The sequence below is a fragment of the Leptodactylus fuscus genome, chromosome 1 (genome assembly GCF_031893055.1).
Source record: "Leptodactylus fuscus isolate aLepFus1 chromosome 1, aLepFus1.hap2, whole genome shotgun sequence".
Classification (NCBI taxonomy): Eukaryota; Metazoa; Chordata; class Amphibia; order Anura; family Leptodactylidae; genus Leptodactylus; species Leptodactylus fuscus.
Window position 1 is genome coordinate 191,621,036 of NC_134265.1, and position 58,718 is coordinate 191,679,753.

Sequence of the window (58,718 nt, forward strand, 5' to 3'; positions counted from 1 at the left end):
TTAGAGGCTGTAGCAATACTGGCACAATGTGTTTCTGATTGAAGCGCCCAGTGGTAGCTTCCCTATGGTCCCAACTACATGCTATTATTCAAGAGATTACCAGTCACAGATTACCAAAACTCCAACAATATATGTGTTGGGTGATAAGTCAACAAGACTACTAAACCATTTCTATAAATTAATGCAGCATGTCCTCTTAGCAGCGCAGAATTCATGTTGCTTCGAGATGGCTTAGGCCCACCTTATTTCTCTCCATAGTGATCTCTAGAGATCACTTCCTTCATAAATCTTAAACTTGTGAGCGTTCCCTGAGCTACTCTCATACAGTTTATACATCTCAATGCTGTACAGTGCCCTCTTACTGGGCAGGTATTTGTTGAATTTCAACCTCTCTTTAAAATGGGACAGACTCATCTATAGAAATGTTCTAATCAGGGATGTTTGACACTGCAAATTTGGCATCTCTCTCATGCAACTGATTAAAAAAGAACAAATCAGCACAGCTACAAAGTCTTGTTGAAATAAAATTTAACTTTTAAATGAACCATTAAAAGTAAAAAAAAAAAAAACAAAACCCACAAAAACATAATAGGAGCCTACACATTTCGAAACAGATATGTTGCTTAGTCATTGCCTGATTCTAACTACCATTAGATGATATATTAAATAAATAGTCTCTCGATTCTGACTAGCTATATATTTATATAAAATTCTATGAATTGATTGTAACTATATTGAAAAGAAATCCCAAAAAATTAGGCAGATTGTGCAGTAATAAAAAAAAGGTTTGATTCTAAAATTTTACAAGATCATATTAGATATATATATATTTTAAATATAGAGACATATGTATATATTAACTGATTCTAAACACTCCAATACTGTTAAATTAAAAAAAAAAAAACCTGCACCAAAAATTATCAAAGTACCGTATTTTCCGGCGTATAAGACGACCCCCGACTTTTCCAGTTAAAATGTAGAGTTTGGGATATACTTGCTGTATAAGAAAATAATCATTGGTCTCATTTGGTGCCATCAGCTGTACATGCTAATACCACTGTAAAACTGGACTTCTCATGCCCCGTTGTTTTAATTAAAATTGTTTCATGCACTTTGTGCACAGGTTCGGCATCCAGGGATGGAAATAGACACCCACAACATGCTGTATTTTTCATTCTGATGTTAGGAGGCATTCAGGGTCTAAACTAATGTGATGGATGTCAGAAGAATACTATAGAAAGAAATAGGATCAACTCTAATTTCATATCTCACTCCTGCAGTGAAACTATGCAAGAAGAGAAAAAGGGGCGGGCCAGATGGGTGAAGGAGGCGTGGTTTTCTCAGCAAACTTGAAACCACGCCTCCTTCACCCGTCTGGCCCTCCCCTCCTTCACTGTCTGTGTCGCTTCATTGCAGGAGCAAGATCTGAGAGGCAATGAAGGAGAGGCGGGCCAGATGGGTGAAGGAGGTGTGGTTTTCTCAGCAAACTTAACAACACGCCTCCTTCGCCCATCTAGCCTGCCCCTCCTTCACTGCCTCTCAGACTCCTGCAATGAAGTGATACAGGAGGGAAGGAGGGGCAGGTCAGACAGGTGACTGAGGCGTGTTTTTCTCGGCACAGCGCTGCTCTCTTTTTGCCATCCCCCAGGCTTTCAGGATGCCTCCAGCTTACCGGTACTTCACTTACGGCAGTGCTCAGCATGGTTTGAGCGGCAGAGAAGGAGGTAACGATACCGGTAATAGAATACAAGGGCCAAAGGGATGCGCTCTGATAGTCCTGGCGTATAAGATGACCCCCGACTTTGGAGAACATTTTCAGGGGTTAAAAAGTCGTCTTATACGCCGGAAAATACGGTATATATAGATAGAGGGGGGAAAAAAAACAAAAAACACCAGCATCAATGGATGGGGACCGACTGTAGCATGCAAAGAGTGGTGGATGTGGTGAAAGGTCCCCTTTAAGCCCACTGTGCAACAGCTAACACTTTTTTTTTTATTCATATTTTAGTAGAAACTAAAATTACTGCAGGCAAATTAAAGATACAACTTAATCTTTATTTTCTATACAAACATCTTTACACTATCTACAGAAGAAAATATAGTTTTTCATTCCATAACAGAACTAAATTAAAATGACAAATGCAAACTGTACAGAGAAATTTGAGGGACAGTTGAGATTTTATTAAATAAAAAAAAACTAATGGAAAAGTACAGGTCAATATAATTCCACATCATGGTTTTTTGACATTACCTAATCATTTCTATTGCATGTGTACGGTGGTAGGCTGTGCACAGATATATTAAGTACAGAAATTCTGAACTTTTTGAACCAAATAAAATCTTTCAGGAAACCTCAAACAAAAATTATTCTGCATACCTCAGTTCACAATGGAAACTTGAAATTTAGGTCAGATGTTACAGAATTTAGGACTGCGAGTACAATACAGTCTGCAGTGCTATACTTACTATCAAAAATACTGATACCCAATGAAAGCAGACAATTTCAGAACTTAAAATGGTCTATTAGGATCTGTTTGACAAGGCATCCTGTATATATGGCAGCATGCACCTCATATCTGACATCCTGATCTCAGCAGTCACTAGTCCTGTTTAATACACAGAACATGATACAAGCAGTGTGAGCCAGGACTCCTCCTCATATGCACAATATCAAAGTTTTAAGATAAGCCCACCCACCAGTGATGACTACTATTGTGCATAGTGAGATAGTGGTCAATCTGTGGTGAGGGGAAGGGGGGATTCTGCAGCTTATGAATACAAAGGACTCCTGACTCTAAGCACTCCACTTGCCTTTCAACAGAAAAACTGACTTTATAAAGACCACGCCACATTGACAAGTTAGAGACGTGCTGCTGCAATCCAGGCGTCACCATGTGATGCTGTCCTCAGAGCTGGCAGCATACATGTTAATAGATTTCCTTGACACATTCTATGTTGGTATGCTGAACATGATGTTATATGTTTGTTTGCCTCTGCACTAAAAACCCTTCAGCAGATTTCCAATCAATATTGTTGGGAATAATTTCATAAAACTATAGTCTTAAAAATATATATTTCATATCCCTGAGGGAAGGCTATGGGCAACCAATAGCTCTGCAGATATGGATCAGACACTCCAAAAAGTAAACTCAGTCTTTGCCACTTTCAGAAAACAGTAACATGGTCAAGTACAGAAGCTGAACAGTGTGTGCCATGAACAGGGACCCTAGATTTTAATCAGGTGAAAACCCCTTCCAAACAGAAACCTTTCCTGCTTTGCTTTAATGAGATCTGATTCTCTTTTTGGAACGTGTGGAGCTGGTAACAAATTTACTATCACTTCATATAGGAGTCAAATGGATTCTTCATGGTCAGGACCTACACAGAGGATAGATCAACAGTATATAACCTGTGGGGGTCAGACACCCAGACTGTGCACACATAAGCTCCATCCACTGAATAGTGTTGGTTTTGAAGAACTGCACCACAACTCTGATTACTTGAATAGGAGTAGGCTGCACATCTCACCCACTGAAGCAGCCAGAGCAGCCGCTTTTGTGGAGTCCAGGTGGAAGACTACCACTGATAACATACTGATGACCTATCCTGTAACAGGTCATTACTATGAAAAATCCATTTGGGGCCAGAAAACCCCTTAGGCTAAGGCCCCAACGGGCCGTAATCGCAGCGTTAAAGCGCTGCGGAAAGAACCGCGGCGTGAATGCATTGCGATTCTTTCCGCAGTGCTTTTAAGAGAAAGTTCACTGAGTTTTCCCCTGCGGACTTTCTCTTAACATTATATCTACGGGAAAGCCGCTGGCGTTTCCGTAGATATAATTGACATGCTGTGATTTGCAAAGCTGCAACAGCTTTGCAAATCACAGCGTGTCCGCATTGCGTTTTTTTCCGCATAGTGGGCATGGGATTCGCATGAATCCCATCCCCTTTACTTGCACTGTAAGACGCCACGATATTTCCTACAGCTTCTCCGCTGATGGCAAATCGCGGCGTTTGTGTCTCGTGGGGCCCCGGCCTTAAGCTAGAGCCCCATGTGGCGGAAATGCCACAGAAAAAACACCCCCCCCCCCCCCAAACATGGCATTTTACCACAACAGCAAAGTGTATGGGACTCTAACAAATCCCATCCCCAGTAAAATAAGCACAGTGGATACGCTGTTATTTCCAAAATGCTGCTGGTAAGAACCGCAACGCAGTGCCACAGTTTTTCCCTGCAGAACTTTTTTTTGCTGTGGAATGCCACATCGGACTTTAGCCTTAAAGTTTTTATTACCTTTATTTGTAAAAGAACCATTTATGATAAACTATGTGATGAGAGCATGGTGTCCCTAACTTGCTTATCTGACAAACTAGGTTGATATGCTGGGTTGTGATGGCAGACTCACCTTTTCTCTTTAAATCAGTTTATATCTCCTATACTGTAGACCAAATATCGGTTGCCATTAATGGATTTGTCACGAAGGAAACAGGAGATCAGAATAGCTGGAGGCCTCTCTATTCTATTATGGGACAGCACCCTCACATAAAGGGACCAGTGACAATTGCAAGAATAGTTTAAAAAAAAAAAATAATAATAATAATATACACTCCTCAACTCCATGTAGGATGCACCCAAGCTTTAACACTAAGCTTTTGTTTCATTTAATTTTAAAAATCAGAAATCTGAAGATTCAGAATATTTGGTACAGTATCATTCCGCTACACATATACACCTAAAAATGGCTTCTTTAACATGTAAAACAGCATTTATGCATACAGTGTATAAATAAGGGTATAAAGAATAAATGAGACAAGTATCCAACACAATAGGTTAAACTAGAAAAGATCTCATAATAAAGTTACATAGAAAACATTTATGGTTATGTTAACTTCATGCCTCCTTTAATTCTTGTCCTCTGGCGTAAACTGTATGTAACAAATTGGACAAGACAATTACTAGGCAGCAACATTGTGATATTCTTAAATCCACAACGAGAGGCTTCATATTCCACACCGGTTAGTACCCTGTGGTACAGCAACAGTGTAAGGCCTAGGTGAAGAAGTGAAGGAGCTTAAAAACTAAAAAAAATCAAATTATTTTACTGTTTAATCTTAGATCTGTTCAACTGGCAAACCACATGAGACTGATCTGAAGCAATATATTGACATTCTGATGTTTGTGGTGGGTGGACTTCACCAGACCTTGCTAATGTCGGCCCTTACATAACATTGGCCAAATGCCTGCATCAACGTACGTGTGTGTGTTTGTGTGTGTCAGATGGCCCTCCATACACATTAGTCAGTCAATCCTAGATTATCTACAAAGATTATAAAGTGTAAAGTCTGCTTAAAAGAAGCCACATTTTCCAATGATTTGCAGATCAATATCTACACTCAGCCAACAGCTACTGCTCCCGCACCCACTAAGGAACATGCACTCGGCGTAGTGTAGTGTACATATGTTCTTAATGGGTAACTGTAAATAAGTAACTATCACCTCTGATGGCAGATGAACTAATGCAAGTTCTAAAATTCAAAATGTCTTCATATGCCCCACCTTGATATCTGTCATCTGGGTTTGTGTGTGGACACCCACACACACATAGATAGCCTGTCAATCCCTACAAAGTCATTGGACTAGGCTGACTGAAATCTAATGTGTCTCATACACCTTATAACCGACTTTTGCTGGCCATTTACACACACATTTTGCTAGTAGAGAACTGATTCTTGCATTCATGATGTTTTATTCTTGTTAAAATAGTCAATTTTGTAAAAGTAGTCAATTTCCTGTGCATGTTCACTTTGTGTGCTTTTTACGCAATGTCCTGGTGACAATGCTGGTGGGCAAATATTGTAAAAACAGGGTGAAGTGCACTCTGTATCAGGAAGTGGAAATAGGATCCCAATCCGTATCATAGATAAATAAAGGATTGCACATCCAAAGGGGTCATTTCAAAGGTGTTGGTGTTTTTATTCATAACACAAAGTAACAATTTTCCAACGTTTCGGCCTATTATGTGGCCTTCATCTGACTCAGTGGACTTGTGGTGAATTTTGTATAAAGTATGCAATACGAAAAATGGATATAGTAGATAGAAAAAGAGTTGGTCTTAGGTAAACGGAGCGCTAGACTTGATCATGCATTCATGATGCTGGTATAATGTAGGATGGCGCCATCCTTCTACAAGATTCACCACAAGTCCACCGAGTCAGATAAAGGCCACATAATAGGCCAAGAGGATGGAAAATTGTTACTTTGTGTTATGAATAAGAACACCTTTGAAATAACCCCTTTGGTTGACAAATATGGGTGACTGGTAATTTCCAGTGACAGAAAGGGTACCCTTTTCTATTATCTTACCTTAGACAAGGTGAATGTATGAGCTTTACTAGGTCTGTCATATTTTATGAAGCTGTCTGTACTCTATGTCCTTTCTTATGCCAGTTATGCCTATTGTTTCCACTGGTGAGGTTAGGCACCAGGAAAAAACAAACAAAAAAACAAACAAAAAAACAAAACAAAACAGCAACTCTCCACTCTTCTCCGGAGCTAGATAAGAGAAAATTTGCACACATTTAGTAATAGTCCAAGTTCGTTTCCAACAATATTCATCACTACCACACAAATGGAGTTCAGGAAGTTGAGATCTTTTGCACAGATTGAACCTGAAGCATAATTAGCACTTAATAAAAAGTAAGGATTTATAAAAATACATTTCCTATGAAAAATGTTTATATACAATAGTCTACTTTATACAGAGGCATAAAATGTGACAGCTAAGGTTCCAACCTATACAGTATCCCTGTTGTGACCCACCCTAGCAGGATATATCCCAACTTATTTTGAGGTTTCTATATTAGATGTCAGAGCATATTTACAAATATCCTCACTTGTATCACATTCAATAACTTACATACCATGACTGGAAGACAGTCACTCAGCACTGACACACAATCCAGCAATATACACGCAAACATATGTCCAGAAAGGTGTCCTCTATTTCTGAGAACCTTCACAAACATTTACATACATTATTGACAGAGCCCCACAGAAGAACAAGAAACTTAACACGTCCAAAAAGAATGGTATCTTTTGCACTGAAGTGTATACCACTGGGGGAAGGACTGTAGTGCAGAATATGGCCACAACACTTAAAGGGAGTTTTCCACATGAACACAGCTCTGCACATTAAAGTAATCCTAACTTAGAAGAGTTTTACCCTGAGATATCACCATTTTTGTCAACATGCAATGAAGACATTGCGACTTACTGTTCTCCCAGTGTTTGTGTGGGTGTCCTCTGGGTATTCCGGTTTCCTCCCACACTCCAAAGACATATTGATAAGGAATGTAGATTGTGAACTGCCCTATATGGGACAGTGACTGTCAATGTGTGTAAGGGCGGGGTCACATCTGAGCCCAGGTCTTCGTTTTGCAGGTTTCCGTTTTCTGCCTGAAACTGGACAGGAGATGGAAACCTGCAGTCATTTTTCAAACCCATTCATTTGAATGGATTTGGAAAGTGTCCGGCCGTGAGCATTTTGTGCTCTAAGTGGCGAAAACGTGTTTTGGTTTTTTTTAACCGGACACAAAGTCGGGCATGCAGGACTTTGTGTCCGGTTAAAAAAAAATGGTTTCGCCGTGGAGAGCACAAAACGCTCACCGGCGCTTACGGCCGGACACTGTCTGCCAGGTTTCCATCTTCTGTAGGCAGAAGATGGAAACCTGATAACGGAGACCCGAACGCTGGTGTGAACCAAGTGTAAAGCGCTGCAGAATATGACGGCGCTATACAAGTTAAATAAATAAATAAAAATAGACCAAGGGTAACACCATCATTGCTCCAAAGAGCTAATTTGCATATTGACAAACGTGGTGATCTCTCAGTATCAATTCACAAGGGAAAAAACACAGTTTCAGGTGACTCTAACCTATCAGAGTTGATATGCTGGGTTCTGGTGACACACTCCCTTTAAACACTATCTACACTTGTACTTGAAGACAAGACTGATATTCCCTAGCAATAGAACACAGCCATTTCATTCTCAGGAATCATAGGTACAGACACTATACAGTAGCACTATTCTGAAAACTGGCACTGCTGCTAATGTGATAAATTAAGATAATGCAAGACAATTGAACATGTTAACATACTGCAGTCACATTTTATTCCAGAGGGTAAAAAGAAAATATAGTTGACAGTGGCTGTCCCCGGAAGGTTGTAGAAAACATGCTAATCCTGTGATGTCAAATTAGTAAATGAAAAAAGTGTTTATATGTACTAAACAAAAAAAAAAAAAACTTTAAAAAAAAAAAAAAAAAATAGATGTCTCAATGCTGACAATCAACCTATAATCCAGGAGAATGCCACACATCAAGGGAAGTTGTATCTGCACGGTGGAAAAAGAGAGTTAGGATTGACAGGTCTATGTTTGACAGTTGTAATAAATAATTTTAGCAGCCATATATAGCAGTGTTTCGTATGGGTACAAATACAAAGTAAAAGGTGCTAAAAGTAACTTTCTGAACAGCCTACGGCTTCTTTTGCTGTATGGGTTTTTCTTCATAGTTCACATCTAAAACTGCAATTAAAAATTACCCAATACCAGAGCAGAGCACGCTGGCATGACAGTAACCATTACACAGTTAAAACCAAAAAAAGTGTCAAGACACGAGAATGCCTTCACCTTCAAGGTACACATACTTAAGTCATCTAGCCTGTTGAAATATTATGGGAGCAGCTCTGGGCGTGAATAGGGGAAATGAACAAGAACCCCCCCCCAAAAAAAAAAACAAAAAAAAAAACAAATATAAGTAAATCAAATCAAAACAATATAAATAAATCAAAATGTTTAAATGAGTGAATCTTAATGTAGATTTAGACTGTGGAATGTTGTTTGAAGTGGACACATTATGTCTAACAAGCCAAAAGCATAGGAACATGCCAAGAACTGGTGGTGCCTGTCATGTGACAGATCCAGAACTGCTGCCATGTCACTTGTTCTACTTCTTGACAGAACAATGGAAATAACTAGCACTAGATGTTAGAGCCTAAACTCTACTTTAGCGACATGTCCTTCTTAAAAAAACATGGCACCCAGAAAGGCAGCAGTAGTCTCCTGGAAGCAAAGAGGATACTGTACAAAAACCAGAGGTATTACAGTTAAAGGATAATCTGAGTAAGAAAGATATGTTATAGCAAATAAAAATACATGCATGACTGATATTATATATTAGTCATTGCTTGATGTACCCATACGCTTCACTGTGCAGGCAACAGAATGACTGAATTTAAAAGCAGGAGTCAGTGTGCTGGAGGAGGCAAGCTTTAGAACCACTATAACCAGACACTTGTGAGGGACAGTGTGAATATAGGGGCTTGATATTAAAAATGGCTTGGGTATGAATACTTACAAGTTTAAGATAAATAAAAATGCTTTAAAATATCTAAAGATAATTAAAAGACGACAGGCCTAGCTCATGTTAAGTTACTTAAGTCACATGACAATGGATACTCCATTGGCCCCCTACTGCTGTAGCAAGGGCTGTGTAATGCTTGCCTACAAAACTATATCAAATATCAAAACCATTCCCGTGAAAATATAATTTATCCAAAAGGGGAATAAAAGAGAGGAAAAGAATATACCTCCCTTACCCCAACAAAACCGTATTTTTGTGCACAGAAAAGTTTTAAAACATTGATAAACTTAAGTATTATATATATAATATTTATGGATATAAAATTTAAAAAATGCCCTTCTCTGTTAAATCTATTCAGTAGAGGGAAACAAAGCTGAAGGCAGATATTAAATATAGCACAAAAATATTGTTCCAAGTTTTTAAACCCCTCATCGTGCTGTAGCGAAAGCTTGACCTTTTCCACGCACCGTACACATGGGGAGGGAGCAAATATTACTTGCAGAAGAGGGAGTGTCAACATTTTGCAGCATGTAGATAGGTCGGTCTCCAAATTCTGGAGTCACTGAACGGAGGACATAAAATTCCTTTCCATTCTGTTAGTATGTCCGAAACACAACGTCCCTTCATCGCTACAGCTGTCATCAACTGCGTTGGCCCTCCACAGTTTTGGATGCAGATTAGAATCCTCTACAGTGAGTGTTGGGTCTGTCCATGGTATACCTAAGAAGGACTCTTTCTTCACAAAAGGCTAGCCAGGCTGGTAGTAGGTCCGTTCTGAGCCTGAAACTGCACAGGTGGTGACCCATCTGTCCACTACAAAAGAAACAACAGCTATCAGTTCAGGTTCTTATTGGAGAAAAAACAAACTCACGGCTCATTGGATGTCCATTGGGATGAAATACCTATTCTGTGTTAAATTCAATCTTAAGAGAAGCATTCCAGGGAAACCCCACTTTTCTTCCCTGCACCCCTCACCTGACTGTCATTCTCCGGGATTTTCATGTATACTGCCCTAATATTCCTACTTTTATATTTCTCTGTAAGGTGTTATCAATCCAATGATGCCTCAGCACAGGATGGGCAGCTACAGGATTGCACAATTACAGCTGTTGGGGGACAGTTGAATTATTTTCTTTGCATACCCTCCCACATAATCAAAAATATATAGTCAGGGAGGCTGCACTGTGAGCTCTTCCATTATAGATGTGTGACACAAGCTGTCTGTCAGCAGTAGCTAGTGACAGCAGATTTTCTAGGACCTTAATACAGATGACCTATCTTTAGGTTATACATTTTACCAGACCAGCACCACTATTGGTCAAATGGAACATGCGTAGCTCAATTTATTGGGTTGCAAATGAGAATGCAGAAGCAGTCTCCTATGCAGCTGTGTCTGCTCAAATGTGCTGTGGCCATTTCAATCAGAATTCGACCCCCACAACAGTGACATCCTAAGTACACTGCAGCTAGATACTTTCAGGGACATGTAGTTTTTTAGTCTGGAGTTTTACGTGGGAAGCTGCGTCTGAATCCGGACCAAAATGTGCCTGCCACAGCTAGCCGCAACTGTCGCGGCTTCCCTCTCCGGGCAGGTTGCTTCTTTTTTCCCCATAAATCCACACATGGTAAGGCTTTGTACTATTTAGCTGTTTACATACATTATATCATACTTAGGGGTTGCTTTTCTATATAGATATTTATTATATACTAATGTGCCCATGTTCACTTTTTATATACTGAAATTTCCCCACTCTGGGACTATTAAAGGATTATCTTATATACTGATTATCTTATCTTATATCTCAGTCATTGTAACTTTTTGGCCCGGTGATCTTTATTAGTAAGCTTACTCCCCCCCAGTATGTTTATTGACATGCATTATATTCCTTCATCCATCCTTGCCATGTGTGTTATGTGATTGGAAGTATTGGCTCCCTCATTTTTGCATATCATTGTTATTTATGTATCATTTTTTATGAATTCTTTAAATAAACATAATATTTTATTGAATGGTAGTTCTGTCTTTGACATAGTTTAGCTAGAATAAGACATTTAAAAAAAAAAAAAAAAAAAATCAATTTGATTGATAAACACTCACCGTTGTAAGATTGTGTTCAGGAAGACTGCAGGCTTCTATGTGGTCCTGTAGCAGCTGCTGGGAGAAATTTTGATGCATCTGTGCAGCCTCATGGGCATCAATCGTATTTCCGCATGCTTTATTCAGGTCTGCATATCACAAGAGAAAGAATTCAAAAACTAATTTGTCCAAAATTACTAAATATCAAAATTTACATGGTAGTCTCCCACATCTCGTACCCGTACTCGCATACTGACAAAAACAGCGGTATCTCAGCACTAGAAGTACCAATTCACAAGGTAAAAAGTTTGATTTAAGTAATCTGAACCTATCTGCTAGGTTGATATTTAAGTGAAATTTGTCACCAGAAGCCAGCATAACATTCTGAACCTTATTCTAAAACAGAACTTGTGAGTTTATTCTTTAACCCCTTTACAGATGAACCCTAATTTGCCCTTTGGAGGTTTTGTGTTTTTTATCTCTCTCTCTTACTGCTTTAGGACAGGCCATAGATATCTAACTGGTGGGAGACACCTGTATACACTGACCAGCGATGGAAGCAGATGGTTCAAAAGTGCTTGTATAGCGATTGGGAATAGCTATATAGGAAAAAGGGACATGGCACGTACTGATGCGCCTCACATCCCGGCCTGGCTGGAAGCAGAATCTCACACATTTAGTTTCAGCATTCCCAGTTGTCCATAGTAGCCCCCACACAATATATTCCCCCTCAGACACTGCTGCACCTGTAGAAACAAGTAGCCAGGAACTACTACTAATGTGCACCAGACCTCTAGGCACTGGCAGAGGTTGGAAGATAAACTATCCTCATGACCGCTACCTCTTTATCACTGACATATTGCAGTGGTGGCCGCAAGGGTCTTTCTCCCAACCACTGTCAACATGCAAGAAAACGACATATCTATTAGGAATATAATCTGCATAAATTTGGGCTTTATGGCCCGAAAACAAAAAAAAGGTTTAGAATCTGGTGGAGAGCTCAATCACCACAACTGTGTACAAATCCCCACTCCACCCCCACCGTCTTCTGCTTACCTCTAAGCAGGGCCGATGACCACAGCTGTACAGACATATCTGGGATCTTGCTAGCCAGCTGCATGGCTGGGACAACCATATTGTTGCTCTCCTGTTTGTAAATTTAAAGAGTTACAGATTATAGCACCGGTTAACACAGGGGTAGGGAACGTACGGCTCTCCAGCTGTTGCAAAACTACAACTCCCAGAATGCATACTGGCTCTGCTGTTCTGGGAACTCCCATGGAAGTGAATGGAGCATGTTGGGAGTTGTAGTTTCACAGCAGCTGGAGAGCCGAAGGTTCCCTACTCCTGGGTTAGCATATAGGATATATTGACTCTAGCGAGCCAACTGCAAACACAAAACAGTATGTTATATATGGACACAAATGGACAGTTTTTAAACTTCCTCCAGGCGAATTGTGAAAAATAGCCAACCTCATAACTATGACCATAAATGGCAGTATGGGCAAATTATATAACGCAGTTATCAGACTGACAATCTGTTGACTATAAAGAATTTTTTTTTTTTTTTTTTTTTTTTTTAAAAAAAGGATCTGTCACAGTACAAAATACTAAAAATTCCATACATCAATAAGGCAGTTTTTTTTTTTTAAATCCGTCCACGTGTGTAAATTGACTTATTTCCCAAGTCAGCGGGAACCTTTCGTTTTTCTAGATAAATAGAGCCAAAATACAAATAATCTTACAGGACAAAATCTTCTGAAAAGAATGGATTATAAAACATAAAAAAAAAAACAACAGAAAATTGATCAGGAGCAGATGATGCATTAAATGGTGTAAGACATTTAGAGTATTTTGTATTAGGTGACTGATCCTCTAATGTAAATCATATTTAAGTAGATATTTATGGTTTAACTTTATGACACCTAGGGTATTTAGGATTTGCCAAGTAAGGGTCAGGGGAAAAGTCTAAGAAATCTACCAACGTGAAAACCAAGAAAACACTGATAAAGGGGTTGTCCCATCTCAAGGATCCTATTTATACTGGTAGCTTATGTAAATTGAAGACTTTTCCTAAATATAGTGTTTTAGAAATTCTGCTTTGTTTTCCTGCTATGTGACCTTATTCCTCCCATTGTTTACACAGCGTTACCATAACCACGGACGAACAGGACAAGTGAAGTCACTTACTCACTGCTCTTGCAGGCAGGACAATCGTTCAACTAATTGCAGTTTGCTGATAAAGCCCAGTTTGTTATCGCTCTATGCAAACACACAGATAACACTAAGTCCATTCTGTACAATCATCTTTATATTATCTGATGTGTATAAGTGTTGTGAGACTTCTCTGGCCCGTTTAGCAAGTGGGAACGTTGAAGTGAAAAAAAACCCAAAAAACACTGCAGCCTGACTGCAGAAACATTGAGATGGGAAAACCCCTTTAGGCCAAGGCCCTATGTTGCAGAAGTGCACCTTTTTTGTTGCAAATTTTGTTACAGGTTTTTCTTTGAGCCAAAGTCAGAAGTGGGTTAAGCAGAAGGTAGAAGTATATTCCTATATATTTTCCATAACTTTTGTAGCCAGTCCTAGGTTTGGCTCAAAACAACGCAGCAAAATCTGCAACAAAATAAGCTGCGTTTCCGCAACGTGGGGCCTCAGCCTTAAGCTCATACACCGCATCCTTACATTTGTAGGGAAAATCATGTCTCATCTTACCCTATGATTTCCTAGTACATAGAAGATGTGGCCAAGAAGCACCAATGAGCACGCTGTTAGGCGATTCAGATCTTCAGCATTTGACATCTTTAAAGTTTCTCGCAGAAATCTCCTGTAATGTTAAGAATCGAATTAACACAACTTACCAAAAGTATAAAGCCTTAAATAGAATTTTCCAGGGCAATTTGAAGCAGTAAACCACTTACTGGCCCTTACGGACCAGGGTTTAATGTCTCAAATCACTGTTATAAAAGTCATCCATGTCCGTAATAAAAATAAAATCTTTACGCATACCCTGCCGTTGTACTCCCGACGCCAGCGCAGTTCTTCACTGAAGCAAGAGGAATACATCGACTTCAGTGCACTGAACCTTTAGCACTTATACAATGAAGCTGGAATGTATGTCCTCGGCTTCACTGAACTGCGCCAGGAAGATTTAGTGTCCCAAATCTACCAGATAGGTTGCCTTTACAGAATTTTAAGTTCTGCCGCTGATGTGGCAACTTTCTTTATCAAGTAGTCCAAAACCCCACAGTGCAGACATAATGTTACATAGATTACCATGTACTGGCTGGTGAAGAATTAATGTGAAAAGTTGTGTGTGGGGTTGTGCTGTGTCCTCTATGTGAAGTAATAAAAAAGTGATAGGCATGTTAGAATCAACATGCCCATTCTTTTCGGCTACATTTATACGATAGTGAATAATGGCCTTTTGACATCAGTAAATCAGAACACAACTGAAGATCGATATGCTGGTGAAGCAACTATTTGGGTTGAGCATTTCTCAGCTTAGGTAGTCTGCTACACAATTGTCCATGCCTGGAATGTGGACTGCCAACAGGGCTGGGACATGACACTCCGCTCAAAGAAGAGAGCAGGAGTCTTCTTGCATGGTCGCTCTGCTCCTGGAGCCACACTGATCGTTCAAGTAGGCTGGACACTGACCAGACACCCTTGGAGGAGAAAGGTCCAATGAGACAGGGCGAGGAAGATGGCTCTCAGTTCCAGCACTTTGAACTGGAGGAAGGACTCTGAATTGGACCACAGTCCCTGAACGTTCAAGGCACCGAAGACCAATCCCCAACTGAAAAGACTGGCGTCAGTGGAAATCATGGGGGAAGAGGGTGGGAGAAAGGACCCTGAGGAAGAGAACCACCAAAGAAGGTTTCAGCAAACCTGGGCAGGCAGGCGGTCAAGATCATTTCAGAACTGCCAATTGCACAGGACAAGAGGGATTGAGAATGGTTGTGTCATATACTTATGGCTTCTCGCTTACTCATTGTGCGCAGATGGAAATCCGCCTCCTGCCCCTTATTGACAGAACTGATTTCTGTAGTGTCAGTGAACTATCAATTTGAACATATCTTTGCGTGTCATACTGAAGGGCTAGATAAGTTTAGGAAGAACTAGGAATTGTGGTTGACCTCATTTTCCCCGTCCACTGCCTCTTGATGGTTTGGATGTCCTGGTTCTTTCTAACGGCGATGGTAAATATATATCTTTATTTACTTATAGGGTGTCATTATTTAACAACAATAGCACCAGCTCAAAGATAAGAGTACAAGTCCAAATCTCTAATTACATCAGGGTAATAAGTCACAATGCACTGATACAAAATTAATAAAACATAACATTTATTAATATACCCCTAAAAATATCTACAGGATGAGTACATTCTAAGACACAATACCTAGAAACATTGCCAGATACACATACCAATATACATAGATAAATCACTGTTTGTGGCCCCTATAAGGTTCAAAAGCAGGGACAAGCTGTATATAACCACCACAACATCTGCATAGAGTATAAAGAAAACTGGTTAGAAGAATATCAACTGGGTGTAGGACAGTCCCTAGGCTGACCCTCAGATGCTGTACCTCTATCAAGGGCAGTCCCAAACTGAACCTCTCCAAAAATGGTTGTCCCTAATAGCCCCTACGCGGTGTTTCAAGGTGTATTCATACCAACCCTCGGGGACCTAACTAGTGCTTTTTGAAGAAAAAAAAATTCTCCAAAAAAAGATGCATCTCTAAACACAGTGTTGCAAAGAGATAATCACAAACAAAACGTCATGTCACAGCATAGCTAACACTGGCTAGACTATATTTGGCCATTGCCCTTTTTCGCCTTGTTGCTTCAGAGATGAGCCTCTCTAGACCTTTTCCAAAAAGCTGGCTCTGTTTGTCCAGAGTTAAAGGGGTTGTCCCATAACAAGGATCCTATCTATACTGCTAGTTTATGTGGATATAACACTTTTCCTAAATACACTGCTTTATCAAAACTGCTTTGTTTGGCCGCTATCTTAATTTATTCACTTCATTGTTGACACTGGCCCTTGGGCTTATCTGCTCATTTGTCAAGTTATGTAGCTGCCTGCTCTCAGGGGGGAGGGAGGGGCTGACAAGCAACGGATCTCCTCATATAGGGGAGTGGTTAGCACTGCAGTCTTGCAGCGCTGGGCCCTGGTGTTCAAATCCCGCCATGGGCAAAAAAACCATCTGCAAGGAGTTTGTATGTTCTCCCCGTGTTTGCATGGATTTCCATCCCATATTCCAAAAAAACATACTGATAGGGAAAAATGTACACTGTGAGCTCTATGTGGGGCTCACAATCTACATAAAAAAAAAAAAAAAAATGCAGCTCTGCTACATCAGTTTCCACATCAGTGTCATACTGTTGATCATAGCAGATAGCAGAGCAAGTGAAACCCTGCCCACCAATGTGCGAGAAATCCAGGAAGTGAAGAGAGTACAGAGCCTTCAGGCTGCAGAACAAGAGTTATGGGAATACCCCCTTTAAGGAAAGGGCTATGACCTTCTTAGAGGCGGACTCAGCATTCCACTAACAGATCCAAACAGTGAATTACCATATCATTGGCTGCCACCTTGGCACAATGTCGAGCTGCTTCCATTGAGGTATTACAGGTACATGGAAGCATTCAGGATTTGGGAGGTGAGCAGTTGATTGTCCTATAGGGAGGCTCCAGTGGAGAGGCCCTTCTGAAGTTGTTTGGAACAGGATATGCAGGCTTTGTTGACCCAAGATGCAGCAAAGGAAGGCCACAGGGAGGAGCCAGCCACTATGAAGGCCGCCTTGTAGCATCTAACCTCTTATCTAAGGGATCACTGGAGGAGGCAGCATCCGCCAAAGGCAGAATAATAAACTGGAAAAACCTAGCTATCGCGGGGTCCACCGTGGGGACTCTGGCCACTTTGAGACACACTAGTCTGGAAATGGAAAGAGGATGCCTGATTCCTAGTGGAAGGCAGGGAAAGGTCTGGGTGAAGCCATTCTTCTTTTAAGACATGGTCAAACACCCCATGGTTGGAGAAAACCAGTGGAGGGCAGTGACTGTGGTGGAGGATGTCCTTGTCAGAAGTAGGATCTGGGTCCTCTTAGATATGTAAGGCATCTCTGACTGCATGAATGAGCTCCTGCATAGCAGCAGATATGGATGTGCCTAGTTGAGGCTCAGAGTATGAGGTGTCCCCAGGAGAAACAGGCCGTGCAGGGGGAAACAAGGTTCCGAATGTCAGAGTGGAGCTATGAGCGGTGGCCCTCCTTCCCAGGAAATGCCGAGAGTAAGGAGAGGATGACAGTAACCTGTAGAATTAATTACTTCTCAGAGATGAGGGAGCTCAAACACACCAACTGAGCAGCAATCTAGGAGGGCAGCCATTCCAGAGTTTCAACCTCAGACTGGTTAAATCTGAAAAGGTCACCTATAGTTTGGTAAAGGGAAGCCACTCAGACTGGAGAAGGCACTGGATTACTTCAGGCACTTATCCACTGTTTTCAGGCACTACATGGTCACCCTTTTGGTGGACCTTGCATATGATTAGTGGGGTAACCAGCTATCCATCTGCCAATGCAGTAGTGGGGACTAGGTGAAGCGCCCCACTAGGGGGATGTGACTAGTGTTGTTAACACTATGAAGACACACCCTTCCCCCCGCAAGAAAAATAAAAATGATGTAAGACAAAGACTCGAGTCAGGTCATGTTTGCCTCCTACAGGCATTAGGCTAAAATAGGCTAGCATAGTGTATGCAGAAAGGGTATAGCCCAGAGTCTGAGCTGACATTTTTTGTTATTCCTAGAGTCAGCCTCCTAGTGGCCAGATCTATACACATGGTGCTATTTTCCCCAATTAAATAAGCAAGAAATTTACTTTTTTTCACAGCTGTTCTGCCCCTCTCATGTAAATCTAGCCTTTGTGCACAACAGAAGTTTACTTCTGACTTACTTCTGTGTGTCTCTCCATTAATAATACAAGTATAGGAGTTGGCATGAACATCCATACAACCTAGATTCTCTATGGTGCACGGCCAGCTTTACATAAAACGCACTGTTGTATACTACACACATAATAGGGGATATTTACCAGCAATATAGGCAACAGGAGAACAGGGCAAATAAAAAGGAGTTGTACTCCTGCCACCTACTCTTTAAAGTGTAACCCTAGTTATAAAAAAAACTACATAAATGAATAGTACAAGGTAATATAGTATGAGAAACTTTGTAATATATCATTAAAGTCATATACTTAGCTCTTCACTTTTCAGGCAGACTTATTTTCTACATAAAAGTCTATGAAAAGGTAAGAGGAGGCTGGCTAGAACAGATAATTGCTATTCAAAGACTCTTATTCTTTGAGGAATGCAAGTAAGACCTCACTGATGGGGGGGAAGGGGGGGGGGAGGAATTTGCTCCTAGCGCCACCTATTGGAAAGTAACTCCTTACAGATTAATACTTCGTTTTGAAAAAAATCCCAGATTATGCCCTTAGTTTTCTGATCTACTATGAGTGACAATTATACTGCCACATCTTCCAGATAAACTTCAGAATAAATCAATTAACCATCTGACAGCAGCTTCCTCCTCCCTCACCCTAGAGTTGTGTTTAAGGTATTCGAACTGTAAATCTATGACTGAAGATAAAGAGGAGGAAGATGGCTAAAGCTGGGTTCACACTAGCCTGGTGTAGGATTTTGCTGTCCGCTTGAAAAAAATCGGACATCTTTGTAGACGGACACTTAAGGACACACACGGACACTGAAGGACACTACATGATGTCCCATTTAAAATAATGGAAATTGTAAACGGACATAGCTAGTGTCCGATGCTAAAATCCTGCACGGACATTAGCTGCGAACACTAGCTGTCGGACACCGACGCTAGTGTGAACCCTGCCTAACAAGTGGAAAAGGTGGAAACTGATTTCTGTAATATGTTACAAAGTTTCTTATACTCAAATGCAGAGGCTTTTTTTTAATGAAATACTGCATATAACTGAAGGTACGCTTTAAAATAAGAACTCAGATATTGTGTAAAAATCCACACTCAAAAAGAAGAGGATTTCAGTCCATAAAGTTTAAATCCAAGTGTAATTATTTATTCTAACAATGCTGATTAGAGAGTCACAGAGATATGCCATAAACCTTATACGACTGATCGACAAATTCAGTGGAAGTTTCAGTTCTCTATGACTTTGGGACAGCAGTAATTCTACTTTGTCGAGCAGCTTTCTGGATGGAGCTGCACTAGACCCAGCGACACACAGAACAGGGTCCGGAAGGACTGTAACATCCATTAAGTTTGTCAATCAGAATATGTTTATAACATATCACTGCGACACTCTAATCAGCCTTGTTGGAATAAAGGATTTCCACTTTAATGTTATGCAGTGTAAAAAAAAAATAAAAAAATAACCACTTACTTTGCTTCATTATATCTGCCTTGAAAGAAAGAAAAGAGCCCTCGAATATAGAAAGCAGCAGCACGAAGACAGTGTGAGCTAAAGGAATGAATGTAAAAAACAAAAAAAAGTCACTATATAAATCAGTTACAATTTTGAAAAATGATATTATATTTACTATCTAAATTAGCATTAACTACAAAAATATACCTGTATTGGTTTAGAAACTAAAGAAAAGGTCAATCTGTCAATACCTCTACCAATGACTGTCTCCATGACCTCAAAACTGAATTAACTGCTTCGGATTATACAGAAGACAAATTATTTGGGATATATTTTAATGAAGGCAAACACACCACTGCACAGGCTGCAAGAAAATGTCCTGTAACCAAAAGAAAACTTGGCAATAAATCAGCATGCTATTTGGGCTATTCAGCATCTATGAACTGAGAAGAGTCTTCCACTTCCCTTATACCCTCAGCTCTGACATGGTAGCATGCAGGAATGTTGCTATTGCAGAGACGCAGCCTTATGCTGAATTCACACTGAGTTTTTTGGACCGGATTTTACACGGAAGCCGCCTCAAAAAAGCGCCTCCAGCGGCTAACTGCGACTGGATGCCACCACAGTGCACCAGCATCCAGTCGCAGCCTTCCGCTCCGGATCAGGCCCAAATGAATGGGCCTAGTCGAGAGGGAGTCTCGAACCGCGGAAGCCGCGGCTGATTCAGCCGCAGAATCCGCTGCAAGATAGGGCAGCTCGCTTTTTTCCGCGAGCGGGAAAAACTGCTAGCGGAAAAAAGAAGTGAACAGCTCCCTTTGAAGTCAATGGGGGGCGTTTTTTGGAGCCAGCTTCCGCATCAAAACCCAGTTATCATTAAAGGGGTTATCAGGTTTCTAACACTGATGTCCTATCCTTAGGGTAGGTCATTAATATTAGTTCTGAGACCAGGGACCCCACAGGTCACCAGTACTGAAATCGATGGAAAAGCACTGCAATATCTACACTGAGCACTGTGTCCCGCCGTATGTAAATAATACCATGAAGTCTCAGTACCAGTGACCTGCAGGGATCCTTATATATTATACAGCTGCATATAAACATCCAAATCCCGACTGTTTTCAACCAGAGAAATCTCTGGAAATAATTTAGATAGCACTTAGTGTCACATGAAAGAAGAGAATCCCCTCTTTCATATAAACACAAAAAGCAAGTTTGTACGTTTTTTAATGTCAGAGATACAACCGACAAGTGACCCTCATTGATTAATGACACAAATATCCAGCTCACTCTCGACACACACTGCAGGCAGTATTTATTATTTAGTTGTCCAGGTAGATTTATAAGGTCTTACCTCACTGGGAAATTGTGATCTGGGTTAATTCTTTCCAGTAAACTATAAAGCTGCAAAACAAAAAAGTATATAAAAAAAATTTAGACACTCAAAAGGTATACAATGACAAAATAGTCATAGAGAGGACCTTTCACTACTTCCACCAATTTACGTTTCTATAATCTGTTATTAGGCACTGCTCCACCGATTCCAGTGCAGTTGGAATTTCTCTAGCCCCCGCCATTCCCATGGTTTTGATGCCTGATGTGCTACTTAAAGTTCAGAGCTCCAATCAGAGGTAACCAGTATCAGAGGTAGCCAGTGTAACCTCTTGCCTGATTCTACCTGACAATACAGAGCCTAAATAGCAGATCAGACACCATCAGATAACAGAATTGCTCGGAAATGGTGGGGGCTACAGAAAAAAAATCTCAATTGTTCCAGAGTCAGTGGAGCAGTGTCTATTAAATGATGTAAAGAGCCGGGCTTGAGGGTGGTGACTGGTCCTCTTTAAAGCTCAGCTGATATTAGAGGCTGGAGCAAGATCTTGGAGACCTTATTTAACAGGGCAGTGCTGGGTCATTGGACTACTCTTAATGAGTCATACACAAACCTCATATCTTACACATGTACTTCAAGAGGGTCCCTGTGTAAGAACATATATGGGTCCCTTACACCTTTAAGTCCAGCAGTTATCACAACCCACGCCATTCCCTAGCATAGCACCAACACTCAAACCCCCTATACATCTATATGTCCACCAACCATGATCCATTTTCTATTTTTCATTGGCTTATAAAGCTATGTTATTTTGATCATCACCAATTAACGCAAATAAAAAAATAAAGACATGAACTCAGCCTTCTATACTGACAGAACATTACCAACTTGTCAATGAAGATTTATATAATTATGCAACTAGTATATTTTTTTTCAATTTTGTGTCACTTTCAATTTTGAGCCACAGCAGCCATGTTGGTTACGTAGCTGCGCCATAGTCACTGCCAGATCCCCTGACAGATTTCCCATAATGATAGGCTGATAATGTGCTTTACCCTACCAATTCCACCCTGCCTGACACCGCACTGCTGGATTAGTACAGGAGAGGATTATTCATGCGCGTTCTCTTACCTTTATTAAAAGAAGTAGCTTTTCATCATCTTCTCAAGGCAGGATAACCTGCCAAGTGGGAAGATTCAGAAATAGCATGGACTCCTTATAAAACTAAGTATGTGCAGCAAAGCTTTGTGTGTGTCTAATGTTTGCACTGTGTGTGAATAAGTGTTTTTTAAATTTAAAAAAAAAACAAAAAAAAAAAAAAAAAAAACTTAAATTAGATTTAACAGGAGTCAACTTTTAGCCACTGAAATCCTCACTCTAGCATTTCATCAATCACCAAGAAAGGTTTAATTATTAGGTTTTTTTTTTCCAATTTCAAACAATCTGGGGTGCATGTTCTAGTCAAGTGTGTTTTGTAGTCTGGAAAACACAGTGCTTGTTGGAAACAGTGCACGCTACCAAAATAGATTCAAATCCATAAAGAGCTGGAAAGTTAGTAGGCCAAACCACTCCAACCCCTATTTCTCCACAGACTTTATAAATGGTTGACAGGCATGGTCAGACAGAAGAAGTAATATGTTACTAATTATACAATTAGAAATTATGCATTGTAATAGTGAAAGAAAAAAAATCATTTTAACCCCTTAAGGATCAGTCCTCATTTTTCAAACCAGACATGTATCACTTTATATGGCAATAACTTACACAAGGGATTTTGAGATTGCACTTCATGTTAGTTTGTACCCATTTATTTTGAATTTTGAATTTTTTGATTTTCGTTTTTGACTCCCCTCCTTCTAAACCCCATAGCTTTTTTTTATTTCTACGCTCCCAGAGCCATATGAGGTCTTAATCTTTGCAGCACAAATTTTTCTTCATGATGCCACCATTAATTATTCTGTATAATGTACTGGGAAGCTGGAAAAAAAAATTCAGAATGGAGTGGATTTGAAGAAAAAAATGCATTTCTGCGACTTTCTTACGGGCTTCAGTTTTACAGCATTCACTGTGCAGCCAAAATTTATATGGTTTTATTTACATTTTAACCCCTAAAACAAAAAAAACAAACCAACCAAAACTTATTTTTTTTTTCTAGAAGTCGTCATATTCAGACAGCCGTAACTTTTTTTATACGTCCGTGTACAGGGATGCATAGGGTGTCTTTTTGCAGGGCCGGGTGTACTTATTAGTTCTACCATTTTCAGGAAATGCTATTACTTTGATCACTTTTTTATTCAATTTTTTATCAGATTCAAAACAGTGAAAACCGGCGGTTTGGCACTTTTGACTATTTTTCCCGCTACAGCGTTTACTGTACATGAAAAATATTTTTATAGATTTGTAGAGCGGGCGATTTCGGACATGGGGATACCTAACATGTATGTGTTTCACAGTATTTAACTACTTTTATATGTGTTCTAGGGAAAGGGGGGGTGATTTGAATTTAAGAATCTTTTTAAAAAATTAAAAATTTTTTGCATTTATTAGACCCCTAGGGGTCTTGAACCCCAGGGGACTGATCACTAATGCAATGCATTGCAAAATACCAGCACTTCTATTTCAGGCTATGTAGCATAGCCTGCAATAGAATGACAGGCCGGGGAGCCTTCACAAGGCTCCCGGCTGTCATAGTAACGTGACGTCGGCGCCAGAGCTTACTCCGGGTGCTGGCGATCACCAGGAAAATGGCGGCGCCCACCTGCCGCCAGGAAAATGTCACCTCGGTCAGCTTTGACCGAGGTGCCGGAAGAGTTAATGCCGGGGACCGATCGGAGACATTAACGCCGGTTGTCTAGTATATCGGGCACAGTGTTAGTTATCAGATATAGCTAACAGTTGCTTCCGATGCTGCATGCAGGATCATCTAACCTGCGGGCAGCATCTCATGTCAGGGAAAGTTTGTTACTCCAACAAACTTTCCCTGACATGGCCGTTACATGATCAGGACCTGAATCTATCAGGTCCTGATCATGTCTCCGTGGACCCCAGCAGCTATTAGCGTTGGGTCCACGGAGCTCCCGACCCTTGGGACGTTTATAAACGTCTGCACGGCATAGAGCCCAAGCCGTGAAGACGTTTATATACAGTGGGCCGTCGCGAAGCGGTTAAGGCAGATTCCACCTGGAAAAACCTATGTTAGTCAACGGAAGGTGGGGAAAAAAAACTGCTAGCAGTGTTTTGGAGCAGTTTTTGCAAAAACCACTAACTTTTTTTTTTTTTTTTTTTTAAAGACATTTTCATGTCCATACAATATGCTGGAGCAAAAAAACTCCAACAAACAAACAAAACTCCAACACACACATCATGTAAAAAAAAACCATTTCCTAATTCCTGAAGCAGATTTTTTTCAGTTTCACATACCCTTACAGAATTTATCGAGAGCAGTGGTTCTTAACCAGGGTTTGATCGAACCCTAGGCCATATGCACGGTTCATTTTGTGTACCAGTAAAAAAAACATATACCTATGTTTTGAATTTGGAAAAAAATCATATTTGATTTATCACTAAAGAAGGGTTCGGTGACTGTGCATATGAAACTGGTGGATTCGGTACCTCAAACAAGGTTAAGAATCATTGATCTAGGGGTATAGTGAGCATTTTGACCCCACAAACGTTTCACAAATGTTACTAACATTGGGATGTGCAAATGAAAAATTACTAAAACGTCACTTTAACCCCATGTGACAATGAAAACTTTGGGAATAAGGGAGAAAAAGCACAGTACTGGTTGTTAAACAATTGCTCCTGAACACAGCAATACTCCATGGACTTCTGTCCAGGTTATCTCCTCTGAACATAACCAGGAAGCTTACTGGTGCTGTGACCCAGACGTTTACCAGTGTCCAGGTCACAGCGTCTAAAGTCGCACCACTTACACAACATATGAACAAAGTCATCAATAAAGTTTACATTTCTCCCAATCCCTGTTCTGTCCATACCTGAAGTTTATAAAGTAAAATACGTCTCTAGTGATGTCCGTTACACGCTAAAACAATAGTAATAAAGATTATCACTAAAGACAATGGTATAAACTGCTACAATTTTTATAGGGGAATAGAAAATTAGATTTTTATGTAAACTCCTATTTAATTTGCATGCATAAAATTGGTTGGCACATTTCTGCGATTTTGGCATTTCTTTAACACCAACACCTAAAAATATATGTGTGGTATGTATGAACTCACATATTGCAGTTTTTTTGTAACGTTGCAATGTTTGCTTGCTTGCGAATTGGGGGGGGGGGGGGGGGGGGGTTGGAAAGGAGACTGTTACATATTTTCTGCAGTCTGAGATCTGGCCAGTGGTCCTGCCGAGATGGGAGGAGATGGGAGGAAATGGTCTGACTTACTCTATAGACTGTAATACAGGTGTATTGCAGTGTATCGTACTCAACCAACAGATAAGACCATCGCTGATTCAGGCAGAATCACTGCAGCAGCCCCGCCTGCCAGTGTTAGGAGATGACTCTCAGCCTGCACTGTGAGCAAGCAGACACCGGGAATCCCTGCATCCCGTGATCGACCCATACGTCCTTTGCGATCTACCAGTAGATGGCAATCGACGTATCGGGCACCCCTGGTTTAGAGGTTCACTTGCTTTTGACGGTGTGTAATCCCTACATTATATAGGATGGTACTTTAACATTTTCAACTTCAAAGTAGATTTTTGTTCCTTCCAATTCTAGCGATTTTCTGAAGACATGTGTATGCAGGTATAGGCCTTAGTGATATGTATGAACTCTGCGCATGTTGAACTATTATTTTAAGAGGTTTAGTGCATATAACTTTTTGCTTGGTTTCCACTTTTAGCAACTAATATACATTTGATAGCATTTATTTTTTATAAAACATTCACTTTAAATTAAAATTGCATGAAGGTGCCTGTTCGTATACAGTACCAAGATTGCTTAGGCTACCGGTGGTGCAAAAAGCTCAGAATCACGCCTCTTGACTGCTCCTGCCTGACAGTACAGAGCCTATATAGCATAGGAGGCACCAAAACCAGCACCAGTTATTGCTCAGGAACAGTGGGGGATAGAGAAAAAATTCCAACCACACTGGAATCAGTGCAGCAGTGCCTATTAAATGACGCAAAGAGACTGACTTTGCTAAGGTGAAAGTTATTGTTTAAAATCCACTCACCTCTTGATGTCGGTTTCCTTCACGAATATAAACACTTGCCAGGTTTGTTACGATGAACGTCCATAACTCCTGGTGTGTGGTAAGCTGTGAAGAGATGCAAATTATTTAATTAAAAAAAAAAAAAAAAAGTCTTTAAAACTTATAATATACAAACATGAGATCAGTACACATTTTGTTCAACATCAAAGAGAAACCCATACTATTCAATATTCATGTGTCCACAAGACTGCATTATACACTCACCGGCCACTTTATTAGGTACACCTGTCCAACTGCTCGTTAACACTTAATTTCTAATCAGCCAATCACATGGCGGCAACTCAGTGCATTTAGGCATGTAGACATGGTCAAGACAATCTCCTGCAGTTCAAACCGAGCATCAGTATGGGGAAGAAAGGTGATTTGAGTGCCTTTGAACGTGGCATGGTTGTTGGTGCCAGAAGGGCTGGTCTGAGTATTTCAGAAACTGCTGATCTACTGGGATTTTCACGCACAACCATCTCTAGGGTTTACAGAGAATGGTCCGAAAAAGAAAAAACATCCAGTGAGCGGCAGTTCTGTGGGCGGAAATGCGTTGTTGATGCCAGAGGAGAATGGCCAGACTGGTTCGAGCTGATAGAAAGGCAACAGTGACTCAAATAGCCACCCGTTACAACCAAGGTAGCCAGAAGAGCATCTCTGAACGCACAGTACGTCGAACTTTGAGGCAGATGGGCTACAGCAGCAGAAGACCACACCGGGTGCCACTCCTTTCAGCTAAGAACAGGAAACTGAGGCTACAATTTGCACAAGCTCATCAAAATTGGACAATTGAAGATTGGAAAAACGTTGCCTGGTCTGATGAGTCTCGATTTCTGCTGCGACATTCGGATGGTAGGGTCAGAATTTGGCGTCAACAACATGAAAGCATGGATCCATCCTGCCTTGTATCAACGGTTCCGGCTGGTGGTGGTGGTGGTGTCATGGTGTGGGGAATATTTTCTTGACACTCTTTGGGCCCCTTGGTACCAATTGAGCATCGTTGCAACGCCAAAGCCTACCTGAGTATTGTTGCTGACCATGTCCATCCCTTTATGACCACAATGTACCCAACATCTGATGGCTACTTTCAGCAGGATAATGCGCCATGTCATAAAGCTGGAATCATCTCAGACTGGTTTCTTGAACATGACAATGAGTTCACTATACTCCAATGGCCTCCACAGTCACCAGATCTCAATCCAATAGAGCATCTTTGGGATGTGGTGGAACGGGAGATTCGCATCATGGATGTGCAGCCGACAAATCTGCGGCAACTGTGTGATGCCATCATGTCAATATGGACCAAAATCTCTGAGGAATGCTTCCAGCACCTTGTTGAATCTATGCCACGAAGAATTGAGGCAGTTCTGATGGCAAAAGGGGGTCCAACCCGTTACTAGCATGGTGTACCTAATAAAGTGGCCGGTGAGTGTAGGTCTGCTGTATGGATTATTAACCCCTTCCCGCCGATGGCACTTTTTGACTTCCTGACCAAGCTCGATTTTTCAAAACTGACATGTATCACTTTATGTGGCAATAACTTTGGAATGCTTTATCTTACCAAAGTGATTTTGAGATTGTTTTTTCGTAACACATTGTACTTCATGTTAGTGGTAAATTTTGGTTGATATGTTTTGTGTTTAATTATGAAAAAATAGGAAATTTGGTGGAAATTTTGAAAAATATGCATTTTATAAAGTTTGAAATGATGTGCATTGCATACAGATAGTCAGCTCACCAAAATTATATCATAAATCTCATGTCCCAGATCTCTGCTTTATGTCGGCATCAAACTTTAGTCACCCTTTTATTTTTTACGGACATAAGATTTACAAGTGAAACAACAATATTCAAAATTTTCAAGAAATTTCCAAGACCCATTTTTTAAGGGACTAATCCAGTTATGAAGGGGTTTTGAAAGACCCTTGTATTAGAAACCCCCATAAATCACCCCATTTTCAAAACTGCACCCCTTAAATAAGCCAAAACAACATATACCTAGTAATTTAACCCTATAAGTGCTTAACAGGAATTAATACAAAATGGAGGTGAAATTTTCAAATTTGATTTTATTTTACTAATATTTTCGTTTAGCCCTAGAATTTGCACAGTCACAAGGGGTTAAAGGAGAAAATGCATCCCACAATTTGTTATGCAAGTTCTCCTGACCACCATAGTACCCCACTTGTGGGTGTAAACTAATATATGGACGCACAGCGAGACGCAGAAGGGAAGGCGCGCCAAGAAGCTTTTAGAGGGCAGATCTGGCTGTGATCAGTTTCAGGAACCATGACGCATTTACAAAGCCCTTGAGGAGTCAAAACCCCGAAGTGACTGTGTAAACTGTGCGGAGTAAATTGGGTACACCAAATCCCAATCTATTTTCCCACTAGCTCCTATGACACGGATGGGGAAGAGGAGCATTCTGGGGGATCAGAATGGTGTATTATCTCTCATAAGCTCGAACAGCTTATACATTTCCTTCTAGTCGCAGCCACTTATGTCCTAATGATTTGGCGACTTTATTTTCTGGCAATGTGGCCATATGAGGGCTTGGTGTTTGCGGTATTAGATGTGCTTTTCAATGCCACCATTTTGGGGCCTGTAACTTATTGACTACACTTTATTAACTCTTTCTTGGTCGGATGTAAAAGGAAACATCAATTCTGGCATTGCTTTTTGGCATTTATTTTTTTTCCCATGCAGAGGACAGCATAAGTAACATGTTACCTTTATTCTGCGGGTCAGTACGGTTACGGTGATACCTCATTTATATTATTTTTTAATGTGTTGCTCTTTATGCAGAATAAAATTCAATTTAGGGAAAAAAAATCTATTTTTGCATCGCCATCTTCTGAAAGGCATAACATTTTTACTTTTCGGTAGACAAAGCTGGTTGAGGGCTTATTTTTTGCGGGAAGACCTTTTTATTGGTACCATTTTGGTTTTCAGCTAACCATTTGATTACTTTTTATTGAACATTTTGTAAAGGAAAGGTGGTGAATCATTATTTTGTGCGGATTTTTACGTGTTTTTTTTTTTTACACCGTTCGGGTTAAATAATGTTTTCTTTTTATAGTTCAGGTTCCTGGCAGGATCAACCAAGTACGAGGTGGAGGTAAGTGATGGGGCAGACCCGGGTCACTGATCAGACGCCAGGCTGCCCCCCTACGAACACCAGCACCCCCCGAAACTGTCGCGGGGGGTGCCGATCGGCACCATATTAAACTGAAACCCCAGAGATACCGGCGGTCATGTTGACCGCCGGCATCTCAGAGGTTAACACCAGCGATCGGACCCGGTTCCGACCGCGTGTTACGGGGCATTGTCAACCGTAACATACGGCTGACACCAGCAGCACATGGTGCGCACACAGGTTCTATGTGCGCACCATGCAGCCAGTACGGCGGTTTGCGGGAAGTCCTTCCCGGCAGCGCCGTACTATTACGGCGGATGTCGGGAAGGGGTTTTAAAAAAAGAAAAGAAAAAAAAAAAAAGAAAAACGTAACCACCACTAGATTTCAGCCTCTACTATGGAAATAGAAATCTATGTATACGATGCCTCTGGTCTGTGCCAGTCATTACACTGGCTGCCTATTCAATATAGAATAAAATATAAAGTTATAACTCTCATCCACAAGGCTCTCCATAATGCCGCACCCCCATACATTTCCTCCCTCATCTCTGTCTACCGCCCAACCCGTACTCTCCGTTCACTCAATGACCTAACACTTACATCCTCTATTATCAGAACCTCCCATGCTCGTATACAAGACTTCTCCCGAGCTGCACCACTTCTCTGGAATGCTCTACCCCGGACAATCAGATTAACTCCCAATTTCTACAGTTTCAAACGCAAACTAAAGACGCATCTTTTCAGACAAGCCTATCACAATGTCTAATGTAAACCCTTAACCCTCCACTGTCCTCGCTCCCACATTACCCCACATGATATGATGTCATCTCAGGATAACGTTATAGGTCCAAGCTCCATCCACATGTTACAGGACACGACTGGTGACGGCTCATAAAGTCTTATGTTTGTGCAATGACAGTCACCTCTATTACAAAAATGTCTGACCTCTGCATAAGTAATACCGCCCCCGATACCTCTTGTGTCACCCCCTCTACCCCATAGATTGTAAGTTCTTGCAAGCAGGGCCCTCAGTCCCATTGTGTGAAATGATTTTCTTTGTAATGTATCTGTCTGTATTTGAACCCTACAAATTGTACAGCGCTGCGGAATATGTTGGCGCTATATAAATAAAATGTATTATTTATTATTATATTATGTATACAGGGTTTAGAGTTTAACATACAGTGCAGAAATGCTCCCAGCCTAAAACTGTAGAACTAGTATGGAATCTGATCAAACTCACCCTTAGAGCTGTTGTAAACTGTGCCTCTGCGTTATCCATACAATTCACAGAGATGCAGTATAAACCCTGTGTAAAGTAAAAAAATAAAAAAAACAAAAAAATAAAAATGCAGCCATCAGAAATATGTGATAATTCATTTTAAAAGAAAAATAGATGTTTCTACTTTCATAAAAATAACTGTAGGTGCATGCACCTTTCCAACAGGTAAGTGAGGATGAAGAACCATTTGGCAGATTACTTTTACAATCAAGTCAATGTAGGTATCTAAAGTATAAAAACCTGTAAAGGGTCAATACATACCAGTAGGGTGTGAAGTTGGGCTGCATGGTTAGAAAAAAGCCTGGGTGACTGCTGACATAGCTGACAGACTTGTGAGATCTAAGGGAAAGAAAAAAAAAAAATCTATGATAAATGTGTTGTAATTTTTAAAAAACAGATTTCAAGATCTTCTACTGCAAACTTTACCTCTTGTAAGGCTGTGGCTTTGTGGCCGGTGACTAGCCGACACATAATTATGTGCTCCAGCAGAATGACTTGGAAGGAGGAAAGGATTGGGCTGCTATCCAGCACTGCAATAGTAAAAATTTACAAAGGTGAAAACAGAAATAACAGGTAGCCTGTTACAAACATTCGTGTCTATAATCTGGCATGTTCGGCTAGGCACGTTTAAGAGTCAGGGACTGTTTTGGACTATTTATTGGAAACTGAATATGTCCATCCTTAGACATTATGAGAGTATCTACAGTCCTCCTTATCTAATAAGACAGCGAATGTGTGAGACGCCTTGATATATAGGGACACTATAGCTGTGTGAAAGACTTTTCAGAACAACCTACGGCTGTCTTCTACCATCTTCTTCCTCTTTAGTCCCGGCCAAACTTTCTGCAGGTACGAGACAACAATTTTTGTTGTTTTGTTTTTTTTTGATAAGAGCAGAGAAATAAATATTATGGGTACAACATTTGTTGCAAGAGTCTGAATCATGATGGCTTACCTGGACTGAGCGAAGTTCTAAATATGGCCTGGGAATCAATCATTATGTCCAATATACTCAGATCCAGGGAGTTTCGTAACCAATAGTTTTGACACCACATCTGGAGGTAATCCCCAATATTTAGGATAAAGTTTTACTTCTGCAACCTACTTGCCCAAAAATATATCCTAAACTGGAGCTACTAGACACCTGGCTGACACTCCCCACTGTGACAGTTTCCGATTTGTGAGTGAAATACGTTTGTGACAGAAAAGCTGGATTTAGGTTAGTGCAGGGATGGCAGACTCTGCATAGGGCAGTTTAACATGATGTCTAGATGGATGCTCATCCACAGGGCCATATACGCTTTTATTCTCCCAGCAACTCCAGTTAGACCAGATAGGCCGATTCATTGTCCTAAATGGCATCTATGTAACACTGATTTAGATCATAGACTATGGTTGTGTAATAGTCAAGGATTATTAGGAGTAGCTTCATCACTCATTCCACTCCTTATGGTACAAAGATATTCTACTCTGCTCTAAGACATATCTTTCTCACGACCAGAAACTGGAAAGTGAGATACCTAGGGGAGGGATCCAGTCTTGCCCCAACTCTCTCATTCTATTTGCCTTGTGGTGAAGGGATGTTCATTATAACACTGGTAGCACCTGCTACATATAGCAAAGTTAGAAACAGACCAAAGGAAATCCTCAGATACTGGAAAGTTCTTTAAAAAGTGGAGGGCATTTTGCAGTACAGTGCTTACAGCCAGAGGAAACAGGTAGTCAATTGATTCCCTTCACACTCTCACAAGGGTTACTTTTGGAACAGTTGAAGAATTCCTCGAGTTGCCTACAGGTTTCTCTGGAGACACCCTGCCACTTATCTAAATAATAGAGCAATAGTTTTTCAAAGGTTTTGGGCACTACCACTCCCACGTGGCTGTTGGGAGTTCAACTGATGGGAGTCTGATTTACAAATACTGAGACTTTGTATTTCCTTAACATTTAGTTTATGTAAAGTAACAACATATGGGCCTGCGTGCCTGCCTTGTTATATATTTAAAAAAATTTTTAAAGAGTGTTTATTCACATGGTCAGTCAGATGTCAAATAGTAAGGACCAACAACAGACTAGAAAGATAAAGGTAATCAACAGTTGCAATGAAATCTAAAAATTAAGCGCTGAACAAATGTCTGAAAATATGTATTATATTATACATGATATAAAACCAAAAGATAGATCCAGATACAGAGAATCAATGCCTGTAATGTTACTATGGGGCATATAGGGTGAATTAGACCACATAAAACTGGCTTTTAGACACGTTAACAGTCATTTAAACATGCAGTGAAACCTACTTTTGAGCTTTTCCAGCTGCATTAGAGCCTTATCTGTGTATTTCTGAGCCTTCTCAAGATATCCTGCCTGCATGGAGTGCATGACTGTCACCTGTTTTATACAAAACAAAATAGATAGTAGTAGATTAATAGGAGAAATCCTCATGAAACAGGATGTGAATTAGCTAAAAAGAGTCTGCAGAAGATTCACCCAGAGTGCCCTCGCAAGTGACTAGCTGCTACCAAGGCTGCCATCTTTCGATGGATTCAGTCTGCTATCAAGGAAACCTATCGGCTTCAAGTCCTCATGTATGTGCGGTTTTATATACTGCTAGAAAGCTAACAGTGCTGTGATATGAGGACCTCCTTTCTGACTAAATTGTATATTGCCCAGATCACCGATGCGGACAGGTGACCCGCCCCAGGCACATTTTTAGATTTTCATTGACATCAGAAAGAGGAGGAGCTGGTCCTTCCATAAGAAAGTGATCTCCCATGCCCAGAAAGCCCTGACAGGAAGGGTAAGTATGATGGAGCGGGGGTTAGTATTGGTGACGTTCCGTTTCTGGAAACAGATCACCACCAATACTGGGTGCACTTATTAACTTATTAATAGCACTAACAGACTTTTAAAAAAAACAAAAATAAATAATTAAAAATTTGCCTGGAAAACCCCTTTAAGGGTTGGACATCGCCCCACCAAGTGATGGTTCACCCTAGGAGAGCTGTTGGAAACTCCTGAGTTGTTCGGCATCAGGCTTCTGCTGCCCAGTCCTGCAAAGCTGTCACCTGGGCCTCTATTCAAACTGTCACTAAATTTTACCAGATCCATTCTGTGGCATCTGACAATGCCACTTTGGGTTGTAAGATTCTGGAAGTGGCTGGACCCTAGGTTGATCACATGGCCATGTAATTCCAACCCTCTGGGATTGCTTTAGGACATCCCATGGTGCGCACTTCCCCAGTGAAATAAGCAAGACTTTTTTTTATATTCACTATAAAATTCTTTTCACGTTGTATTCACTGGGGCACGCAGATCCCTCCAGCGTTCTTATTTTTGTTCATGCATGAGCTGTTTTAGTTCAGGACAAATTGGTGGATGTTAGTTCCATGTTCTCTTTGGTTATTTGTGTCTCTCCTAGTGCTACGGTACAAATTGATGAAGCACAGTGTCTGTGAGAGGGTATAGTGTGGACGCAGAGATGTTAGTTTTTGATACTCCTAGTATCAGTCTCCTACTGGCTGCGTCTATACCCATGGTGCTGCCCCCCCAGTGAATACAACAAGAAAAGGATTTTACAGAGTGCAAAAAAAAATAAAAAATAAATAAAAATCAATTTTTCTTGTTTTATTCATTGGGAGACACAGCACCATGGATACAGACCTGGCCAGTAGGAGAATGACACTAGGAGAGGTAAAATATGTTGGCTCTGCATTCAGGCTATATCCCCTCCACAAACAATGTGCTGACCAGTTTATACCACAGCAGTAAGAGAGGCACACAAAAACATGGAACCAAATCAACACCATGGCCTGGAACCCAAAAGAACCAACATAGCTCGGACTATATAGAAAAACAGAAAAACTTGCTCATGGCATTTCTGGCTTTTACAGTGTGAAAACAACCTAGTAAAGGTGACCACCAGTGTCCACCTGTGCCCTGTCTGTGATGAAACCCTTTTTTTTTTTTTTTTTTTTTTTTTTTAGCCAGACACAAAGTCCTGCATGTCTGACTTTGTGTCCGGCTAAAAAAAAACGGTTTCCCCACGGATAGGCCACAGGCAGACACTGATGGTCACATTTACAAACCCATTCAATTGAATGGGTTTTAAAGGTGACTGTCGGGTTTCCGTCCCCTGTCCAGTTTCGCTGGGACTAAAACGCGATGGAATGCATACAGCAGACACCGAGTGTGAACGCCCCCTGAGATTGAAAATTGAGTGTCCCCCTCCACCCCGTTGCATTCATCTCAGTTTTTTTCTCAATAACACATAGGAATAGCCTTAAGAAAGACATCTAAAGGTAGGAGAATAGCCTTTCTTAAGGCTATTCCTACGTGTTATCGAGAAAAAAAAATGTGATTTTAATGGTAGAATCCCTTTAAACTATATTTCGGCCCTCCAATGGTCTGAAAATTACATCAGTATATGAGCAATTCCTTTCATCATTTCAGACTTACCAGGTACACCAGAACACACATGTGTTCCTTAGGCAGCCAGTGGAAAAGATCAGCTGGGTTGCTGGGTAATATCTCATCATCATGAAGAGTTGAAATTGTCTGGATGCATTGTTGGAGTTGTTTGAGACATGGCTTCACACTTTTCACCTGCAATAGAACAACTCAATATCATATACAATGTACACAGCACTGACAGCAATGTCTAGGATTGTGAGCAGATTTCTATTGCCACGATCATAGAAATGTGTAATAAGATTAGAATGAAGGCCAGACAATCACAAAATAATCAAGTCAGCTAATTTAATAGACATGAACTTGCCAACATCAATATTTTTCATTCATACCATCCTGTCTGGCACTGCCACTGGCTTAAGTACACCAATGGTAGGTTAAGTAATCAGGATTGCTGATATAGGAAACAAGATTGGCGCTTGTTTTTTTGACCAAAAAAAAAAAAAATATAAATAATATATATATATATATATATATATATATATATATATATATATATATATATATATATAGCTGATCACATGAATACTCAAAACTAAAATTTTGTGGCATGGCATATAAATAAAGGAAAGACCTAAAATAATTGATGTAAAATGTACAATGTAATTGTAATTTTGACTTGGGTCAATTGTCCATCCCTAGCTAGTACTTACCTGTCCTGCATCCAAATAATGCGTCACTTGTAGAACCAGGAAGAAAACTCGTAGAGACTCTTTCTGAATGGGATTTCCCTGCCAATTTTCAACAATCTGTCCACACAAAGTCAGTAGGGGGTGTACTTCTTGTAGTTTTCGCTCCATCAGCAAAAGCTAAGGCAGAAATTGTGTTTCAGTCATTAGAAAGGTACAGGTGTCAGGCTGTATTGTATACATTATATATAGCTGGTCTCTTTAATGGTCACATGGTAACACAAACTACTTTAAGGAGGACCTTTCACCACCTCCTACAATTCCAGTTCTTTACATCAATTAAAAGGCCCTTCTCCACCGATTCCAGCACAATTGGAAATTTTTCTGTAGCCCCCATCTTTCCCAAGCAATCAATCCTGTTAGTTTTTGTGCCTGCTATGGTATTTACTCTCTGTACTGTCAGGAGGCCGTTGTCAGGCAGGAGCAGACAAGGGGTGTAATTCTGAGCTCTGACACTGGCAACCTCCGAATCACACCCCCTGCTTGAAACTGCCCTTCTGATATGAGAGATTAAAAGGCACATCAGATACCAAAACTTGGCTGCAACATGCCAGAAACACTCAAACTACTTATTAAAACTGACCATACACATAATTTAGACAAAAAGAAAGACACCGAGCGCCAATATGGTGTAGTAATCCAAGTGATGAAGTGGTAACAGGCCAAATTAAGGCCTCTTACCTTAACGTGTTGTGAATAGTCACAACACCAAAAGCACGTGGAACAGCAAACGTGGCGGTAGCAGCTAGTCCCCTTGCGTCAGCCAAGGCTCGCAATCAACAATGAATAGATATCCCTCAGGGTCAGAGACCAATCAGGTGGCGGAGGAGTGGGGTAAAGCGTGCACCGACCAACTGAACAAGTATTCTTCCAAAACTTTAATGCTTAAGCACGACGCGTTTCGGGCAAGAAGCCCTTTTTCAAGTGCATATAAAACTACAAAGAACAAGCCATAAACATATCTGAATTAATCGTAAAAAGTAGGAGGCATAAAAGAACAGGCCACAAGCATATCTAAATTCATCATAAAAAAATAAGTGACATAAAAAGTTTCAATATTTCTCTCCAGGAATAAAATAAGTAGTAAATTGAATAATAGATCATAACAAAAAGTAAATTGAATAGACAATGACAAAAAAACAAAAATCACCCATGATACATAAATAAAAACTAATCATAATTTAAAACAAAGTGACGTTCCACATAACATACAAAGCATACTCATAAAATGGTGAGTATTAGAACACTACTGAGTACCCTTGTATAATGAGGTTTCCTTATACTCTCAATTGCCTCAGAACTGCAGGGAGTGTGTCTGCTACATCTCGGCATAGGAAAGCATTGACCAGCGTTGATTGGCCGAATGCCATACAAAGTACAGCATTCGACCAATCAACGCTGGTTCTGCCAGAGGAGGCGGAGTCTAAGATCGGTTCACAGCAGTCTCCATTCTGGTCCGATCTGAAGACTCGGCCTCCTCACAGACGAGCCTCCGGCAGAACCAGTGTTGACTGGCCGAATGCTGTACTTTGTATGGCATTCGGCCAATCAATGCTGGTCAATGCATTCCTATGGGAAAAAGTTAGCTCCCGCATATCGCAAGCTGACAGGGATCCCATAATACAGTGAACTGGCAGGTTAGATGCCCCCAGGCATGCTTCCCCTGCTGTCCCAGTTGCATTCCAGGGTGTTGGCATCATTTCCTGGGGTGTCATAGTGGACTTTGTGACCCTCCTGTGTCGAATAGTGGTTTCCCCCTTAACGAGTATTTTTTCCCCATAGACTATAATATGGTTCGATATTCAATCGAACAGTCGAGTATTGAGCGGCTACTCGAATCGAATTTCGAACATTTCACTGTTCACTCATCTCTACTTTTTATGATTAATTCAGATATGTTTATGGCTTGTTGTTTGTAGTTTTATATGCACTTGAAAAAGGGCTACTTGCCGAAACGCGTCGTGCTTAAGCATTAAAGCTTTGGAAGAATACTTGTTTGGTTGGTCTGTGCGCGCTTTACCCCACTCCTCCGCCACCTGATTGGTTTCTGACCCTGAGGGATATCTGTTCATACACATAATTCGTCAATAAACACATCTCTAGCTTACCCTCTGCGAGAACAAAGAATCATGCATGTCAGATGGATCATGCACATTTTCTTAGTTATTTGTTGCAAGAGAAGAGTCAGGAAGACCTCCAAATACACAAGTTGGTGACTGGCTATTATGTTAATGGCCAGGTAAATAAATTCTAGAACTATACAAAGAGCTATGACTAATAAGCACACTTACCATTCCTTTGCTCAGCAAGAACAAAGCTCTGCAAAAACAAGATTTGGTCATCAATTCTAGGAAGCTACTGTTACACAGCCAACATCAAATCAATTTTTCCTGCTGTTAAGAATTATAATTTAAAAAGCACAACAAATAAAGAGATACTATGCCAACAGCCAAAACAGGGTTGGTTTTAGAAATAAGAAACCTGTTAGAATCCATTCATGACTTGGGGAAACTATATACATGAAAAAAAAAATTAAATGTCATCAGGATAAAAACAAATCAGCTGTCTTCCAGGGGAAGTTTTATATATGCAATCTTTATATATACACAATCTTTGGCACAGCGCCGACAAATTCAAAAAAGGATTAGATGCCTTTTAGAGCAACATCACATAATTATTTTGTAAATCTATAGAACATGGGTAGGCAACCTTTTTTGTTCGAGCGTCGATTTAAATAAATAATTTATTTATTTTTTTTAAAGTTAAGTATTTGGAGTGTTGAGCAATAATGGTAAGGCTGCAGACCCCTACACTAAAGTCATACAGATATTTCTAAGGAACGGCGGTGCGGATCAGGATAATAAAGGTAAAACGAGTATTTACTGTAATTTTCTGTAAAAAGGGTTTCTAATAATAGAATCCCTTGGGCTGGGCTTCAAGGAGTGTGTATGTTTCACCATGTGGTTGCATAGTTCATCCACCAGTACTCCAGTTTCCTGCGACACTCCAGTTTCCCTGTTAGGGAATTTAGATTGTGAGCCCCAAGTCGACAGCGAGTGAGTTTTCGCAATGTGGGGCTTCAGCCTAAAAATTCCCCAGTGCGCGCAGCAATCAATTAATAACAGTATAATTTAGCATCTCAATTAAATAAAAGTGTCAAAAGCTACATTCACATTTGTGTAGAAGACTGCATTGCAATGTCTGCCTGAAACTAGAGGATGAAGAAAAAAAGAAGTCCTGTAACGCATAACTTATTCAGCTGCCACTTTCAGTTTAAAAACAATGGACACACGACAGATCCCATGATAGACAATAGGGTCTGTCAGAATTCATATGCATCAACTAATTTGCGGTCTGCCTGTCATTGTTCAGGTCCTCCAATGGAACTAAACAATGGACAGCTGATGTTCGTGTGAACCTAGCATCAGTGATAAAAAAAAATTAAAAAAAAGTAATGACAATATTTCTCCTTACGCTAGGTTCACACCTGCATTCAGCACTCCGTTCTGTGCTTTCTGTCTTCTACATGCAAGAAGATGGAAAGCACAGACCGGGTCCGGCCGTGAGCGGCGGTGAGCGTTTTATGCTCTCCGCCGCTAAACCGGTTTTTTTAATCCGGACACAGAGTACTGCATGTCCGACTGTGTCCGGATTAAAAAACCCGGTTTCGCGGCGAAAACGTTCGCCGCCGCTCACGGCCGGACATCTTTCTCACCCTTTCAAATGAATGGGTGAGAAAGAGTCCTGCAGGTTTCCGTATCCTGCTCTGTTTTATGCAGGAAACGGAAACCTGCATCACGGAGTGCCGGGTGCAGATGTGAACGAGCCCTTAAGCAGTTTCATACTGTAAATACCTCATTTATATGTGGTTATTAATTAGAACAGACATTTTTACCTCGTATATTCAGAGCCCACCACACGTGCATACTCTGCTCCAACCCCAAGAAGGTCACATGCTGACACCAGATCTTTCTCAAGTGTATGAAGTTGCTAAAAATTGTAAAAACATGATTTAATGGTGGACAACTTCACAGTACATGACTGCATTCACTTTAACTATGCGCCTCACTCACCGCAAGCTGGAAGAGCAATCTGCAATGCCAATATGGTGTTTGTTGAGATATCTGGATCGCCTTCCGTAGAAGAGGCTTTGCAGCATCTACAGAATTCTGCAACAGAATTTGTAGTCCAAATATTTTAAAATATTGCATTTATACATCCATATACTCATTTCTGCAGATAAAAATGAATTTGCAATAGCAATATGTACAGCATGAGGCAACAGAATAGATATATTGTATATAGGAACAAAACCACAGTACACTGCCACTGGTAGTAAGATCATAAACTGCAATGGTTTGACAGCATATCCTCCTGTAATTTGATGAAACCCAATATACCTACGATCTGCCAGCCACTCAAGAGAGGACAGCTATCAGCAAGTCAAAATTCACTCTGACATTATTTGTTTACCTTGAAAAGTAGCAACAAAAAGCTGCAGCAGCTACTGGAAATTTTCAAAAATTAAAATGGTCGGAGTTTTTGGGTGCAGTAGATGCTGGGTGCTGGGAAAGGGGAGGGAATTCAGCCTGGCTGAATATAGGGTATCTGCAGTGCTCCTATTAACCCCTTCCCGACGGAACAGGAGAACTGCAGATACCCTAAATTCAGTAGACCGGGCACTTTCAGACACAGGGATACCTAATGTGTATGTGTTTCACAGTAACTTCCTACTTTTCTATGTATTCTAGGGAAAGGAGGGATTTATTTACTTTATTTTTTTTTATTATATATATAGTTTTTTTTTTTAAGCTTCGTTTTTTTCCCCCTACTATTTTATGGGAGATTCTATACAATACTATTGCGTTGGTCATAGACCCCCCCCCCTTTAAAAAAAATATATTTACTTTCTTGCTTGATGCGAGTATAAGCCAAAGGGGGCTTTTTTCAGCAAATAAACTGTGCTGAAAAATTCGGCTTATAGTCGAGTATATACGGTAATCAACATGTTTTCTTTAAGAGGGTTGTCCAGGAAAGAGTGGATAATCCTTTTAATTTCTAAATCAGACAGGGGCATTGGATAAAGTTTAAAGAAAGAAAAAAATATATATATCCCCCGATGCTCCAGTGTCTATCCTCCTGCTGCCCCGGTTGTTCTGCCCCTGCGGCTTCTCCGAGGTCACTTCTGGAGTTCCATTGAAGCTGCTGATTGGCCTCAGCATTCACGTGACCACAGAGGCCAATAAGCGAAGGGTCTGTAATGTTAATAACTGTGACATCACTGCTCCTCTTCCTAAGGCCAATCAGCCGCTTCAATGGATCTCGATAAGCCACCAGGGCAGAAGAACCAGGACGTTTGAGAGGACACTGGGGCATCGAGGACAGTCGAGTAGGTTTTTTTTTTTTTCCAATGCCTCAGGCTGATTTAAAAGTATTGTGCATTTTTGCCTGGACAACCCCTTTACCAGATGGAACAGTGGTAATCTTCCTTGGTTTCAAAATATACAACGGCAACAGAAAAATCCACTCAAAACGTCTCGAAAAGCCATTTTCACACGAAAATATTATGGGTGCATTTGTGTTACAGTATACCAACAATACCAAAGTCTAACGACATGAATTGACAACAACACTGACCCAATTGGAACGAGCCCTTTGATGCTGTCAGTTTAGTTCATGAGACCTTTGGTCACACAGGCAATTGGCACAACAATGCTCCCAAAATATGCTTGTAAAAGTAGCAAATGAGTTGGCTTTATTTGTAACTAAACTTTTAGGACAACTTGGTCTTATTTCATTAAGCATGTGATACTGGACCAACATGTAACGCACTTTAACGACTGGCTGACCCGGTGAACCATTCCTTTAGTACCTAAAGCCAGACAACTAATAAAATATATTAACTGGGCATATATAGCAATGTTTAGAACTCACCTCCTGGCAGTATAGCTCAGACAGCAGGCTGGCAGCTTCAAATTTAACATCTTCAAACTGAGGGATCTGAAGACAGCAAGTTAAGTTTGAATACATAAGTGGACATTTTAGAACTTCACAAATGTGATCACTTTGATAATGGATCAGGGCTTGGAACATTCATGGGCAGCAGCTGTTCTAGAGTAATACGCAACCTGGAAAAAGTCATTGCTTAATGGCTTGTATTTGTCTAGGGATGACCATACACACAAAGACAGACAGATGCTGTCTTGCACTTAACTTGGCATGGAGCCCATTTCTCTGCAGGCAAACCCCAGGGACTAAAAGTGTCATTAATACTCTCTAAAACTTCCAGCAGATGTCTTAATCTAATAACAAAACACTATTAATGATATAATAACACAAAACAATAACATTAAACACACACAGCATAATTTTCACAGTTAGGCGTGGTTTACATCTGTGTTCGGTGTTCCTTTCAGGGACCACCCCCGAACGGAATACCGCACATATTAGAAAGTGATTAGCAAAGAAAGCACATGGACCCTATAGACTATAATGGGGTCTGTGTTTTCTGCACGAGTCATGCGGAGAGAAAAGGGCTGCTTGAAGTCAGTTTCTCTCCACGTGACTCGTGCGGACACCGCGTGGAAAACACACAGACCCCATTACAGTCTATGGGGTCTGTGCGCTTTATTTGATAACCACTTTTTAAAGTTGTCGGAATTCCGTTCGGGGGGGGGGGGGGGGGGCCCAAGCAGACTTCCCGAACGGAAGACCGAATGCAAGTGTGAACCGGGCCTAAGTGTATATCCACACACTGTGGATAGGTTACAGAAATATCTGCAACTGTTTCTTTTATCTGAATGTGTCATCTAGAAGTTAGGCACATTTTGGAGAACCTCATTCAGGTATACAAAGCTGCTTTTCAGTTTCACAACTTTCTACAACAAGTCTCGGAGATGCAAACTTTCCTTAGACCACTAGACATCCTAGTAATAAAGAAAAAAAAAATTAAATATATATTCAGGAGACTTCTCATAAGAAAACATCAAAGTCACCCACTCAACTTTGGCAAACTCCGTACTGGTACAGAATGAAGAGCCACCAGACATTTTCAACTAATTTCTCTTTATACTACAGACTTAGGTCGGTAGCAGACGACCGTGGTATGGGTCAGTGTGCCATTTCTGTATTTCACAGATAGTACACTGATCCATTCTTTTCTATGGGCCTGTACACATGACTGTGAATTTCACGGTCCTGTGTGCGGGCCGACCGTCCGGGTTGCAAAACATAGAACAGGTCCTATTCCTCTCCTGTTTTGCGGCCTGTGCTTCCTATTCATTTAATGATAGGAGTCACAGAAGCATGGCAGGTGCACTAGCGGCACACGGGGACATCCGCGTGTGCAACCTGTGCTTTTAATTCACAGCAGGCCAGTTGCAGCAAGGTCGTCTGCAACCAGTCTGAAAGGGATTGCCAAGCATTAAAACATTTTTGAGATTGATGACCTATCCAGTGGACAGTACTTTCCACTGCACAGCCCATTAAAGTGAACATGCATACAGAGAATTTAAACGTTAGTTTGTGCAAACAGCAACAGAAGGCTGGAATATCAATTAAAAAAAAAAAAAATCCATAGTCTTAAAGTCAGATGCCAACCAACCAATGGGGTAACGTCATATTTGCCTTTAAACCACTGATCATTTCTAACTTTAGGACAGAAAAAGGATACTTGCTGTGAAATTAACCACTGAAAAAAAAAAAAAGAGAAAGCTTCTATTAGTAATAGTCCATAAACAAAAATGGTCATCATTTCATTAGAATACATTAGTAAGCACACTCCCATTAAGGCTACTAAGGCACTTGTCCATGGGAAAAAAAAAAAAAAAAAGCACTTTTTTTCACAACCAAGTGCACACATGAGGGTAGCAAGATTTTACCAACCCCGCACAGACATGAGCCTATCGGAGGGGACAGCGAACTCAGGCTGTGAATTAGCTTCTTCTGTTTTTTTTTTTTTTTACTGAATTGTTCATACGGACTGATAAAACAATGGCAACGTGAAAAGATCTTGTAAAGTCTATGGAGCTCGAGCTAAAAGATGGCTGGTGAACTCTGAGTGAGCCTTAAGAGGGTTATTCATTTTCTAACATTGATAGCCTATACTTAGGAAAGGCCATCAATATTAGACCTGAGTGGTGCAAGATCCCAGCAAATCACCAGTACCCAGACTAGATAGGCCATCAATGTTAGAAACCAGATAAAGCCCTTGCATGGGTTATGCACTAATACTGATGAACTATCCTTAGCTAAGACCCCGCACAGATCTGCCATGTACACTCTGTAGCAGCAGCTTTAGCTACTAAAGCACTGCCCCATTTAAGTCCATTGGCCAGTGCTGCAGTACTAAAACTGCTGCTACAAATGATACGGCAAGTGAGCAGTGGCATGTAAACATTACCAGATGTCAGGACCCGTTCACATCTGCGTTTGGGGAGTCCACTTGGGCGCCCCTGAACGGAAACCTATATGCATAAAAAAAGCTGTTACCTATGGAAACCCGTGTACCCCATAGACTATAATAAGGTCCGTGTGGCTTTGCTTAAAACATGCAGAGAAAAGTCCTGCAAGCTGCACTTTTCTCTCTCTGCTTGTTTCATGTGGAAACTGAGTGGAAACCACACAGACCCCATTATAGTCTACGCGGTCCGCAGGTTTCCTTAGGTAACCACTTTTTTATGTGTATATATTTCCGTTCGGGGGGTCCCCAAGCGGACTCTCTGAACAAAAACCTGAGCACAGATGTGAATAGGGCCTCACACTGTATTCTCTGCAAGTGTCCATATCTAATATTGATAGCCTACCCTAGGGGTAAGCCAATTCTTGCCACCAGGGGATGCTATAAATCCCTGACAAATGCCAGCAGTCACCTCACATTTCAGGAGGATGCTCCTTCTGTAACTAGCATTGACTGCAATGAATGCAGCCTCCCTCAAGTATGGCCTCCTTGCCAATCACGTCTGTGTGGAGAATAGCATATGACAACTGGGAATATACCCCACTGTGCCAGTCGGTCACTGTTAGTTTTATATCTGCCTGTATATTTTGTGTATTTGTATGTAACCCCCAAATGTAAAGCACCATGGAATTAATGGTGCTATATAAATAAACAATAATAATAATATACCCTTAAAGTAGGGCTAGGCAATTCATAAAAAAAAAATCTACTTGCTCACTCAGTCATTGGTTAAAGGACATGTCAATCACTGTATGCTATCCAATCAGAACTGCTGATACGTGAATAACCAAAACCCAGTGTCATAAATAGGGGGTGTGACCTGTAGAAAAAAAGGATTGTCCTAAAATAATTTTTCATTAGGCTAGGGCGGCACTGCAACTTTGACCAAAAAAACAACAAAAAACACTGTGACGCTCTAATGTGTATGGGCTGCTTCAAGGGGTTATGCCATTATGGACATTGTAGGACAGGAGATAAGTGTCTGACCACTGGGGGCCCGATCAGCAGGTTCCCAGTGATTAGGACGACAGAAAAAGTGAGACTGCAGTGTTAGTGTGCTTGTGTGACTGGCGCTTCAGTCACTTCTATTGGGCTGCTGCGACTGAAATCTCTGGAAGTGCCTACAGCTCCACAGAAGTGAATGGCGTGTCGGTCATGCAAGCATATTGGTGCTCCACTGACAAGGAGGCCTGTCCTCCAGACGACGAACATTAATCGGGCACTTATCACCTGTACTGTGAATAGAAGATAAGTGTCCATAACGGACAACCCCTTTAAGTCTGTCGGTCCCAGCACTGTCATCAGTCCCATCTCTTGTGCTCCCAGCGCACATACAATTCTCTAATGAAATCAAGGTTAGAACAATTTGCTTCATTGTGCAAGCAGAATGAAGTCATTGAGTACTGACCTATACTTCATTGGAGAACTGTGCGTACATCTTGAGTACTGCAGACTCCTCTTCCCATAAATATAGAATTAAAAACTAACAGGTTCCTTTTAAGGCCCATTTTAAAAAACAGCATTTCTGCTCACTGCCTCATGTAAGCATGCCCAGTGATCAGTCAACAATTGGCTAGGTTTACATCTGCATGGGAGTGTCCATCAAAAATCACCAGACAAAAAAGTCCCACAAACCCAATGGTTTTCTCCAACAGAGCAGAAGAATGGACACCCAGCGCTAGTGTGCACCTAGTGTCAGCAGCACGATCCCAAGTAAACAGGGGTGTGCTGCCTACAAATAAAAACCATAGACATGTAAGATGGTACTAATGCCTGTTCATTTTCATGTACAAACACAGGACCAACAGCCAAACTTATGTACAGGTTGCACCATGGCCAGAACTGCAGTAGATGGCTTTTGCTTGCTCTTTGCTGTGGACAAGTGGGTGGCTGTGATATCCAAAAGTGTAATGGACAGGGGATGTCCAGTGAAGAGATAGAAAAGGGTTGTAGGGTGTATTCACTGCATTTTTTAACACATTGATTTCTATGCAAAAAGATGTCCTTCCCTTTGTTTTAGTCCATTAAAGGGATCGATCTGGTAATGGATGTAATTGTGTACAATAACCACAGTGGTTATCAAACTACTAGTCACTTACTAGATATCAGACACTGAGTAAGCCAGGCAACCAATGGGGCTCCTATAGCAGATCTAGGATTATAGGACTGAGGCATGCCATTCAGAGTTGGGAGAAAGAAGGGCAGGACTACAGATACAAGTTACAGAAGTGTGAGCAGCCCCCTGAAGTACACGGAGGATGGGGCTTTCTATAGGTTATGGCCGGCCACCCGCGCCTCCTGCAGGACCGCAATGTTAGTCGCCCCCATTCTTCTCCATGTGGGACCACTTCCCCTCCGCACCCCTAAATGCCTATAGGCACCCGCTCAAACCTCACCGCTTTCTCCAGGTGCTGACGGGCCAGCTCACTGTTCTTCGTGTGGTGATAGAGGACCGAGCCGAGCTGCAGGTGAGTCCGGGCCTCGATGCGCTGCGGCGGCTTGAACTGGAAGACAGCCTGCAGGCAGTGCACACACAAGCGGATTTTAGGGGGGCTAGAGGTACGAAAGTGCTCTGCAAAACCCAGCAAGGCTAAGTACCAGGACTCCGAGGCCTCAGCCTGCGGAGCTACTACCGCCGCAGCCGCCATCACTGATACCAACAACAAGGCCCTGGCCACGCCCCCCTGAAAACTCGCGAGAGCGCGCTGCGTCCTGGGAGCTGTAGTCCCGCCATTGTCTCCTGCGGCAATCTGACGTAGCGCTTTCCCGAGATCCTGTGTCCTAGGAGTTGGAGAGTTCCGGTTTGCCTGCGTTCCCTGAAAACAAGCACCTTGTCGTACTGTTTCTATACCAAATACACTTTGTTTTACAGCAAATATTCAGATTGGACAATAAATTCTCGGACAGTCTTCAGGAACAGCATTGTCCGTAAAATAGCAGATGCGTCTGTATTTTAACCACTTCATGACTGGTGGACATCTTTTGGGATTTTTTTTTTTTTTTACTTAATACAGTTTTGTAAACGCAAACATTTTTTTTATTTTTTTATAGAAAATTATGTCAGTTCTCATTTCTGTCTACATGCACATGACCATGTGCAGTGTACCAGTCAGTAAATACTACAGAGGACACATGGATTACTAGCTGTGCATCATACGTGGTTTTCACTGACCCATACATTGAAAATGAATTGACAGCTGGAAGTACAGACAGGTATAAGACATGTTCCATATTGTGCGGCTCTTCAATTTGGCCCCGACACACAGCCGCAGTGTGTATAGGCCTATTATAATGCATACCTCCCAACCGTCCCGATTTCCGCGGGACAGTCACGATTTGGGTGACATGTCCCGCGGTCCCGGTTGGAGGGAGGTATGTCCCGATTTCAACTCAGATCTGCGTCCAGAGATCAGTGTCTCTTTCACTGACACATGCGGCTGAAGCGAGGAGCTGACCTGTGTCAGCTCCTCGCTTCGCTGCTGCCGCCGGCTCCTGGCTTGTAGACGCGATGTACAAGCCAGGAGCCGGCGGCAGCAGCGAAGCGAGGAGCTGACACAGGTCAGCTCCTCGCTTCAGCCGCATGTGTCAGCGAGAGAGAGACGCAGCGGCGAAGCGAGCACGCGAGCTGCTTCAGCCGCATGTGTCAGGGAGAGAGGCGGGCAGCGGCGAAGCGAGGAGCTGACCTGTGTCAGCTCCTTCCTTCAGCCGCATGTGTCAGCGAGAGCGGCGAGGGAGCGGAGGAGAAGGTAAGTTTAATGTGGAGGTGGAACGTGAATCTGGGGGCAGATGAAGGAGAGGACGGCATGACACTGGGGGCAGAGATGGCGAGGACGGCATGACACTGGGGGCAGAGATGGCGAGGACGGCATGACACTGGGGGCAGAGATGGCAAGGACGGCATGACACTGGGGCAGAGATGGAGAGGACATGAATCTGGGGGCAGAGATGTGGGGACATGAATCTGGGGGCAGAGATGGAGGGACATGAATCTGGGGGCAGAGATGGAGTGGACATGAATCTGGGGGCAGAGATGGAGTGGACATGAATCTGGGGGCAGAGATGGAGGGGACATGAATCTGGGGGCAGAGATGTGGGGACATGAATCTGGGGGCAGAGATGTGGGGACATGAATCTGGGGGCAGAGATGGAGAGGACATGAAACTGGGGGCAGAGATGGAGTGGACATGAAACTGGGGGCAGAGATGGAGGCACATGAATCTGGGGGCAGAGATGGGGGACATGAATCTGGGGGCAGAGATGGAGGGACAGGAATCTGGGGCAGAGATGTGGGACATGAATCTGGGGGCAGAGATGTGGGGACATGAATCTGGGGGCAGAGATGTGGGGACATGAATCTGGGGGCAGATATGGAGGGACATGAATCTGGGGGCAGAGATGGAGTGGACATGAAACTGGAGGCAGAGATGTGGGGACATGAATCTGGGGGCAGAGATGGAGGGACATGAATCTGGGGGCAGAGATGGAGTGGACATGAAACTGGGGGCAGAGATGGGGGACATGAATCTGGGGGCAGAGATGGAGAGGACATGAATCTGAGGGCAGAGATGGGGGACATGAATCTGGGGGCAGAGATGAAGAGGACATGAATCTGGGGGCAGAGATGGAGGGACATGAATCTGGGGGCAGAGATGGAGGGACATGAATCTGGGGGCAGAGATGGAGTGGACATGAAACTGGGGGCAGAGATGGGGGACATGAATCTGGGGGCAGAGATGGAGAGGACATGAATCTGAGGGCAGAGATGGGGGACATGAATCTGGGGGCAGAGATGAAGAGGACATGAATCTGGGGGCAGAGATGGAGGGACATGAATCTGGGGGCAGAGATGGAGGGACATGAATCTGGGGGCAGAGATGTGGGACATGAATCTGGGGGCAGAGATGTGGGACATGAATCTGGGGGCAGAGATGTGGGGACATGAATCTGGGGGCAGAGATGGAGAGGACATGAATCTGGGGGAAGAGATGGAGGGACATGAATCTGGGGGCAGAGATGGAGAGGACATGAATCTGAGGGCAGAGATGGGGGACATGAATCTGGGGGCAGAGATGGGGGACATGAATCTGGGGGCAGAGATGAAGAGGACATGAATCTGGGGGCAGAGATGAAGAGGACATGAATCTGGGGGCAGAGATGGGGGACATGAATCTGGGGGCAGAGATGGGGACATGAATCTGGGGGCAGAGATGTGGGGACATGAATCTGGGGGCAGAGATGGAGGGGACATGAATCTGGGGGCAGAGATGGAGGGGACATGAATCTGGGGCAGAGATGGAGGGACATGAATCTGGGGGCAGAGATGGGGGGGACATGAATCTGGGGGCAGAGATGTGGGGACATGAATCTGGGGGCAGAGATGTGGGGACATGAATCTGGGGGCAGAGATGGAGGGACATGAATCTGGGGGCAGAGATGGGGGACATGAATCTGGGGGCAGAGATGGGGGACATGAATCTGGGGGCAGAGATGTGGGGACATGAATCTGGGGGCAGAGATGTGGGGACATGAATCTGGGGGCAGAGATGGAGGGACATGAAACTGGGGGCAGATGAAGGGTGTATATGAAACTGGGGGAGAGATAGAGGGGGGACATATAACTTACGGGTGACTGTAGGAGGATTATACTGTGTGCGGGCACATGAAAAATTAACGAGTGGGCGGAGTCAACACAAAAGTGGGCGGGGCTAAATTTGCCGCGGCGCGCTATGCGCGCCGCACATTTTGTCCCTCTTTCGGTTCTTCAAAAGTTGGGAGGTATGATAATGTATTGCTCTGTACTTGTAGAGCTCAATTGCAAATAAAACGTATAGTTGTGTACACGAGGACTTAAGTAGTGGAGCTTCTCAGATAGGGGAGGTGAGAGCTCTGGGATTTCTGAGCTCTTATCAGTCAGTTTAATTGAATTTGGCTGATAAGGGCTGAGATAGGGAGTCTGTTACCTCTGTATGTAATGCAAACTGACCCAAATCCAGCTCTGCTGCATCAGCTTCACACTGTGGTAATTCATTTACAACCAATTCCGTGCAAGTGAAACCCCGGCCAACTTTGTGCCGAGAAAAGCGTTTTAGTGAACAAGCGTCATGGGAATACCCCTTTAAATACTGTGAAACACATACATGTTAGGTATCCCCGTGTCCGAAATCGCCCACTCTACAAATCTCTAAAAATATTTTTCCTGTTTGGTAAACGCCGTATCGGGAAAAATAGTCAAAAGTGCCAAACTGCCATTTTGATTCTGATAAAAATTTGAATAAAAAGTGATCAAAGCAATAGCATTTCCCGAAAATGGTAAAACTAAAAAGTACACCTGGCCCCGTAAAAAAAGACGTCCTATGCATCTCCGTACACGGACGTATACAGTCCTATGAAAAAGTTTGGGCACCCCTATTAATCTTAATCATTTTTAGTTCTAAATATTTTGGTGTTTGCAGCAGCCATTTCAGTTTGATATATCTAATAACTGATGGACACAGTAATATTTCAGGATTGAAATGAGGTTTATTGTACTAACAGAAAATGCGCAATATGCATTAAACCAAAATTTGACCGGTGCAAAAATATGGGCACCTCAACAGAAAAGTGACATTAATATTTAGTACATCCTCCTTTTGCAAAGATAACAGCCTCTAGTTGCTTCCTGTAGCTTTTAATCAGTTCCTGGATCCTGGATGAAGGTATTTTGGACCATTTCTTTCTACAAAACAATTCAAGTTCAGTTAAGTTAGATGGTCGCTGAACATGGACAGCCCGCTCTCAAATGATCTGAAAACAAAGATTGTTCAACATAGTTGTTCAGGGGAAGGATACAAAAAGTTGTCTCAGAGATTTAACCTTTCAGTTTCCACTGTGAGGAACATAGTAAGGAAATGGAAGACTACAGGGGCAGTTCTTGTTAAGCCCAGAAGTGGCAGGCCAAGAAAAATATCAGAAAGGCAGAGAAGAAGAATGCTGAGAACAGTCAAGGACAATCCACAGACCACCTCCAAAGAGCTGCAGCATCATCTTGCTGCAGATGGTGTCACTGTGCATCGGTCAACAATACAGTGCACTTTGCACAAGGAGAAGCTGTATGGGAGAGTGATGAGAAAGAAGCCATTTCTGCACGTATGCCACAAATAGAGTTGCCTGAGGTATGCAAAAGCACATTTGGACAAGCCAGCTTCATTTTGGAAACAAAGATTGAGTTGTTTGGTTATAAAAAAAGGCGTTATGCATGGCGTCCAAAAAGAAACAGCATTCCAAGAAAAACACTTGCTACCCACTGTAAAATTTGGTGGAGGTTCCATCATGCTTTGGGGCTGTGTGGCCAATGCCGGCACCGGGAATCTTGTTACAGTTGAGGATCGCATGGATTCCACTCAGTATCAGCAGATTCTTGAGAATAATGTTCAAGAATCAGTGACGAAGTTGAAGTTACGCCGGGGATAGATATTTCAGCAAGACAATGATCCAAAACACCGCTCCAAATCCTCAGGCATTCATGCAGAGGAACAAGTACAATGTTCTGGAATGGCCATCCCAGTCCCCAGACCTGAATATCATTGAACATCTGTGGGATGATTTGAAGTGGGCTGTCCATGCTCGGCGACCATCTAACTTAACTGAACTTGAATTGTTTGTCCAAAATACCTTTATCCAGGATCCAGGAACTGATTAAAAGCTACAGGAAGCGACTAGAGGCTGTTATCTTTGCAAAAGGAGGATCTACTAAATATTAATGTCAGTTTTCTGTTGAGGTGCCCATACTTTTGCACCGGTCAAATTTTGGTTTAATGCATATTGCACATTTTCTGTTAGTACAATAAACCTCATTTCAATCCTGAAATATTACTGTGTCCATCAGTTATTAGATATATCAAACTGAAATGGCTGCTGCAAATACCAAAATATTTAGAACTAAAAATGATTAAGATTAATAGGGGTGCCCAAACTTTTTCATAGGACTGTAAAAAAGTTACAGCTGTCAGAATATGGCGACTTTTAGAAAAAAACATTTTTAGCACAGTTTTGGATTTTTTTTAAGGGGTCAAAATGTAAATAAAACCATATAAATTTGGTATCCCCAGAATCGTACCAAAACACAGAATACAGGAGACATGTCATTTTGGCTGCACAGTGAACGCTGTAAAACCGAAGCCCGTAAGATTGTCACAGAAATGCATTTTTTCTTCAAATCCACCCCATTCTCAATTTTTTTCCAGCTTCCCAGTACATTATACAGAATAATTAAAGGGGTATTCCCACATCAGATACTCACCAGTCTTCACTGCTGTAAAATCTTCTTTCTTCCTGCTTTCTTGCGTCATTTGGTGGACGGGGTTTCACATGCAACCTGCTGTTTAGCTCCGCCCACCACATAGCATGATCCTATGGGGCGGCTGAAGAGCCTGTGATGTCATCAAAGGTCCTCAAATAACACTATATGCACAATATTGGACTATGAAGTACAGGCAGGAGCAACTCCATTCTGTGTTACATACAGAGACTGCCTGTCTCTGCCATAATGAACACAATTGAATTAGCTAACCTGATAACTGGGAGAACAGAAGAGGAGTTCAGAAATGAAAGCAGCTCCTCACCCCTATCTGATAGCAGGAAGCTAGGTCACATGGTGTAGACACAGGAATAGCTAGAAACACAGGCTGGCTCCTGTGCACTTAGCCCCTCCTCCCTCCCCCCCTGAGAGCAGCAGATACATCACTTGACTTTTGAGCAGATAAGTCAAGGGCTGTGTCAACAATGAATTGAATAAAGTAAGATAGTGGACAAACAAAGCAGTTTTGCTGAAGCAGTGTATTTAGGAAAAGTCTTACATCCACATTAACAAGCAGTATAGATAGGATCCTTGTGATGGGACAACCCCTTTAATGGTGGCATCATGAAGAAAAATTTGCCCCGCAAAGATTAAGACCTCATATGGCTCTGGGAACAGAGAAATAAAAAAGTTATGGGATTTAGAAGGAGGGGAGTCAAAAACGAAAATCAAAAAATGCCATCGGCGGGAAGGGGTTAAAGAGGACCTTTCACGTCATCAGGCACATGCAATGTAATACACCGCTAGAAAGCCAAGTGCACTGTTGGCTTTCTAGCTGTGTATTACACCGCATGTGCCAAGGACGTGAAAGGTCCTCTTTAAGGTAGGCCACACAGGAGGAGACTAGAGATGAGCCTAACAGGTATACAGAGCAATTCAGTCCAGAAATATACGCTCAACCCAGCTTTGTAGGCAGTGTCCCCCCATAACAGGAATACAAAGCAATTATGTCCATAAATATACGCTCAACCCAGCTTTCCTCGGTGTATAGACCATTAAAATGCGTAAGGCTAGCGCAAAGGGATGGGGATGGGGGCGTGGAAATGCAAATGGGGAGCAAGGTTGCGGTTAACCAACAGCGTCTACCGTGCCGACTGCTCTGCGGCAGCAAGCATTGCGCTTCCCCACAGTCCCCGGCTTGATGGCCACATTAAGTAGGGTGCAGGGTACAAGACTAACCAGGCCCGAGCACCAGGAAGAGGTGTTACAATGGCTGGCGGACAATGCTTCCAGCACATTCTCCACCAGCCAGTCAGCCTCTACCTCAACTCCTACCCAACAGTCTGGTCCTTCTTCCTCACAACATGCCCAATCTTCCCAGCAACCTAATCCCACCTTTCCCACCTCCCAGGAGCTGTTTTCAGGTCCATTCACTGTCCCACCACGTCCCGAATCACAGGAGGTACCAGATGAGTTTCTGTGTCCTGATACCCAAACACTGGAGCATCCGCCATCTCCTGTTGTTGTTGACCAGCAATCGGCCCTCAGTGAGGACGATGACGACACACAGTTGCCATCAGGGCAGCCTGTTGTCATGGTCGGTGTGCAGGAGGAGAAGGAGCAGAGAGAGGAATTGGTAGAGGAGGTGGTGGACGATGAGGACACTGACCCGACCTGGACAGGGGGGATGTCAAGCGAGGAGAGCAGTGGAGGGAAGTGCAGCACCAAAGAGGGTGGCTAGAGGCAGAGGCATGTCCAGAGGCAGAGGACAGCTAGGCCACAGCCAGCAGGGCCCAAAATGTTCCCTATTCTAGTCAGCCTAGAAAAACTCCCACATCGAGGCCACGGTCTTCGGTGGTGTGGAAATTTTTTAATGTATGTGCGGAGGACAAATATAGTGTGGTTTGCACACTTTGCAACTCGAAATTGAGTAGGGGCTTTGAAAGGAGAAACCTTACGACTACTGCCATGCGCCGTCATTTGGAAGGCAAGCACTGGGCTCAGTGGCAGAGAGCAAACCCAGGACAATTGTCTGGCATTGCTGCCACTGCTTCTCCCACTGTTGCCAGTGCTGGCGCTGCAGTCCAGACCAGCAGCCAGGAAACCTCCACATCTGCCTCCACTACTTCTCCTTCATCCTCCCCTTTTCCTGCCTCAGCTCCTTCTGCTGCCTCAGCTCCTTCTCCTGCACCATCATGTGCCTCTTCCCACCATCTCCCAGACGTTTGAGTGCAGGCAAAAATATAGCGCTACCCACCCACATGCACAAGCCTTAAACGCGCACATCTCCAAACTCCTGGCCCAGGAGATGCCGTTCTGGTTTGTGGAAACTCAGGCCTTCCGTGACCTGATGGCAAGAGTGGCACCTCGCTATGCCGTCCCTAGCCTTCACTACTTCTCCCACTGTGTCGTCCCTGCCTTGCACCAGCATGTGTCACGCAACATCAGGCGGGCCCTTAGTTCCGCGCTTTGCACAAAGGTCCACTTGACCACCGACACATGGACGAGTGCATGCGGACAGGGACGCTACATTTCAGTGATGGCACACTGGGTGAATGTAGTTGAGGCTGGGACCGAATGACAAACTAGGGCGGTGTACCTCATTTCCCCATCCAACATTCCTAGCAGGGGCTCTGAACCACCACCTTCCTCCTCCTCCATCACATCGACCCCAGCTACCTGCTGGAAACGCAGCACTGGCATGGGGAGACGTCAGCAGGCCATGCTGAAACTCATCAACTTGGGGGACAGACAGCACACTGCCTCCGAGGTGAGGGATGGCCTCCTCGATGAGACGTCAACATGGTTTTCGCTGCTGCACCTGGGCCCAGGCATGGTCGTGTGTAATAACGGCCAGAACCTGGTAGCGGCTCTGGAGCTTGACAACCTCCAACACATTCCATGCCTGGTCCACATTTTCACTAAAACGGTTTTTAAAAACTTACCCCAATTTACCAGAGCTACTGGTGAAAGTGCGGCGCTTGTGCGCCCACTTTCGCAAGTCTACAATAGCCGCTGCTAGCGTCCAGAACCTCCAGCATTGCCTCCATCTACTAGAACACCGGCTGTTGTGCGACGTCCCCACACGCTGGAACTCGACATACCACATGTTGAGCAGAGTGTGTGAGCAGCAGAGACCCTTGATGGAGTACCATCTCCAAAACCCAAGGGTTCCTCAGAGTCAGCTCCCGCAGTTTCTGCACCATGAGTGGCAATGGATGGCAGACTTTGTGAGATCTTGCGTGTCTTTGAAGAGTCCACCAAGAGGGTCAGCTGTGACGACGCACATGTGAGTGTAACAATCCAGCTCCTGTGTGTGATGCGAGAATCCCTCATCGCCATCAGGGATAACACATTGTATGCTGAGGAGTCGGGCATAGGAGCAGAACCATCCCAGCAGGATAGTCAGGGCACACTCCTGTCCGCTTCACAGCGTATATTGAGGGAGGAGGAGGAGGATGATGAAGTGGCAGATCTCATTGTCACACAGGAGGCTAGCGGGGAAGTTCAGTGCGTCTCATTGCTGCAGCGCACTTGGGGCGAAATGGAGGAGGAGGTAATGGAGAGTGACCATTCAGGTGGGGGCAGCCAAGTTATGCCAAGTAACACTCTGGCACACATGGCTGAATATGTTGGGGTGCTTTTCAACTGACTGTCAAAATCCTGGATAGAAACGACTACTGGATTTTTGCGATCCTCGACCCCCGGTATAAAAATAATATTTCTAATTTTATTCCGGTAGAGGGGAGGGCCAGTCGCATCGGTGATTGCCACAAGCAACTGGTGCAGAATATGATGGAGATGTTTCCATCGACTCTCGTTGGCGGCAGAGAGGAGAGTTCCTCCAACGGGCTAACAACTGTCATCCAGTGCACACCTGGCAGGGGCACACTCTCCAAGGTCTGGGACACGTTAATGGCACCCCCTCGCCAAACTACCGCCACTGAGGGGCCTAGTATCACCAGGAGGAATAAGTATAGGCGCATGTTGCGGGAGTACCTGGCCGACACCAGCCCTGTCCTCTCCGATCCCTCTGCGCCCTAAACTTATTGGGTCTCCAAGTTGGATTTCTGGCTGGAACTTGCGCTGTACGCCTTGGAGGTCCTTTCCTTCCCTGCCGTCAGCGTGCTTTCGGAAAGGGTCTTCAGCGCAGCCAGTGGCATAATTACGGATAAGCGCAGCCGGCTGTCAGTTAACATTGCTGACCGGCTGACGCTGATCAAAATGAACAGCCACTGGATAGATCATTTTCATGTCCTCCTCCACCATCAGCGCTGCACAATTCTGCTCCTACTAGGCTCAATCCACCCTGATTCCCCCCAACTCTGCTGGTTAGAGGCTCAATCCACCCTGATTCCCCCCAACTCTGCTGGTTAGAGTCTCAATCCACCCTGATTCCCCCAAACTCTCCTGGTTAGAGTCTCAATCCACCCTGATTCGCCCAAACGCTGCTGGTTAGAGTCTCAGTCCACCCGGATTCCCCCCAACTCTGCTGGTTAGAGGCTCAACTCACTCCAAGGGCCAAAAACACTGCTGGTGCAAGGCTCAACTAAGTTAGGGAGCGTTCACACTACCGTCGGTGTCCGACATGTAGTGTCCGCTCCTAGTGTCCGCTCAAAATCTGTCACGGACATTAGGAGCGGACACTAGCTGTGTCCGTGACACCTGTCATTTATTTCAATGGGCATCGGGTGTGTTCTTTTGCACTCCGTGCCCGTCCTTTCCTGTCCACAAGTGAAGATGTCCAACTTCTCAAGCGGACAGAGGAACCCTGCATGCAGGGTTTTTGTGTCCGCTTGAGAAGTCGGACATCTTCACTTGCAGACAGGGAAGGACGGGCACGGAGTGCAAAAGAACGCACCCGATGCCCATTGAAATAAATGACAGGTGTCACGGACACAGCTAGTGTCCGCTCCTAATGTCCGTGACAGATTTTGAGCGGACACTACATGTCGGACACCGACGGTAGTGTGAACGCCCCCTTAAAGGGCCTAAAACACTGCTGGTAAAAGGCTGAAGTCACCTCAAAGGCCTCAATCTCTGCTGGTAGCTCAGCTTATGGGCCTCTAACTTAATTTAGAAGGGCTCACGTTAAGGGCCATAAAAGTGAATTTTGGAAGGTCTTACCACATCTCACACACACATACACAATGACAGTTAAGGGCGGGTACTGATGGATTTCCCATTGCCTATTCCATCTGTGGTTGTCATGGGCAACGTGATTTAAAGGGGTGCTTGTTAATGTTTCTTTAGCTTAAATTTGGGTTTCTGTTGATCCAATTGGGGAGGAAAGAAGGTTTCCAGGTATTTTCCCACTTTGATAGAGGTTTTTTTGAGTGTGGAAAGTGTGTAGTTGATAGGCTGTGATGTTGGGGTAAAACTGTGACTTGGGCTTGTTAGATGCCCCCAGACATGCTTCCCCTGCTGTCCCAGTTGCATTCCAGGGTGTTGGTATCATTTCCTGAGGTGTCATAGTGGACTTGGTGACCCTCCTGAGTCAAATTGTGGGTTCCCCTGAAACAAAGCATTTTTCACCCTAGACTATGATGGGGTTTGATATTCGTTCCAATAGTCGAATATTGAGCGGCTATTTGAAACGAATAACAAATATTTTACTGTTCGCTCATCTCTAAATGAGACCCATCTCCTCTAAAAATAAACAAGAAAATTGTCGTGATGTTTTTATTGCAAAGGTTGACAACTGTTTCCAGCAGTGTGTGGAAGTGTACAGGCCAGTAAATCATGTCTAAAAGTTAGGCTAGGGTCACATGCTGATATTGGCTGCAAATCCCAGTGGCATTGCAACCTCAAGGATGCTGCAATGTCGCCAAACAGTCGAGCAATTTTAAAATCGCCATATGGTGAAAGAAGCCTAATTATAGATACATTATAATACACAATACATTATAGTAAGTCCAGTTCACAGAGTATAATTGGATGATGCG

At 42.6% G+C, this 58,718-nt stretch overlaps 1 protein-coding gene across 1 annotated transcript; it reads right to left on the minus strand.

Moving 5' to 3' along the window:
• Positions 1–7,744: 7,744 nt before the first annotated feature.
• Positions 7,745–47,163, minus strand: MAU2 (MAU2 sister chromatid cohesion factor). Its single transcript, XM_075280406.1, has 19 exons — positions 46,895–47,163; positions 43,713–43,730; positions 41,975–42,040; positions 40,114–40,209; positions 39,936–40,030; positions 38,332–38,359; positions 36,005–36,160; positions 35,340–35,486; positions 33,182–33,272; positions 31,311–31,414; positions 31,146–31,223; positions 30,846–30,911; positions 26,446–26,529; positions 21,266–21,315; positions 19,933–20,010; positions 14,213–14,324; positions 12,554–12,644; positions 11,519–11,646; positions 7,745–10,233 (listed from the first exon to the last, which is right to left on the minus strand). Exons 1-19 carry the CDS (start codon positions 47,144–47,146, stop codon positions 10,159–10,161), a joined length of 1,815 nt encoding a protein of 604 aa, XP_075136507.1. The 5' UTR covers positions 47,147–47,163; the 3' UTR covers positions 7,745–10,158.
• Positions 47,164–58,718: the final 11,555 nt, after the last annotated feature.

What these genes read in the sequence shown, in the direction of transcription:
- MAU2 (XM_075280406.1), bottom strand. Translation starts at nt 47,146, where the DNA reads ATGGCGGCTGCGGCGGTAGTAGCTCCGCAGGCTGAGGCCTCGGAGTCC. An exon ending in AGTTTACAACAGCTCTAAGG is followed by an intron (nt 26,530 to 30,845) that starts GTGAGTTTGATC and finishes ATCTCTTCACAG; the next exon opens with CTTACCACACACCAGGAGTT. An exon ending in GTCATCGGCCCTGCTTAGAG is followed by an intron (nt 11,647 to 12,553) that starts GTAAGCAGAAGA and finishes TGTGATATGCAG; the next exon opens with ACCTGAATAAAGCATGCGGA.